The 72,089-nt window shown below is 39.8% G+C and overlaps 1 protein-coding gene across 1 annotated transcript; it reads left to right on the top strand.

Moving 5' to 3' along the window:
- Nucleotides 1-21,028: 21,028 nt before the first annotated feature.
- LOC140191642 (zinc finger protein 281-like) lies at nt 21,029-40,708 on the top strand. Its single transcript, XM_072249231.1, has 7 exons — nt 21,029-21,158; nt 25,755-26,152; nt 32,432-32,557; nt 34,661-34,781; nt 34,980-35,063; nt 35,221-35,339; nt 36,710-40,708. The coding sequence occupies exons 2-7, from the start codon at nt 25,799-25,801 to the stop codon at nt 38,264-38,266; spliced, it is 2,361 nt and encodes a 786-aa protein (XP_072105332.1). The 5' UTR covers nt 21,029-21,158; nt 25,755-25,798; the 3' UTR covers nt 38,267-40,708.
- The last annotated feature ends 31,381 nt before the right edge of the window (nt 40,709-72,089 follow it).

Here is a 72,089-nt window from a genome sequence, read left to right as displayed (position 1 = left end):
TCTAGCTGTTGATGTATTGCCCAACACTCAGGCCAGATTGAGCTTCTTCTTGCCAAATTCCTAAGTCCACCTTTTTTTTTTGTTTCTGTTCTTGGTCTTCAAGGACTAAGTGAGGTTGCCAGTGAAGAGTAAACATTCAGCTTTGATACTTACCTAATACACCCAGATGGTGCACCAGAACTTATAGGCGATTGTTTCTAACCTGAATTATTTGACATCTGGGAAGCCTTCTGATAAAAATGGAGGACCCACGGTTGTTTCTAATGTCCAAATTGCTCTTCAATCAGTAACCCAGAGCTTTTGGTTGTCTACCACTTTAAATCACCATTCTATTCCCTCTCTGACCATTGTCTGTGCCTTCCTGCGATGTTTCAATAAGACCCAATGCGAGCTTGGAGACCCCCACACAAACAAGAGAAAATCTGCAGGTGCTGGAAATCTGAGCAACACACACAAAATGCTGGAGGAACTCAGCAGGCCAGGCAGCATCTGTGGAAAAAAGTACGGTCGACGTTTCAGGCCGAGACCCTTCAGCAGGACCCCTACCTTTTGTCTGGTCAAGCTGCAGCCTTCAGGACTCAGTATCAAATTTTACAGTGTTAGGTAACTCATTCTTTCTTTCACTATTTATCAGAATTGGTCTTTTCTTCTTGTCATCCTTTTGTTTTCTTTAGTTTTCTATAGTCAAGTCCATTGGGCATGTTCCACAGCCTTTTCATTAATAAAGACATTTCACAAACCAAGAAACTTAATCTGATCTCAATTGTTACTAAATTACCATATTAGCAGCTGACCTCATCCTGTTGGAGATATTTCCTTTGTACTATCCATTCCTCCCAAGTTCTCTACAATCTAAGAGCAGCTTGGTTTCTTCCTTTCCCAGTTCTGATGAAAGGTCAGAACTGAAACGGTTATTTTATTTTAGTTATGTCTCTTTAAGGTAGCTTTAACCTCAGTGCAATTTTACTGATCATAAGCTTTAATATTTCACGTACAATAAGAGCACAAGGCTCCAGGACCATATCTCAGAGAACTGTAAATTTAGCAGCAGTCATTGAAGTATAAATCCTTCAGATTCTACCACTCCACCAGCACATCACGTTGAAGTATCCATCTGCCCAATTTCAAATGTGTGATTTCTAGAGTGACATCAGGCAGTCAGTTGAGCTCGGCATCAGTCACAAATCAGCCTCCTTTTCTCACAAGAGGTTGTAAGGGGCATATAAACTAAGTAAAAGAAATTGCATAGAAATTGTCTAATGTTAAGATGCTACAAGTTGAGCAGCACAAAATTAAGTATGATGAGTCCACCACAGTGTCACCAGGCAGAGTTGCACCAGAGCTCACGGTGAATGATGGAATGACGAGTTTTAACGAAAGTAGAGTGTCATAACTTAGCTGAGTTATTCATCTCTATTCTTGATTAAATTTTAATCAGCTAAGGAGAAAGCAGCAAATAGGAATCCTTTCTGGACAAACTGAACAAATTATGCCCCATCTAACACTTTTTGACTAAGGAGGTGCCAATCAATATTAGGAAAGTTGAAGTCCTCCATGACAACAACCCAGTTATTTTTGTACCTTTTCCAAAATCTGCCTCCTGATCTGTTCCTCAGTGTCTCTATTGTCATTACAGCATCTAAAGAATATTCTCAATACAGTGATTGCTCCCTTCCTGCTTCTGACTTCCAACCACTGACTCAGTAGACGATGACTCCATGACATCTTCCCTTTCTGCAACTGTGATGCTAATGGTCGCCTTCCTTAATCTTGCAGAACGAACATATTAGTACTGAAACCATATTAAAAGTGCAAACTTCACTCTTTATTTTTCTGCTAGGTAATAAGTTCTTAAGGATTGTTTTCAATATGAACCTGCAACCTAGACAGTGGTGAGACACCTACTGCCATCCATGCAGTGAATGTGCTCCTACGGTGTATCAGGATTTAGATTTAAGGAGGAAAAAGAGATCCAGTATATTTTCTGGTCAAGATAGAATCATGAGAATGTTTTCTTGATTTTTCTTTCCCACAGAGAAATTTGGTATTTATAGTTCTGTGAAGATCTTTTACAGGATTAAAGCATCTTAGTAAGGTGGACTCAATAAATAAAAGATGACTACTTACATCCCAAGTGTATTATTTTCCATTTTTTCCTTTGAGGAAACACACTAATTTTGGGGGGAATTTTACAGCGCTAAACAGAATGTTTTGTAAAAATATGCCTCACCTATAATCAAAAATATAAAGCCATTCCATGCACAATTCTAGCCCTGATATTCTAAGATTTCTTCATCTAATGATGCTGGTTATGCAGCATTTTAATGCATTAGTTGACATTCAAAATGGCTCTTTTTCCTGTCATCAGTCCCACAACTGATGTCATATCAAGCAAAATATGTGTGCACTGAATCTTTGCACAGGGTTTATCCACCAGAGACTGCTGTAGCTTTTGAAAAATAATCATGTCCATATTCAACCTACATCAGTGTTTTATAGAAGGTGTTGCTTTGAGACTCACATAACAGTGTTTGTGTTGTACTCAGGAGGTTCCCTATAACTTAATAATTCAAGTAAACGATGCAATGTGTAAACATCCACTGAGTGGAAATAAAGTGACAGAAATTGAAAAGAAATGTTCTGCAAATAGTGGAAATCTGAAATAAAAAAATAGAAAATGCTGGAAATGCTCAGTAGGTCAGGCAGTACCTATGGAGAGGGAAACAGAAAAATTGAGTTAATGCGTCAGGTCACTGACCTTTCTGTTATTTCTGATGAAAGCGCATTAACTTGATATGTTAACTTTGTTTCTTTCTCCATGGATGCTGCCTGATCTTAGTATTTCTGGCATTTTCAGGTTTTGCCTAAATCTCCATTCTTATGAACCACCCATGGAGATTATGTACTTTAACACTTCATCTATTAGGTGACTTTTGTGATAAATTTAACATGTTGTTCTTTACTAAATTTTATGTATTGTACTGCTGCGGCAAAGTTAACAGATTTCACAACATATGCCAGTAAACCTGATTCTGATTCTAATTCTGATTCATTGTTACCACAAATCCCACAGTGTCTTTAAGGCATGTTGTTGTTTTTTTTGTAACATGTGTGAGTAACACCGACATGACAAGATTGCAAAATCCATTTTTGAAGCCATTAGTCAAATGATACTCTGAACGAAATTCTGTCAGTCATACACAGAAATGTTACGCTGACCACATGGAGTAAAAGACCAAATGGATCTAGGGTTCTGAAAGAGTCGTGATCTTTTAAAAACCACTAGATTCTGGAAAGTTTCCAGGAGACTGAAAAATTGCAAATGTCACTCCACTCTTTAAGAAGGGAGGGAGGTAGATTACGGGAAATTACAGGCCAGTTAGCCTGATTTCAGTGGCTGGGAAGATGTTGGAGTCTATTATTAAGGATGAGGATTCAGATTACTTGGAGGAACATGACAAAATAGGCCAAAGTCAGCATGGGTTCCTTAAGGGGAAACTTAGTCTGACAAACTGTTGGAATTCATTGAGAAAATAACAGGCAGGATAGAAAAAGGAGAGTCAGTGGTTGTTGTTTATTTGGATTTTCAGAAGGACTTTGTCAAGGTGCCACACATGAGGCTGCTTAGCAAGATAGGACTCCAAGGTATTACAGGAAAGATACTAGCATGGATAGAAGATTGGTTGATTGGCAGGAGGCAAAGAGTGAGAATAAAGGGGCCTTTCCTGGCTGGCAGCCTGTGACTAGTGCTGTTCTGCAGGGTCAGTGTTGGGTCACTACTTTTCACGCTATATGTTAATGATCTGGATGATGGAATTGATCCCTTTGTAACCAAGTCTGCAGATGATGAAAGATAGCTGGAGGAGCAGGTAGTGTTGAGGAAGCAAGGAGTTTTCAGAAGGACTTGGACAGACTACGAGAATGGGCAAAGAAGTGGAAGATGGAACACAGTGAAGGGTTGTGTATTGTCATGTTCTTTGGGAGAAAGAATAAGGGTGTAAACTATTTTCTAAATGGGGCACAAATTCAGAAATGAGAGGTGCAAAGGGACTTAGTGCAGTACTGTATTCCCTAAAAGTTAACTTGTAGGTTCAGCAAGGAAGACTAATAGAGTATTAGCATTATTTGGAGAGGACTAGAATATAAGAGCAAGGATGTGATGCTGAGGCTTTGTGAGGCATTGGTCATACCACACTAGGAGTATTGTGAGCAGTTTTAGGCCCCTTATCTAAGAAAAGATGTGCTAGCATCGGAGAGTGTCCAGAGGAGGTTGACAAGAATATTATTCCAGGAATGAAGGAGTCAATGTATGAAGAGCATTTGATGGCTCTGGGCCTGTACTTGTCAGAGTTTAGAAGAATGAGGGAGTACCTCATTGAAATCTACCAAATATTGAAAATACTAGATAGAGTGGATATGGAGAGGATGATTTCATTAGTGAGAGGGTCTTGGACCAAAGGGCACAGACTCAGAATGGAAGGACGACGTTTTAGAACAGAGGTGATAACAAATATTTTTAGTCAGAGGGTGGTGAATCTTTGGAACTGATTGCCATGGGCAGCTGTGGAGGCCAAGTCATTGAGTATATTTAAAGCAGAAGTTGATAGGTTCTTGATTAGTCAGAGTGTCAAAGGCTGTAGGGAGAAGGCCAGAAAATGAGGCTGAGAAGGATAATAAACTAGCCATGATCAAATGGGGTAACAGACTCGATGAGGTGAATAGCCTCATTCTGCTCCAATATTCTTTAGTTTAAGTGGTCAGGATTCCACCTTCATTAAACTCTCAGGCACATTTAGAGTGCAACATCCACACAACATTGTCATTACTGATGCTGAAATTTAAAGGCTGGGAGACAAACAATGTCTTACTAAATAGATTCTGGAAAATTCTGTGTTTGTTTTTTTCTGTACCAAATACAGAGCCCTGCTGTGTATAAAATAGACAAAATTTCTGCAATTTACTCTTTCTAATATCTGTAGATAATTAACATACTTCAAAGGTTATCTCTATCTCTGAAGTATAGCTAATATACAAATCCGTCTTGATTCAGGCACGACTTAATAAGAATCAACTACATTAGATAGTTTACTCATTGACATTGCTGTTTATTAATTCTGGCAGGATAGTACTTGTGTGAGTAATCTTTTTTAAGCTTCAAGATTCGGAGGAGCAGATTAACTTTAACTATCAGATTGCTTGAATGGACACAACTGTACAACAAGCATAAAAGTTCTCTTGACTGTCTGTCATTTTTAATGCTTTCTACAGAGCTCCTTTTCAATGGAGATAAACAAAAAGTCTTGTCAATTTCTGTAATTTATAATCGGATAGGTTGAGCACCCCTTATCTGAAGTTCCAAAATCCGAAAGCCCTTTTTCAGTGCTGACATGACATCCCAAATGGAAAATTCCACAAGATGCTGGGAATGTTCCCAGGCAATGTGCAGGTCTCTGCGCATGACAGACAGTTCTGAGAGGTGACTTCACATATATAATGAACAGAAGTTAATGAAAAATAGAAAAAACACTGCATAAAGCAAAAAATGAACATCTTGATGTACATATATTGAAAGAGAGGATTTGTCAGTGTCAGAGTGAACATATGTCGCTTAACGATATGCTGATCATGAAACAAGCTAAGATCTATCACAACAGACTGAAAATTGAACGTAATTGAGAATATTCAGCAGGCTGACTCCAAAAGTTTAAGAAATTTTTAAAGGTATGTGGTGATAGAGCATCTGCTGATCATGAAGCAGCAGAGAAATTCATTGATGAGTTTTCCAAGATCATTGCTGATGAAAATCTAACACAATGAAGGGCTGTATCAGTACATATGTGAGATGAACAAGTGTAAGACAAAGACAGCTTATTGGTAGCACAGAAATTCGGAGTCAGAAATGATGCCAATCCCAACTATATCATTATATATTCCAAAATCCGTAACACTTCCAGACCCGAGCATTTCAGGTAAGGGGTACTCAACCTGCATCAGGAATAATAATGAGCAAATCAGTTATGAATAGCCAAAATAACAATGCCTGTCAAATAAAATATTGTGTCTGCTATATATTTAACTGCATTGCTTTTGAAATGTCTTTAGCTTTGAAGATCAATATGGTAAAGGTCATTAGTATGTTCTTGAAAACAGCTAAAATTTCTAGTTATTCCCTATTTAATGTTTCATTAAAAACTCATTCAAAAACTATTCAAAAGAACTAAAAGGGCATTGCACATTTTAGAAGTTTAGAGCTAGTTATATTACATGCACGTTAGACTTTACATTGGTAATGACTTTCTTTTGTTATGCTGTGATGATTCAGACAGTGTGACAGAATGGAATGCAGAATATGGCAGGCGTCCTTCATGACTCCAGTGTATTCTACTGCAAAGTAATAGCCATTTGTTAGAGCTAGGCATCATTTTCTATCTGCAACAAGGTGATTACATCTTTCAGTTTACAGGAGACTGGTGTACTTGTGGTTTCTGCCTGAACATTAAATTATTGGCAGAGGGCCAAAATCTCAGCATTTGCTGTAAACCAATTTCATTATAAATGAATCTACTCATGACTGCATAGTAAAATTCTCTAGCCAGCATTTAACTCTGAAAGTAAGTAATGATTAACTTAGTAATAATTAACCAGAAGCACCTTGTTTTGCATTGAAGGATAGACCATCAACCAATCAACTTAAGCTGGAATGAGATAACCATGAATAGCTGTTGACAACAGACTTGACTGGAAAACCAACACCAAGGCTGTTTACAAGAAGGGGATGAGCAGACTCTATTTTCTAAGGAAGCTGAGATCCTTCAATGTGTGCAGCAGGATGTTGGAGGTCTTTTACCAGTCTGTTGTAGCGAGTGCAGTTTTCCTTGCTGCTTTATGTTAGGGGAGCAGCATCGGTGCTGGTGATGCAAAAAGACTAAATAAACTCATCAAAAATGCTGGCTCTGTCCTTGGCCGCAACCCAGACTTTTTTGAGTTAGTGGTGGAGAGGAGGTCACTAAACAAACTGTTATTCATTATGGACAATCTGGCATATCCTCTCCATGACCTACTGAAGAAACAGCAGAGCACCCTTTCTAACAGACTCATTCAGCTCAGCTGTCACAAGAATTGTTACAGAAAATCTTCCCTACCAAATGCACCTAGCATATACAACAAACAGTTCATCTCTGTGCAACAGGAGAATACACATCATAGTACAATAGTCTCTGTTTTATTATTTTGTACATTATTATTGCACAGTATTGGACAATGATAAATTATTATCATGTATATTTATTATTCTGTACTTTATTATTAGTTAAGTCTGCATGCTGTTAAGTATATTTTTAAATGTTGCTGCTGTAACAAAAGAATTTCTCACTTCAGATCAATAAAGTATTTATTATTATTATTATTATTAAAATTCTCTGAAGGCTCCCAAACAAATATTGCACAGTGTAACATCAACCCTTGCACAACTGATGCAGAGATTGTGATGCAGCACAAGGATTACCCACTCTAGGATGTACCCAGTCCAATTCCTTGACTGACCCAGAAACGTTTCTTATCATTTTTCATTCCAGAGAAATACAATGAATTGCTTGACGCTGAAAAGAATTGCATTCTGCTATTTAAGTTCCAAACAAGCAAATTTTAACAACAAGATTCAGAGCTGGATTTTAAAGCACAAAACATGAATTGGCCAAAACAAGATTTAACGCTGGTAGAGGTATGATGATTTACTGGTGGAATGTAAGGAGGTTGGAAGGATGATAGGTAATTATAGTAGACCTCATACCAACCTTGTTTGCCAGGTGGTTTTAGGAAACAATAGAAGAGAAACAGGTAGCAGGGCATTGATTTTTGCATCAACTAAACCTCAGCCTTTCTGGAGTGATGAATTAATAATTTCCAATATCATTATGAGCTGTACATCAACCACGGGCAATCCTATTTCAGAGTTCCAGTATAACGATGTTTAGCAGAAAGTTCAATATGCCATCTAAAATCACAACAATGAATCAATTGGAATGCACAGATTGATCTTTTGATCTTCAAACATGAACAAATTTCAACCATTTTCAATTAAGAAAAGATCACGAATTGTCTTAACAACTTGGAAATCCATGTATAATTAACAAAGGTTAAAGAAAACAAGAATTCCTTGTTTTAATTTGTCAGAATGTTTAGAGATTTACCAGGAAGTTGCCTGGATAGGAGTGAATGAGCTATAAGGAGAGGTTGGACAAACTTGGATTGCTTTTTCTGGAGTTCTGGAGGCTGATAAAAATATATAAACTCATTAGATGCATAAATGGTCATTTTCCAAGGATGAAAATGTCAAATGCTTAGAGAATATATATTCAAGATGAGAGGGAGAGAGGTTAAAGGTGATTTCTGAGGCAAGTTTTTTTTTACATAGAGAGAGGTATGTGCCTGGAATGCACTGCCGGAAGAGGTGGTGAAGCAAATTTTATGAGACATTTAGACAGAAACGTGAACAGATGGGGAATAGAGGGATGCAGACAGATGGGATTAGCTTAGATTGATTTTCTAGTCAACACAGACATGGTGGGCTGAGGGGCTTGTTCTTGTGCTGCACTGTTTTATGTTCTGCTCTATGTTCCATGCATGATGTACTTAGGCAAGCATTGAACAGAATAGCATCAGGTCATTCGTCGCAATACATTTTCTGCAATATTGCAGCAGGTTGACTGCTATGTTCACCTGAATAGCAAATGTTTTTACATAAGTAGTTCAGAGGAGACATGCCATAAGATGTTCAATGAATTAGTGATATATAAGGAAAAAAGGACCTTGTGTATATCTCATTTGCAATATGCAACGTTAGCGGGATTTTACTCAGCCATTTTTACCTTGCTCTGTGATGATTCCAAACAATAGCTTACTCTTGCTCCTGAATTGAAAATCCAGTTAATTGCTTGTTGAGTTCAATAGTTTCTGTTTCTTTTCAGTTCTTAATAATTTATTACATCAATTCTCAACACATTGTGATAGAAATTTGTTTCCAAAATTCAGTATTGTCTTCAGTTAGTTTTATATTGAATAAAGCTTATCTGTTTCTACCTAATTGGAAAATAAAGCTGTTTTTGCATCCTAGAGTTATCAGAGTACCATATTCAGCCAAGGCATATTCTTATATTTAATTAAAAATTATTAGTAAAATTCAAATATTATAGATGTAATGATTTTAAACTTAAATTTAGATGGTCAGTTTCTCCAAACAAGTTTTCCAGTTATCCTCAGATTTTGCACATGACTGTGAGACTTTTGTAAAAATTTACAGCCACAATGATACAACAGAACTGCAGATAAAAACCTAGCCAGGAGTAAGTTCTTTCAGCTGATATTAATTTATCAATAAATACCACCTATAATTGATTATGAAATGGAGTCCTTTCGCTTGGAGATTCTCAAGGGCAGCACTCAGATTTCATAGAGGTAAATGAGTCCTTTCCAAATATTGTATACACACAGAAATATAATCTGTATTTCTTTAAAATCTTTATAATAAGGAACCTAAGTGTTTTTCAGTTAGCAACTGAAGCAGAATTGAACTAAAGTCCCCTCATGTAATTCATCAAATGTTTGCCTTGACAGTGGCAAATCCTAAAATCAGACTACATGGTTGGTCTCAAGAAACATCAACATGGTCAATATTTATGTTGTTGCTTGTTTAAGATTATGCAACACTGCCATCTATTGTTTACAAACTGCATTTGCTTCTCCTAAATCATTTAAAATGGAATCTATAATGCCAGAGTCAGATTTATAAAATTCTTCAGTATTTTTGCACTGAAGCTATAGAATACAATCATTCCCTTTCTCATTCTTATCCTAGATAATGTTCAACCTTCAGTAAGGCTGGAAAGCATTGGAATAAATTCACAAACATCACCCTGTCAATGGCCAACAATAAATACTGTAGTAATTTACCTCAGAATTATTGCAGCATGCCACTGATCTCTATCTACTTTTCTGCTAACGACTTTATCATAAATGTCATTCAAAACTCCGTATTCACAGGAGTGGCTAGGAGCAGAAGTAGATATTTGCCAAAACATGGGCATTCAAGCATGCCCATAAGCAGCCCCCTCCTAGAAGCACCTGGCTGTAGCTCTGGAAGATATGTGAATTGCACAAGCATAAAGAATATGTTCTTTTTTCAGCCCTGTGCAGATCCCTCTGACCCCTGGAGGCACCTCCCATTCAATTGCAAAATTTCCCTGCAGCAGGAAGAATGTTGCTTGTATTGCAGTGTAATCCTTTATAAAGTGGTTGTAAAGATCGTGCCTGCTGTGTCTCACACACAGAACTGCAGGAACTACAACACATCAATAGGTTTATGGCCACTGAAACCAGTTTCATCATTACGTTATGCAGAGAAACACAACAGTGCTTTACTTTTCTGAAATTCACAATCAAAGTTCATGGTTCTTATACAACTCCAATGTTAGGATGACCCACAACATTGCTTTAATGCCAAAAATATAGCATAGCAATTTCTAGACCAGACTGTCTGTTGAAAAAACTGTGTTATGAGTTGGTTAGAGGATTCCTCTAAGCTCACCAAACTGCATATGCTCGAGTAATCAAAGTCAGATTGCTCAGGAAACAAGAGTCCTTTTAATCAGCAGAGATACAATAACTTCTATTGTGCTTGGCGACTGTCTGACTGCTATCACTGATTTAATGGGCAAGGTTAGAAATGTGCATGGTATGTGTCATTGGGAATTACAAAGAATTTTTCTAAAATGAGCAAATATTCTGCTTATAAACTTTTTAAACGATGATCTCTGAAGGTCTGTTTCCATTCTCCTTCAGGTTGAACTGGCAACTTGTGGCCTCCAGAGGGCATCATCCAGAGCACACAAAGAGCAAGAATTGCAATTTTAAAGGAAATTGGGATCAGAGAGGGATGAAGTGGGAAGAGAGAGAAGAAGGAAGAGTGCTTTTTTGATTCTAAGAACTTACATTTTTCTTTACTTTTTAGATTGACTGCTTTGATATGCTCTTTAAGCCTTCACTTTTAGCTGTCAGTATACAACATTGGAACAGCACAATGGCACAGGCCACAGATCTGCTGCAATGCGTACAAAAAACTAGAGGCACTCAGCAGGTCAGGTAGTGTTTAAGGTGTACGAGATGGTGGGTTACTTAGCCTCTCATAATTGCCCCCCTACTGTATAGGTGGGTAGTAAGAATCTCTGGGGAGATGACAGGAGTATGAGGAGAATAAAGTGAGATTGGTGTTTGATGGAGGCGCAAACGTGATTGGTCAAAGAGCCTGTTTCAGATTTGTATGTGTCTCTGACCTCAAAACAAAAGCAAGTAAAGAGGATTTTAGTTCAAATTACTGTCATATATAAAGCTTAAAAATAAATTTAGAGTCAACTTACAATACAGTTTTATTCAGTGGTTAGTTTAGGCAGGAATGTAAGCAGGCATTTAAACCTAACGACTGTCAGAAGGGCACATCTTAAACCAATGCAAGCTTAAGCATGCATTCTTAATAACAACAGTATGTTCGTCTCCACAACATAGGCATTTTCCCTGAGATCACTTAACCCAAAATATTATATTTTCAATTGCAGTTAGAGATAAAATTCCAGATTACAAATATCTATAAAAAACAAAGTGAATTTTAAAATGTGTTTTAAACAGTGGATAAATTTACAGATCAATAACTATAGAAATTATAGTGTAGTTTTGCCGTTAGTTTGACTACCAAGGTAATGGATAAAGACTCATTAGTATGTGTTTTCTATATGAGGATTGTTCCTGACCTTGGCCACATTATGATTTATCCCTACAGCATCATGGATAAGATATCATTTTTCTAGAAAATCCTGGTAAGGTACCTCATCCTGTTCAGTTTTTCTGCTAGCAAAGCAGTAACACTGCATGAGGGAATCATGATCTGGCACATTTTGTCATAAGATGATTACAATTTTATAAACTTGCTGTTCATTGAGGAAATAATCTCAAGGTCAGTGTTTAACCAAGGATGATTTATATGTTATGCAGCAGAGAACTCAAGCACACAAGGTATTTTTGTAAGATTGGCCTCAAATCAGACGTATGAGCTGAAGATTCTAAGGGAAGAAGATCTTGGACATAATTTGCTGTCAGCAGCCATTTTCCTCTGAAAGTAAATTTCAGAAATCACATCAGAGGTGTAAATGTGTGCCAATATTAATATTTGTTACTTTGCTAGAAATTCAAAGTATTAATTAACATTGGTTTATCATTGACACAAATTGTCTGTTTTAATTTACCTTTCAGGTGGCCATTTTCTGAGATAAATTCAAAACCAAAAATATAGTGTCATATTTGGTTTCAAGTTATTCAGAAAATGTGTTTACTACTCTTGCCAATTTTTAACAGCATATACAATAAAATAAATTGTATTTTAATACAATTGGGTTTTGCCACAAAATAATTTCACTCAAAAGCAGTGGTTTAACATGAGATCTGACGAATCTCATGACAAGTCACTGCCAATATTCAGGAATCAGATTTATATGCTGATGTTTTATTAACCTCCACCATCACAATGCCCATCTCCCCATTTATACCTGCTCAAACATTCACAAACCATCATATCATAGCTAATTTATTTGTTATGATTTGCATGCTCATTCCTGGTTTCCTTTAGTTTTCATTCCTTTTGTCAGGATTAAACTAATTTGACAGAAGACTAAAGTGCTTTGAATGGCGAGCACTGCAACCTAATGCATTTTCTAATAGAGTAGTGCAGTTCTAATGTACATGACATCATACTTCCATTTACAAGATATTCTTGTTGACATACTTTGTCCTTGGCTGCAGTTTTACTTACCTTAGGGTTCACAGCATAAGATTGTTGAAGGCACATTCCTGTTCTATTACACAAAATTATTGGCTGTAAATTACTAATTATTATCATAGTCTATGTGCTCAAATTATAGTGATCAATTTGCCCATTAGATATTACTGAATGGGCTGTTGTATGGAATGCCTGAACTTTGACATATAAATCTACGATAAACTTAATTAGAGAAAATCACACTGTTAGATTATTCCTCCAGTGTAAATATAGACAATAGAATTCTGAAAGGTCACCTTAAAATTACCTAAATGCTTTTAATGAGCTCTTTTCTCTGCCTCCCTCAGGTGCTTGGTGCCAGTTACAAGAGGATAATGGATTTCACTGTTGAAATTTAAGCCTATTTATTCATTTCTCGGCCTCTCACTACCCGACTTCCTGATTCCATCCAGCTCACTGTCTGCACAGTGAGCCATTGTTTTACTTTCTTCATTGAAGTGCTCATGGGTCTCAACTCCCCAGTTAGATTTACTTCATAGCTCAGTACCTGACCACTTAACATGAATGGTCTGCACCCTCTTCTCATATGCTTCTATCCCTTTCCATATTTCCATGAAGAAAGGACATCTTCAAAAGGTGATGCCTCAAAAAGGTGGCATCCATCATTTAAGGATCACCTCCCCCTCCACCCCCCCCCCCCCACATCACCCAGGACCACAGGTTGTGCTCTCTCTTTCTCTCTTCATTACTATCATTAGGGAGAAGGTACAGGGGCCTGAAGACACACATTCAATGTTTTAGGAACAACTTCTTCCCCTCTGCTATCAGATTTCTGAACTGACAATTAGTCAACACATGAACACTACTATTTTCCCCCGCTCTGGTCTTCTGCCCACTCTGGACCTTTTCATTGCCAAATGCCGACGGGACATCAACCATCTCGACTTCAACACTCCTCTCTCCAATTCCAACCTCACTCCTTCCGAACGTTCTGCTCTCCACTCCCCCCGCACTAATCCTTAACTCACCATCAAACCCGCAGATAAAGGGGGTGCTGTAGTAGACTGGCGGACTGACCTCCACTTTACCGAGGCCCAGCGACACCTCCTTTTACTTAACCGTCGAACAGGATCCCACTAAGGACGTCCAGGCCATTGTCTCCCACACCACACTGACCTTATTAGCTCTGGAGATTTCCTATCCACTGCCACCAACCTCACAGTTCCTGCACCACATTTCTACCTCCTACCCAAGATCCACAAATCCGCTTGTCCAGCTAGTCCCATTGTTTCAGTTGTCCCTGCCTCACTGAACTCATATCTGCATACCGCAACTCTGTTTTATCCCCCCTAGTTCAGTCCCTTCCTACCTACTTCACTCGCTCTGTATTTTTTCAATGATTTCAGGTTCCCTGGCCCCCATCATCTTATTTTTCCTATGGATGTCTAGTCCCTACATACCTCCATCCCCCACCAGGAAGGCCTCAAAGCTCTCCATTTTTATCTGGACACCAGATCCAACCAGTTCCCCTCCACCACCACTCTCCTCCACCTAGCAGAACTTGTCCAAACTCTTAATAATTTCTCCCTTGGGTCCTCCCACTTCCTTCAATCAAAAGGTGTAGCCGTGGGCAATCTCATGGGTCCCAGCTATGCCTGCCTTTTTGTTGGCTACGTGGAACAGTCTATGTTCCAAGCCTACACTGGTGTCTGTCCCCCACTTTTCCTTTGCTACATCGACGACTGCATTGGCGCTGCTTCCTGCACACATGCTGAGCTCGTCAACTTCATCCATTTTGCCTCCAATTTTCACCCAGCCCTCAAATTTACCTGGTCCATTTCCAACACCTCCCTCCCCTTTCTCTAGAGATAGTTTATCTACTGATGTCTATTACAAACCCATGGACTCTCACAGCTACCTGGACTATACCACTACCCACCCTGTTACTTGTAAAAACGTCATCCCCTTCTCTCAATTCTTCCGTCTCCACTGCATATGCTCTTAGGATGAGGCTTTTCATTCTAGAACAAAGGAGTTATCCTCCTTTTTCAAAGAAAGGGGCTTCCCTTCTTCCACCATCAACGCTGCCCGTATCTCTTCCATTTCACTGACATTTGTTCTTACCCCATCCTCCTGCCACTCTACCAGGGATAGGGTTCCTCTTGTCCTCGCCTACCACCACACCAACCTCCGTGCCCAGCACATAATTCTCCGAAACTTCCCCATCTCCAACGGGATCCCACCACCAAGCACATCTTTCCCCCACTTTCTGCTTTCCGCAGGGATCGCTCCCTATGTGACTCCCTGGTCCATTCGTCCCTCCCCACTGATCTCCCTCCTGGCACTTATCCTTGCAAGCAGAACAAGTGCTACACTTGCCCCTACACCTCCTCCCTCACTACCATCCAGGGCCCCAAACAGTCCTTCCAGGTGAGGCGACACTTCACCTGTGGGACTATTGGGGCCTTATACTGTATCTGGTGCTCCTAGTGTGGCCTCCTGTATATTGGTAAGGCCCAACATAGATTGGGAGACCGCTTCGCCGAGCACCTATGCTCCATCTGCCAGAAGAAGCGGAATCTCCCAGTGGCCACACATTTTAATTCCACTTCCCATTCCCATTCCGATAAGTCAATCAATGGCCTCCCCTACTGTCGCAATGAAGCCACATTTAGGTTGGAGGAACAACACCTTATATTCTGTCTGGGTAGCCTCCATCCTGATGGCATGAACGTTGATTTCTCAAACTTCTGATAATGCCCCACCCTCCCTTCACCATTTCACATCCCCTGTTCCCTCTCTCACCTCATCTCCTGCCTGCCCATCGCCTCCCTCTGGTGCTCCGCCCTTTTCTTTCTTCCATGGCCTTCTGTTCTCTCCTATTGGACTCTCCTTTCTCCAGCCCTCTATCTCTTTCATCAATCAACTTCCCAGCTCTTTACTTCATCCCTCCCACTTCAGGTTTCACCTGTCACCTGGTGTTTCTCTCTCCACTCCCCCACCTTTTAAATCTATTCCTCCCCCCCTCTCCCACCCCCCCAGTCCTGCTGAAGGGTTTCGGCCCAAAACGTCGACTGTACTTTTTTCCATAGACGCTGCCTGATCTGCTGAGTTCCTCCAGCCTTTTGTGTGTATTGCTCATTTTTACTCTCTTTTTGCAAAACTTATTTAATTATGTATATTTATTTATAATTTACAGTATATTTGTATGCATTGTACTGTACTGGTGCTGCAAAACAATAAATTGCACAACATATGTCAGTGACATTAAACCTGATTCTGATTCTTCCCAGAGTTACATGAATCCAAATCAGAAGCAGATTTATTATCACTGGCTTACGAATGTGACGTGAAATTTGTTGTTCCAGCTACTTTTTAAGCAACTAATCACCAATCTTCTTTCTGCTACAACTGCTGTTCCATTTCTAATCTCCAACTTTCGCTTCCCATTCAGCTTCAGGAAGTGTTAATTTCTTGTCCACTTGAATCCTGTTTCCATCCAGACCACAGAACTAGCACACTATTCTATAGGACTGGCGCAGTGAATTTCCCATTTCTACAACCATATCCTGTTCTTCCCCTGTACATTTTGCTGGGATCGTCCTAACCCAGTTGCAGTCCTGCCTACCAAAATGTCATGCATATTCGTTCTCCTGTGTCCTTGCGATCATCCACAATGTGCATTGAATTCCTTCATAGTTTTACATCCTTCCTCTTCCTAGATTTTAATACAAATTCAACTCAGTCATTCAGCTAAAATGTTGAATTGGACTTCAAATAATACAATGATACATCACCAGGATCAGCAGCTTCCTCCTTCAAAAGATGACTCTCCATCAAACCTGCCTCATTCATATCTAACTTTGCAATATTTTCTTTTCTAGTCACCTAGCTTTCCGCTGCCATAAACTCCAATCTGTTCAGAATTAAACTAACCTACCCAACTTTTCACTCACTTATCACCTCATCCTGTTCAGCTTGATTGACAGGGTGATCACTCATTTTCCAAGCTCTTTCCAGACATTATTCATCGACCGTGAGCTACGGTTCCTTCAGTTTTAGTCTGCTGCATGTTTCCCATTCCCTCCATTGCCATCCCAGGCAGATTCTTCAGGTGTTTGAATTAGTCAATATTTTTGTCCCAAATTCAAACTCATTTTTATACCTTCCACCCACTTTTACAATTTTTCATCAGCTATGCAGTATCTCTTTAACCACAGTTGTCATCCACAAATTTCTTCCTCTTCCTCCCTGCTTCTGAAAACCACAAAAATGCATTCCTCCATTCCATCATAAACTATAAATTACTACAGTTACTTGTCTGTTCTAAGCAAATATAGGTAGATTCATTTCATAATGAAAATATTCTTTTGTGGTCGTTGCAGGTGTGCAAATAGTAATCTAAGTTATTAGAATCAGAATCAGGGTTATTGTGAAATTTGCTTTGCAGCAAACATTTTTATTTGCAAATAGTCTATTTAGTTGAAAGACATCAAAATGTAGATTCAATTGGTAAACGTTTACCTCCATTTTCAATAATCTTAGCAATATGTTAATTTGAACACAATATATACTGAAATATTGAAGTCCCTTTCCATATAATTGCAGGGTGAAGATTGTAATGATTTGTTTTTATGATTGTTCAATTGCTCTGACAATGTTCACACTCCAGTGTCAAACTGAGCAAGCACTGAACTGCCAGCCATTTGAGATATTAAGCCTGAGCTCCATGTGCCTTGGTGTCATACATGACCCCAAGATGAGTCTTAGATCATACTTAAATGCCAAGTCACACTTACTAACATCATCTAATTGTGTCCTTGTTCTGGATAAAAGTGAGGCACCATCATGTTCTCTCTGCCCCGGCAGAGGGAGCCTGGACACATCCTCAGTAGCTGCCCACAAGCCCTGAGAGAAGGACACTACGGCTGGCACCATGACCAGGTGCTGAAGGCAGTGGCAGAAAGTATCTCCTCAGCAATTAACACAGTCAGCACCTATGCCAATTCAGAAAGCCCATGGTCTTTGTCAAAAAAAGAGACCAACCACAATCTCAGCCCAGATCACCAGCAGGCTTGCTCGCCACAGCATCTGACTGGCAGCTGAAAGTCGATCTTGGCAAGCAATTAAAGATCCCTGACTTCATCTCATCATCAACCCTGAGGCCTAACATGGTGATTCTGTCAGAAACCACAAAACAAGTGGTCATGGTAGAACCAACAGTTCCTTGGGGAGACCAGATTGAGGAGGCGTTTGAGTGTGAAAAAGTCAGATACCAGTAGCTGGTAAAGCAGTGCCAGAGACAGGGGTGGAAGGTGCAATGTGAGCCTATAGAGGTGGGGTTTAGAGGTTTTGCTGGCTACTGCTGTGTAGAACCTACTCTCTCCTCGGCATTACAGAGGCTGTACAGAAAAGAGCCATCAGGACTGTCACAGATGCAGCTGAGTGAGCTTCCAGATGGCTATGGATAAAGAACTGTGACCCATGGACCAATGCTGCTGGGAGACAAGCCGGGATCTAATCAAAGCTGGTTGGGTCGCCTGGGCGAGAGTGTCTGATGTTGAAAGACCCAAAACACTCGATGACCCCAGGTTACATCACTGACGGTGTGTCCCAGAGCATCCTAGGATGTATCTCAGCATCACGTCCGTTTCTTTTTAGCTAACCTCTGATCTTCCATAATTTTATAACCATCCAAAACTTCATTTCCCATTACTTCACGAGCACAAGTTTGGTTCACTATTCATCCTTATGCTCACTGATCTATGGTGAATATTTGATAAATAGCCTCCCGATTTTAAAAATTGTTGCTTGTTTTCAAATCCTTCAGTCTCCTTCTATGTGGTAAGAAAAGAGACTATAAGACATAGGAGCAGAATCAGGCCTTCCAGTCTATTGAGTCTGCTCCGAAAATATGTGAAATATAGGAAATATCTCTGTAAAACTCTTCATTCCTTCACTGCTGTAACATTTCTGCATTCATCAAGTTTTGGTCTTAGCTACCCTGTCACCAGTAGCCATATCTTCAACAGCCGAGGCTCTTCAGTCTGGAATTTCCTCCCAACTCCAGCCTCCTGGACTTTTCATTCCTACTTTAAGATGCTCTTTAAAACTGTTTTGATCAAGTTTATGTGTCAGGAAAATGACCCTTCAATAGAAATGATGATTATTGACCTGAAACTTCAATACTGTTGCTCCCTCCACAGAAACTGCCTGATCTGCTGATAATTCCCAGCAGTTTTTGGGTTTTATTTCAGATTTCCGGCATCTGAAGTTTTTTTTTCTATTTGCAACCTTTGCCCAAGCCTTGTTCAGCTATGCTAAATATCAGTCTATCAGTGTCATTCCTATATTGTTATACACCATTTTACAAAGTTAATGCTGCTATTTAAGAATTTTTTAAAAAATTTTATTTCCAAGTTTGCAAAGATCCAAATCAACACACACAAAATGCTGGAGGACCTGAGCAGGCCAGGCAGCATCTATGGAAAGGAGTACAGTCGACGTTTTGGGTCAAACCCCTTCAGCAGTATGAATCCCAAGCAACTTTTTCCAAATGAGTGAACGATTTTTCTTTGCCCTGGCTGAATTTCTTCCTACAACAGTTCTTCCAAAACCTGTTAGACATTCACTTTATTATTTGTAAGACTTGGCTATGAGCATTTGGCTATCATGTGTCCACAAGCCAATGGTGACTATAACTCTCCATAACCTAAGCATCAATAACAAATAAACATGGACTATACAGAGTCTATGAAGCAGCAACTGGATACTATATTAGAAACTCCTAATCTTTCTCTCTTAAAGATCACACAATCCTTAATTCAGGAAAAATATGCATTAAACAAAATTCACTGATACAGTATGTGACTTTGTCTTTTTGTTCTAATTGTTTTTTATAAAAATTGTGTATAATTTATGTTTAATTTCTGTTTTCCTTGTGAATGTTATGTATATGATTCTATATGCCTGCAATGCTGCTGCAAGTAAGTTTTTCTTTGTACGGGTGCATATGTGTACTTGTGCATTTGACAACTTTGACATTAATATGGGAATTTTGGGAAGAAGAAATTCTAACATCATGTGACATCATCATCAAGAACCTTGACTTGAAATGTCAACTTTCTGCTTCCTACGTAGTCGCTACAGACTCATGAAGTTCCTCCAGCATCTTGTGTGCTAATCATTAGCACATTCAGCGGTACACTGAAGCAACTGACAATCTGCTAAAAGTACGCAGTGAGTTGAGCAGCATCTGATCATGTATCATATGATGTTGTGCTGAGCTAACTAAACTAGTAATTAAGAGCTTAACTAAGCTCATCCCTTCTGCCTTCACAGGTTCATATTCTTCCATTCTCTGCATATTCACGTGCCTTTCTAAGAACCTCTTAAACATCTCCTGTTTGCCTCCTCTACCACCCCTGGCAGTGCATTCCAGACAGCCACCACTCTACGTGTAAAAATAAACTTGCCCTATAACTTGACTTTGCCCCTCTCATTTTAAATGTATTCCTTCCAGTATTAGAAATTTACTGGCCGTCTACTCTATCTATATCCCACATAAACTTTTATGAGGCATGCACCAAAACAGACGTCAAGTGCTGCTGTAAGGTCATCAACTGTGAAAGATGCCCTTTGGTCTGCGTGAAACTTGTTGATCTTGCCACACAGCAAGATGTTTCTAAGGGAATAGTGCTGGAACTTAGTGATACATTGAAGCTGGGTGCAGTTTCTGCAAAGGCTCAGACGGGTCACAATCTTAACCTCCTTCTGCTGTCGCACGGGGAGGGCCGAGTAGGGTGGGAAGTCCCTCAAATAATGAAAGGGTGTATCACCCTGGGTGGCCACAAAAGTGGCAATGGTGCTATGATTTAAAAAAATGAACTAACACGACTGAATGCAATGAACGTAAAAGTTGTTAATAGTTTTTCTCGGATAAATATAGTTTAGTTTTGAAATTTAACATAAATAAACTTCTATAAGGTCTCCCCTCCGCCTCTTTTATATCCTATCCGATATAATAAGCACCAGACGCTGCTGGACCTGCTGAGGTCTTCCAGCAGATTATTAATTGCTCCAGATTCCAGAATCTACCGTCTCTCACGTCACCAATGGTACAGCGGATTGGGTTACAGAAAAGCTCTGCGCATGCATAGTTTGGGGCGAGAGTTCGGCCGTGCTCGGTTCCGCTCGGCTCCTCTCGTGGTTGTCCTCATCCGAGCTCCCGTATTACCCGGCGTGCAGCTTGAGGCAAGATGGAGGAGCCGAGCGGCTGAGGGATGTTGACAAACTAGAGACTGAATCGGGCCTTAAATCCTGGGAGTGGCGATGCGAGGTAGGCACAAGAGCGGGATGGCAGTTGCCTTGGCTGGGCTGCTGGCGATCGGGGCGCTGGCCCCGTACTGTTGCGGAGCGCAGGCCGAGAGTCGACCGGCAGCGGACAAAGCGGCCTGGAGCTCGGTAGAGTCCCCGGTCTTCCCCGGGAGCCACGCCGGGTCCCGCGCCCACCAGCCCGGGAGGGAACTCGGTCCCTGGCCACCACTCTCCCTGACAAAGCTCGTTCTCCACAATCGGCTTAACTTAATCCGACTGACCCTGGAAATTAAAAAATACACAGGCATGTGCCTCACTGAAAAAAGCATTTCCACTTTCAGGTGTTATTTTTTGAACAAACGTTTAAAGTAACAAGCTTAAACGTTAAAATGAAATGCAATAAAATTGAAGTTTTGTCCTGATTGGAATTTTAATAGATAATTTTCCTTGTCAATCTGCTGTAAGGTAAATTAGACCACATTATTTGCCATTCAAATCCTACACATCTGTAGGTAAATTGGCTTAATTCAAGAAATATTTATTTAAAAAATAATACTCATATCAGGAATATTGCTGTTGGAATGTTGTGTCCTTTGGACAGTAACTATCACCGAGAATATTCTTTCTCTCTCTCTCTCTCTCTTTCTTTCTCTCCTCCTCCCCCCTGCCCGCAGCACCATAGAAAACAATGGGATTCAGATTAGTGAGTGCTGATCTTGGGATGTTCCAACAGCTCAAATTATTTGGTTCAATTATAGTTCAGTCACCTGTGGTCCATGTAGTAGTTCAGAATCTGGGAATGCTTCTTGTTGATTCTGTCGGTGAAATGACCTCTCAGGCTACTCTCAATGTCCTGCATTGGACACACTCTGTTGCTGAGGAGAGCAATTTGATACATTCTCTTTGTTTGTAAAACTACAGCAACTTTCTCATTTTTCTTTAAATATGGTATCTTTATCACATTCCAAAACATTTTTAGTCTTCCTCTGTTTGATAAATTCAGTTCTTGCCAATTTCAGTCTCAACCTCACTGCTTGAGGTCCAAAATGAATGCATGATTAATAACTGAAGTTCTTAATCAGAAGATCTAAAATTTAACTACCAAAAAGTGCAAAATTGTGCATTTCATTGTTGGGGCTTTCTGAAATTCATATTTCAGATTGTGCTGGTTGAGAACAAATTGGTACATTGTATCAAAAGCTGGACATCAAACTTTTTAATTGTGTTGGGCTTCATAATTTTTTAAAACTTTATTTTAGCGATACAGCATGGAGTAGGCCCTTTGAGCCATGCTGCCCCAGCAACTGCAGAAGCCTAATTAACGCATACCTAATCATGGGACAATTTACAATGACCAATTAACCTGCCCGGTACGTCTTTAAATTGTGAGCGGAAACTGGAGCACCCAGGGGAAACCCACGCATTCCACGGGGAGAATGTACAGAGATTCCTTATAGAATGGCACTGGAATTGAGCTGCAAGCTCCAGAACACCCCGGGCGCACTAACCTAATCATGGATTATAATTATTACAGCAAAAGACACTTTTAATGCTTAGTTTTGTTTGTTCCTTTATTTTAAATAAAAAAACTAAATCTAGGAACCCCACAATTCTAAAATATTGAGGTAGAGATTTGAAAACTCATGTTTCTGATTAGTAAATCAGTTTTGTGATTTTTTTTTGTGCTGCTTCAGCCTGGCTTTTGGGTCATTTTAGATTACACATTATTACTTAACATGAGACTCTTCTGGAGTATTTAGTGAAATTGATGTCTCTAGACAACTTTGAAAAAGAGGAGAACCCATTCTATTTTCTTTTATGGGCAAAGTATTTTGGACTGAAAATGCTCTTTCATACCCATATTCTTTTCTAGTTTAAGTATCTAATCACTCGTAAGGACAGTGAATGTAAAATGTGATTGGATACTTTCTGAACAGTATTTTGAAAGTATACAGAACTAGGGGCGGGGTGGGGGGTGGCGCTGCTTCTGTTCCAGCAGATGTGCCTTCTCTGTAGTTCTTTGAGTTCTTTTAGTGATCAATTTCAAAAAATTCTGTTTCTCAGGGTGAGCACAGTATAACTGAGGCCATAAGCTATATAATAACATGAAAGGGTAAAGATTGAACCTTATTTCCTTTTTTAAGAAGTTTAGTTTGGAGAAGCAAAATGTAAATATGTATTAGAACTATCTAGCTGATGCATCTCTATATTGATCCCATGTAACATGCCAATGTGACTGTACAAGCACATTTACCCGTGTCAGTAGACAAGGTTTTGTATTCAGTGCACAAGTTATTCATTTCACATACATTTGTCCACGTACTATGGATGGCTTGCATTGGAGCAATACGGTGATTTAGAAATCCAAAACTCTACTGGATCTTCTGGTGATGTCCTGCACTGGAAATCTGGCACCTATATGCACAGGGTAAGCGACTGCTTATATCCTTAAGCAATTGGACTGAGGAATTTTATTGATGCAGTAAGTTGTAAATGGAAAGTTTTATTTAATGACCAGAGAGCAAAATGTAGAAAGGGGTAAGAAAATTTCAAATATTTCTAAATCTTCAATGCTTAAAATTAGTAAGAATGAGGCTGCTAACTTGTTAAAAATTTCAGTACTGGAGTGGTTTTGCGGTGATTGCATGTGACCTATGTGTTTTGTTTGTTCTTGAGTGGAAAGGCCCTAACTATGTCCATAGTGTCATGGAAGTCAATAGCTAAAGTAGGCTGTACATCATGAGCTTGTGTATATTTGAGTGGCAAATTTCTTCATTTGTGTTAATATACCTGTGTGATTTGTTCTTTAACAATTCTGAGCAGTGGTTGTTTCTTTTTCCAGCAGAGTTCGGGCATTTTATTTTACAAGCAAAAGTATATAGTTATAAAGGTGTTTATCCACTTAGTACTTCCATTCAGAATCCATGTTGCTTTGTAGCAATGTTTTTTTGCAGATTCAACTTAATCTGCAAAAATGTTCAGTAACTAGTACTGGAGATTGTGGAGTAGATGAACTGCAGGACTTAAATAAGTTCCAGCAAGACTGTGACCAAGTCCTGGAATTTTTATTGTAAAATTTGATCAAATTCTCAACTTTAGTGCAAGTAGTCCAGTATGGAGTTAGTCCATCAGTCATCCACTTTCAGTAGATTGACCCAAGAACAATGTTCATGCTCGATGATCCAGGCTGACAATGGAAGCTGCTTGACTGAAGCAACTCAAATGATGCCATGACATAAAATTGAGCTGTATTAGAAAGTGATAAACTTAAGCTAAACACAGAGTTTAAAATATTATTATAAAATCTTAATTTATATTTTCATAATGGAAAAAAATCTACCTTTGGAATGTGTAAATTTAATGATATTTAAAATTTAGAAGTTTAAAGAATGACTGTTAATTTCGATGAATGCTCCCTTTATCATATCCCAAAAAATATGCCTTAACTTCAACCCATTCTTCAGCAGAATAGCCCATTTTACACTTATAAAAAAACATTTTTGTTTCATTCCCCATCCTTTAATTTTGTGTAGAGTAAATAGGTAATTTGTATTAAATTAACAATATTTTTATTTTGTATGCTGAATAGTAAATTGTGAATGTTCAAGAGTGGTTTATGGCAAATTCAATATAAATTCTGCATTGTAGTGACATACGTACATACATATATAAAATCAATTTTAAGGCTATAATCCATTAATGGCTTTGTCAGAAAGGTGTGGGATTTATTGAAATGTTATGCTGAGATTAAATGCAGTGGGAACATTAAAAGAAAAAGTCATCAAGACTTCCATTATGTCACATTTCAAACTGACTTATTTCCTTGTTGAGTTAATCAAGTCCACAAAGATGTGCCTATCAGCAAAAGTTAGTTCAGTATATTGAGAGGAGTTTCTTGAGGTATAAGGAGCAACAAAAATAGAAATTAGACCTGTTTTGAGGAGATTCTCCATTACATAAATCTCTAAAGTTATTGTAGTATTCAGTAAATGGTTTGTAGCTTCTATTAGTGATTTAATTTTGAAATTAATTTTCTGTTCATCATTTTTTTTTCCCTGCTGTCTATATCTGTTGTTTCCTCTTTCAGGTGCCTTAACAAGACCAAACTCATCTTTTGAACGTACTTTTTTTTATTGTGGTAGAAAGCTACCATGAGAGATGCACTTTATCTGACAGACACTGTTTTCTGCTGAAATGCTGCGTTTAATACTATTTGCAAATAATTTGACCCAAGTGAAAGATCACTTCCCAAAACTTGACCCCTACCAACTTGCTTGTACTTCACAAAACAATGATAGCAAGTTTGTTGCTCGGTAGTGGTTATGGTGTCACCGACATCAAGAGCAATGTTTTGAGTAGTCCTACATCAGATGACTGGCATTGTGACTTAATTTTGTGGACATAAGGATCGCAGCTCCTGTTACTGTCCTCAATATTGATATCCTCTTGTACCATTGTATTAGGAAATCAGTCATTAGTGCAGTACGGTAAGAGTCATTCCTTTGGCTATCAGGTGCATTTAAAATTTGTTTGTAAACCCTTCAGTAGAAGCTTTTATAACATTGTATATATTTTGCCTTTTCATATGTCTAATATTTTTGTCCTCTCATTACTTTAGGAGTGTGTTATCGATCTGGCTTTGAATAATTTTAGACCTACATCATGAGCATTGTTCACGACAAATTGGGTAACGAATTCCTCAGGAACGGTGGGATGGAACCAAATTTTTCTTCTGGCATGATCATGTTCAGTCACCTCCCACCAATCACAAATTTTTCCAGCCTCGCTGCTCATTCTGTCACACCAACTGTACCTCAGGATTTGATCCTCAAAAAAGATCCTGACGCTCCGGCAGAAAAATACCCATCAGAATACGTGCAACCCATCTCAGATGTGAAAGAGAAGAAGTTTTCTGCGCATGATGGATTTTTATTTTTTAAGAATAAGCTTCTCGAGGAAGAGGAGATGGGCAGGGGGCAGAGCATCTTGACCCACAACCTAAATCATACTGGTGTAGTAAGTATCATGTTTTCCAGTCAAAGGCTCACATTGCTTGTTAGTTGAATATTGTTATGAAGTTAAATCAGTTACTTTCCATTGTAGCAATAATGAAGATCTATCATTGGACTAGGCAGTCCAACTCAGTGGACAGAAGGTGGAGGGAGGGGAAGTAACAGCTGGAAGATGATAGCTGAAGCCAGCTGAGGGATAAGGTGGGTTGGGGGGGGAGGGTGAACTTGGAAGCTGGGAAGTGATATTTGGACAGGGTAAAGGGCTGAAGAAGGAATCTGTGAGGAGAGGATAGTGGACCATGGAAGAAAGGGAAGGAGGAGGGGCACAAGAGCAAGTGAGGAGAAGAGAATGGGTGGCAGAGTAACCAGAATAGTGAATGGAAGGGTCGGGGGGAGGTGGAGAAATCACTGGAAGTTAGAGAAATTGGTGCTCATGGCATCTGGTTGGAGGCTACCCAGACGGAGTATGAGGTGTTGCTCCTCCAACCTGAGTGAGGCCATGGAACAACATATGGGAGTGGGAAGTTGAATTGAAATGGGTGTCCACCTGGAAATCTGCTTTTTGTGGCGTTCAGAGTGAAGCCGCTTGACAAAGCAGTCTACCAATCTACATCGAGTCTGACCAATGTAGAGGAGGCCGCAATGGGAGCACCAGATACGGTAGATGACCCCAACAGATTCGCAGGTGAAATATCACCTCACCTGAAAGAATTGTTTGGGGTCCTGAATGATCATGAGGGTGGAGGTATAGGGGCTTGTAACACTTGCAGGGGTAAGTGCCAGGAGGAAGATCACTGGGGAGAGACGGCAGGACAAGGCATGACATGGAGAACATTCCCTATGGAAAGCAGAGAGTTGGGATGGTGAAGATGTGCTCAGTGATAGGATCCCATTATAGATGGCAGAAGTTATAGAAATGATGTGCTGAATATGGAGGCTCATACGGACAAGGGAAGCCCTATTCCTGTTATGATGGCAGGAGGATGGGGTGAGGGTAGATGTGCGGGAAATGGAGGAGATGCAGATGAGAGAAACATTGATGGTGGTGGAAGGGAAACGCCATTCTTTGACAAATGATGACATCTCAGATATTCTAGAATAGAAAGCCTCATCCTAATATTAGATGCAGTAGAGACAGGAACTGAGAACAGAATAGCATTTTCATAAGTGGTGGGGTGGGGAGGGGTATAGTTGAGATAACTGTGAGCCAGAAGGTTTGCCAGAGATAACACTAGATAGTCTGTCTCCAGTGATGGAGAGAGAGAGATTGAGAAAAGGAAGAGATGTCAGAGATGGGCCAAGTAAATTTGAGGGCGGGGTGGAAGTTGGAGGCAAAGTTGATGAAATTGACAAGCTCAGCATGGGTGCAGGAAGCAGCACCAATTCAGTCATCAATGTAGTATAGAAAGAATTGGGGAGCAATACCCATGAAGGCATGGAACATGGATCGTCTCAGGTAGCTGATGAAAAACCAGGCCTAGTTGGGGTCCATGCGGATGCCCTTGGGTTTGTAAAAAGTGAGAAGAGCTGAAAAAGAAATTGTTGAGGGTGAGAATCAGTTCCGCTGCACAGAGGAGGATAATGGAGGAGAACTGGTTAGGTTTGTTGTCTAGAAAAAAGTGGAAAGCTTTAAGGCCTTTCTGATTGGGGATAGAAGGGTATAGGGACTGGACATCTGCAATGGAAAATTAGGTGATTAGGACCAGGGATTGCAATGTTCGAGAGTGTGTGAAATGTCACAGATGTAGGTAGGGACTGAACCAGCAGGAACAAAATGGAGTCAAGGTATGCAGACACAACCTCAGTGGGACAGGAGCAAGCAGAAATAATGGGCCTACCAATTATTAATATTATGGGCTGAAGGACCTGTTTCTGTACTGTTCCGTGTTCTACTGGGGCAGTCAGGTTTGTGGTTCTTGAGTAGGAGGTAGAAGCAAGCAAAGCGGGATACGTGATCCTTGAGGTTGGTGGCAATGCATGGGAGATCTGTTTTCATTGTTGACATTTCGGTTTGCTGTCAAACATACACAGGTAAAATAGTTACCAATAATTTGTCTCAGTAATATACTACAACTTCAATCTTTGAAGGGCGGTCCTATCAACTGTGTCAACATTGGCATTTTGTACAAGATGTCCCTGAAGAGGAGATGAACTGTGTCATGGCTCCTCATATCAGTAAAGAAACGGACGCCGCTACCATTCCAATGCGTAATTGAGTCTTAATCTACTGTACATCTCTCCAGTTTAATTTACTTGTTCTTGGCATGAAGAAAATGTGAGGAGTGTACTGGTTATTTTTTACTACTGGTATCCCTGAAGACAATCTAATGTGAGATTGCATTCCTTTGTTTGTTCAGTTAGTATTTGACTAGTGCACTAAACAATTAGGAATGGCTGATATATGCTGATGTTAGACATCTGCATCTCAGGGACAAACACTGTTGAAATAAGCATTTTCTAGGGTTGGAGCATAAGCTTAATAAGTTTGAGGCAAAATCATATGGTGTGAACACAGCGTAACATGAGACATGTGATTTCCTGCTCTCATATTATCAAAATCATATCTAAATTTCTTTGTTGTTTGCAATTTGGAACAGCTTGACCAATTGCCCAACTGGACTGACACCATATCAAGTATTCAGTATGATTTCCAATTTAACAGTTTTTTGGAATTATACAACATGATAGAGAAATATGTAGATGGGCCTTTTTACCCACCAAGTAAATTCTGACATTCAACCGCCCATTTATGCTCATGCTACATTAATTTTCCCCACATTCCCATCAACTTGCTCCTACACACAATTGGGCAATTTGCACTGGCCAGTTAATTTATCGCCCATGTAACTTTGACATAAGAGAGGAAATCTCTGGGATCGCAGTGAGAATGTACAAACTCTATAGAGACGGCACTTTGGGTCAGGCAGCGGTTCTATCAGCTGCACACTGTGCTGCCCGGAAGAAAGAGGTTGGTTGTGCCTATCCTTTAAAATATCTGTTTAGCTTGCCATGCTTGAAATATGAAGGTATGCTAACCAGTAATATCAAGGAGGTACTGAAAGTCTTTTTCATGTATATAAAGAGTAAAAGGGAGACGAGTGGATATTGGACAGGTGGAAAATGACGCTAGGAAGATAGTAATGGGGGACAGAGAAATGGTGGGCACACTTGATAAATATTTTGCATCAGTCTTCACTGTGGAAGACACTAGCAGTATGCCTGAAATGCGAATGTCAGCAGGTAGAAGTGAGTGTAGTTGTTATTACTAAGAAGATGATGCTTGGGAAGCTGAAAGTAGATAAGTCACCTGGACCAGATGGACTACACCCCAGGGTTCTGAAAGAGGTAGCTGAAGATATTGTGGATGCATTTGTACTGATCTTTGAAGGATCACTAGAATCTGGAATAGTTCTGGAGGACTGAAAAATTGCAAATGTCTCTCCATTCTTAAAGAAAGGAAACGATAGGCCAGTTAGCCTGACTTTAGTGGTTGGGAAGGTGTTAGTCTATTGGGGATAAGGTTTTAAGATACTTGGAGGCACATGATAAAATAGGTCAAAGTCGGTATGATTTCCTTAAGGGGGAAATGCTGCCTGACAAGTCTGTTGGAATTATTTGAGGAAATAAAAGGCAGGATAGACAAGAGAGTCAGAAGATGTTGTTTACTTGAATTTTCAGAAGGCTTTTGACAAGGTGTTGCACATGAGCCTTCTTAACAAGATAAGAGCCCATGGTTTTACAGGAAAGATACGAGCATAGATATAGGATTAACTCACTGGCTGGAGGCAAAGAATAGGAATAAAGGGAGCCTTTTCTGGTTGGCTACAGTGACAAATGGTGTTCCACTTCTTTTTGCATTGCATGTCAACGATTTGGATGATGGAATTGAAGGCTTTGTGGCCAGGTTTGCAGACGATACAAAGTTAGGTGGAGGGGCAGGTAGTGTTGAAGCAGAGAGTCTGCCAGAAAAACTTTGACGGAGTGGTAGAATGGTCAAAGAAACGGCAAATGGAATATAGTGTAGGATAGAAAGTGTATGATCATTCACTTTAGTAGAAGGAATAAAAGCATGAACTATTTTCTAAATGGTGAGAAAATTCAAAAATCAGATATGCACAGGAGTCCTTGTGCAGGGTTCCCTAAAGATAACTTGCAGGTTGATTCAGTGGGAAGGAAGGCAAATGCAATGTTGGAATTCATTTGTTGAGAGAATAAAAGAATTCATTGACTCAAAAAGGGAAGATGTGACCATTGCACCATTATCTCAGGGTAGAGTCATTTTTCACAATTGGCTGATGAGCTACTTTATCCAAACTCAGAGTCAGTTTAATTGGTGGCCTGATATTTGAATGATGTCATTATTTGAATTGTTTTTCCATGAGTACATTCAAAACAGAAAAGCTCTTGTGAGTACTTCAGGCATGGGGAATGATATTCCCATATAAGTGTGTAATTTCAAGATGTCCCATTTTATAATGGTGTATTTCTCGTATGGAATAAAAAATAATTTTCATTTATAAAACACATGTCACTGTCCTTGGTGTAAAGTGTTTTAACTTGGAGCATTGCCATAGCTTGTTTGTTCATCTCAAGGTTTCTGTGTGGTGTTTATTTGTATGATCAGATAATGTTTGCTTGGCATTGGATTCATTTGGTTTACTTTGTTCATGGTGCTTTTTCAGTCTTGCAAATTTATCTTTATTTGAAAAACTGTCCCACCTGAACTAGAAACATTTTCCTTTTTTTTGAGTGGATGAATTCTTTTATTCTCTCTACAAATATAGTCTGACCTGCTGAGAACTTTCAGAATTCTGTTTTTTTTAATATTTAATTTGCTGCTGCTTTCCCTTGTTCCTCTTCTTTCCCTGCTCTCAAGGCTCTGGTCCATGCTGACTTAGAATTACATTGCATCTCTTCAATACCTGCAAGTCAAAGCCATGTATGAAAGCATCACTGCCAGGCTGTTGTGTCACTACACCAATCCCTGTATTAGGTTATCCAGCAGTGGTGACTGATAACATCAGGACTTGGAGCCCAGAAAGTTAGAATTTACCAGTAGAAAATGGAAAAAATTATTTTAGTTTATGCCACTCTCCAGATCTTATTCCAAATGAATAGTTATTGACCTCTGACTTGTATACGACAATTATTACTCGAGCCATTGTCAAGACTGAGATTCTAAATCTCCTACCCTAGGCCTGCAGTTACCAACCGTGCTATTTGAAAGTTATTTGATAAATATCCAGTCAAAATTTTCAATAGTTGTGCTATTTCTGAATTGGCACTTTAGTGCATTTTGGCATCAGAGGTCATAATACAAAAGCGTACTTCAACCCACTAAAAGACTTGCTAAGTATGTTCATTCTTTGCTACCTTTCAGTATATTTCAGGATGAGAATGACCTGATCTGTGCTATCAGTAAGTTGCCATCCTAAAGTGCATTGTGTTTTTATTTAAATTGGAATTTCTGTTCATTTATATTTTAAGTGAATTGTTATTCAGGTGTAAGTTGGTGACAGTATTAGTGACATTATTTTATATTCTAATTAAATATGTTTTAGCAAAATTGTGTTTAAAATGACCAAGTTAACAATATATGCTCCAACTATTTGAAAGCCAAATGACTTCAATATATCATTGTGATGCAATAATTCCAAATTCATATCCTCAGAATCACTTGCAATAAATTCCCAGTTTGATTATGGCTCCTTCAAGAAATCATTCACAGAATGCTAACTACATTTTGCTAATAAGATTAATAAGGCCAATGCTTCCTCATTACTTGCATTCCTTGCATTGTTGGGGGGGGGGAGGTTGCATTCTGAGAAACATGATTTTCCATAATACAAAAATGTATCATCTGCATGTGCACTAAAGAATGCAAGAGTTGAAAAATAAATTATTTTTTTCACTCACTTTGGATGAAAGAAGATTTGATATTTCAGATTTTTGGGTACTGCTTTGTGAATTGGGTAAAAGCAAATTTCCGTAACCCAAATAGATGTAACATGGAGGTTGCCTCTACTTGTAGAGCTCTGGTTTGGGGTTCCGTGCTTCCTTTTCTCGGAGGCATGTCAGAGGAAGAGAGAAAATAGATGCCTGTATTTGGAAAATGACTAGAAAAACTTTACAGCTGTCGTTTCTCAGTGTAGGAATAAATTGGTAATGATATGGATGTTGAATTGTTCTGAATTTTCAATATTTTCTTTGAAAGTTTGTACTGTAGGGCTTGGCCTGGAGACCAGAAATTAACAATTACTAATTTTATTTTAAATTCTTCCAGTCACAGGTCAGATATGAAAAAGATTACCTCTCTGTTCCAAAACAAGGATCTGTTAAGAGGGCAAAAAAACAAAATTCCCAATCTCAGGATACAAAACCCAAGCGGAAGCGAAGTGAAACCTCCAAGGTAGGGTTAGTCAGTGCATGGATTATCCAAAAGTGGCTCAGAAATCATATTCTTAAAACCATTCAGAATGACGTTGTTATCCCTTTTCAATTATGAGTTAACTACTTACTGATTTCAGCAGATTTTATTAACAATTTTAGAATTTAACTGGGTTGCTATTAAGTTTAAGTTAATCCGAGTTCCTATGTACAAAATTTCTGTAAGCTTGCAATCAAAAAGGTAATAACAACAGTTCAGATTACAATTTCAAAGCATTTTTAACTTTTTGTTTCATTGATTGCTGGCAAAATAAAATCAGTCTCTGAGTTGAGTAAGCTTATTAACGCATGCATATCTGTTGATGTTGTTTTGTTAGCAACTCCTGAAGTGTGAAAGTTGTGGCAAAACAAAATGCTCAAAATCCTGAAATGATTCCAAATGTACAGAATTTAAATAGTGATTTGTTTTGTAATGGTGGCAGTTCTATGCTCGGGTTTATATAGAGTAACAGCAGCACCTCTAATTGCACACCAGTCTCAACCCAGAAATATTTTGTGTTTTCTTTATTATTGCTGGGATAAAAACATAAAACGCCACTATGAAAGTGCTGTGGTTCTCAAAGCCAAGGTGTTGCTGCCTCCTCAGCAGCAAGTAGGGTTGAGCAAATGCATCGACATGATGTATTAAAAGATCACTTAATGGGTCTAAATCAGCAACAATCTGGATTTGCACCACTGCCACAGTTCAGTTTTTAATCTCTGAAATATTTGAATTACACTGAACATCAGAGTAGAACATAAGTATTTCTGTAACTCATTTGTGATCTATCATACCTATATGTTATAAAAATAACACTTATTTTTTTTAAGATTATACCATTTCTCAAATTATTCACAGCACTTGTCACTGTAGCTGTCACAATCCAATTTATCAAGAAATTAATTTTGTACCACTACAAAGCATTTTCAAAATATTCTTAATGTTTTCTCTTATTTGTCCTGACAGATTCTATATCTTTGCAGTTCATTTTTTATTGATTATTTATTATAGATGACGTGTGATACAACATCAGTATATAAAATAGAGCGTGTAAACACTCTATCACACAAAATGGATTGTGAGCAACCTGTTAAAAAATGAAAATTTCTTTTATATTAAGCATTGCAGACATATAATTCGGAAGTATTTATTTCCATGACTAAATTGAACCAAACAATATTATTTGACAGATATTTTAAATCTGCAAACAAACAAAATGCTCCTGAGCAATCTCCAGTTGAATTAATATTGATGGTGCTTACATAATCCTTGTATTTTCTCTACTAAAATTTTGACGATTAAAGCCATCAAATGTTTATTGCACAAAAAATTAATGGAAATCAAATTGGGAAATGAATCAAAGTGGAGATTGATAACTTTTAGGGGAATTATTCCTTGTTTTCAATGTACTATGTTTTAGAGATTTATTTGCATCACATTTGAAATCAGCATTGGGTGATAATCTTTGTGTTCATTGACCATGCACTTGTGTGTGTATGTATGTATATCAGTATACATAGATGCATTCTGCATTTCCCATTATAAATAATTTATTCATCCCATTGATGGCTATAATTACAAGACAAATTTAGGTGGTCAGAGTTCATTCTAGAGATACAGACTTAAGAATTTTAAATGAAAGAATGAGCACAATGTATGATTTCACAATCTCAAATTATATCTACCTTTTGATCCAATTATTCATATTATCGAAAGATAGAGCTTTATTTAAGCTTACTACATTGCAACTTTTTCTGCATTTCAAAAGTTCTACATTGGATATAAAATCCAATTGAGATGCTCTGAAATTATGAAGACTCACTTGCAGATCTTGTGTCTTTCTTGTGTGCAATGGCTTAGCAAATTGACCAGTTATCTACCTTCTCCTGTTGGAGAAAGACTAGTGTTTTAAAATTACTGAAAATAAAATTGGCATTGTCACATGATGTTAGATAATTTATTAGAATTTACTAAATTGCCACCAGTGCATCTGAACAGATTTCTAACCTTGCTGTGATATTCATCTTTTTTGTGACTTAATCAAATTACTCTTTGCCTTTAAAATGGAATTCTTTTCTCTCATAGCCTTCAGCAGTTGGAGATGGTACCAATCTTTTACATGGTCCGAAGGTTCACATATGTGAGCATTGCTGTGCCTCCTTTCGTAGTTCTTACCACCTTCGTCGCCATGTCCTTATTCATACTGGTAAGGAGTTAAAAAACATAGTACTGAAAATAAGCTTTAAGTTTTCCAGTTTTGTTCAGTGTTCCTTGTGCTATTCGGGGTTAAGGATTTGACACTATGCATGGTATTGTTTATTGTTTCTATGTATTTGAGCTTAATAATTTCAAGCGGCTTGCTCTCTTAGTGCTTGAGGAATAATTTTATATTTATCCTTTATAGGTGAACGGCCTTTTCAATGTAGCCAGTGCAATATGTGTTTCATTCAGAAGTATCTCCTTCAGAGGCATGAGAAGATCCACAGTGGTATGTACACAGATTACATTGACATCTGTCTTGACCAATTGCATTGCTTTTTTATTTTTCTTGTTATATGTTTGGAAAAAAAACTTACAGTCCTAATGTAAATGCAATATGTTAATTATCTTCTTTGAAGTAAGGCTAACATGTATGTTACTTGAAGGAGAGAAGCCGTTCTGTTGTGATCAGTGTAATATGAGATTCATCCAGAAATATCACATGGAAAGACATAAACGGACGCACAGTGGAGAAAAGCCTTATCAGTGCCTCACTTGCCAACAGGTATAGAAAACATTTCTTGTGTATGAGAAAGATATAGAATGTAAATGTTAAATTATGCATGTCAGATTAAATAAAAACCTGGTTCGGATGGGCTGGTAATGAGTATGGAATTGTATATTGACTGATCCAGCTTCATAGTAAGAAGCAAATGCAGTATGTCAGCAGGTTATTAATTTTAAGAAGAACGATTGTTGAAGGTCACAAAACCTGCTTTTGGTATTTGACTTATTAGTAAATTTGTTCTCTTTTCTCAGATCAAACTTGTACATGGATTTTGACCTATATAGAAAAAAATAGAGCAAATTATGATAGGACTTTTAAACCCTGAACACAGCCTAAAGTTGCTTATTTCTTCATATCCAATTTTACCAGCCATTATTGTAAGTGCATTGTCAAACATAAAGGGCTGGATGCACTGATGATGAGAGCAACCCTTCACCCTGGGAGAAGTTACTTCGGATCGCCTGCACATCGGCAGAGTGCTTGGCACTAAACTTGAGAGAATTTCTTATCTATTTTAGTCAACTCCTGTTGCGTTCAAGCTGAGTAGAGTTGCTCTAAACTGTGCTCTACATAAAAATTTTCTAGCAAAAATGGAGTACTGGGTGATCATACGCTTGAGAAAATAAAATTTGAATTAGTATTAGCATAATGACAAAATGATCTGTTCCTGTAGTATTGTGGGATATTTATTGTTAAGATATTGGGGATTTTTTTCTCATGAAAGAATCTTGGAGTTATTTTATATCCAGTTAAGAGGGAAACAGGACCCTGTTTATTGTCTTATCATCAGCAAAAGTGTAGCATGCTTCCAGTGCTGCATTAAAATATCAGCTTAATTCTGTAGAACAAAGTTTGAACCCACAACCTGTTGACAATGAAACCACAAGACCACATTTTGTAAAACAAACTAACATTCAGGTTTTTTTCTACACAGTAAGTTGTCTCTTTTTCCCTTAGTTTTCCATTCCACTTCCTTCCACGCGTGCTTTACATTTTGTAGGACTAAGTTTCTCTTTCTCCGAGCAAATTAATAATTAACCCCTTCTTTGTTCGTGTTCCATCTTTGTGTGTAGTTTCTCATTGCTCCCATTGAATTTCTTTGTATCTACCATGAAAGCCCACAAGAAAATTAATCTCAGGAAAATTAATTATAAAATTAATCTTATATGGTGACATACAAGTACAGTACTAATAAATTTACTTGAACATCACAAATTAACGGTCCAGTGTTAAAGTTCAATTGTATACTTGAGAGAACAGGTGATTATGTAAACAGAAACTCTTGTTTTTGTTCAACTCATCATTCATATTGATGATTGTGTATGTATGTGCACATAAGATATAATTGTGTTTTTTTTTATCTTCAGTATTTTTCCAGAACAGATAGGTTATTAAAGCACAGGCGTACATGTGGTGAAATCCTTGGAAAAAGTGAAAATGGAATGGAACCTGGACCATCCGGTCAAATTGGAAATGGATGTTTCACTTCAACTCAGGGAACGACAGGAGCACGCAAAAAAGCAAAATCTAAAGCTACATCTCAGGAGACCAAGGACAAGGCAGTCCGTAAAAAGAATAAATCTAACATGTCTGAACTGCAAAGTAGCTTAACCAGCTGCAAAGATAAATTGTCAGTGTATAACATGCATGAATATGCTGTTGAATTGCCAATGGGGTCCTCCAGTATAAAATTGGGAAATGCAAATGAAGAGGATTTACAAACAAGAGCACCTAAATTGGTAATTAAAAAAGTAAATCGAAAGAGCCCTCAAAGGACAGGTATGAACAATGCAGCACATCTTGTTATACCTACCACGGAGCTGATGAGACAAAAGTTAATGACTAATAAACAAGGACCTGTAGAATTGAACAGCAGCACCAGCATAGATAATATTGTCTTGTTGCAGAATGCAGGCAATAAAACAGAACAGGCTAATAACTGCAACTATGATGATGCTATGCAGTTTTTTAAGAAAAAAAGATACTTGCAAGCTGCCTCCAATAACAATGACTATGCAGTGAGTATAGGACAAATGGCATCTCAGCAGTCTGTAATCCAGGCAGCAGTTGCCAGTGTGATGGATAATGAAAACTCGCTTACTTTGCTGGATTCTTCAATGAACGTGGATGTGAAAGTCTGTCAAGAGAAGTCTGGAATTCCAGATGAAGTCCTTCAGAGCCTTTTAGACCAATATTCCCACAAACATGAGGGCCAGCATGATGTTCCTTTTGATATTGCTGACCAACATATACCAATCCATTCTTCGGGCGAAAATCCAGAGATGCATGAGGAGGCTGTTTGCCCAGAGTCACATCCATCACGTAGTGACAAAACAGGAATGCTCCAAGAATATTCTAAGTACCTCCAGCAAGCTTTAGAAAGAACAAGTCAAGGCGATGGGTTTTCACTAACCCCAGGAATGCAGTTTTGTTCTACTAGTCTTCCATCAAGTCTACCCAGCCATAATTTATTCCCTGATAAACAAGCTTACACCACTCCTGCACTTGAGTGTGGTTTCAGTCCATCTATTACCTCAGTGTTGCCAACCACGTCACCAAAACCACATTTTGGTTTGTTGGTCGGAAGTTCCCAACCTGGTATTCACTTTCCCAGTACAGAAACTGCTCATCAAAGGCTGACACCATCTCAAGAGTTGGTTGGGCAGTTGGAACAACAAAAGAACTTGGAAGGTAGTCTGAATCATCAGGTCTATCAGATTGAGAATTTTGCCCAGGCATTTGGTTCTCAGTTCAAGTCGGGCGGTAGAGTGCCAATGACCTTCAGCAGTGGCACCAGTGAAGAAGCAGGCCATCGAATAAGGACTACAGTTTCTGAATTCTCAGGGTACACTAATTTGTTGTCTGATGCTAATGAGCCAATTAGTACGGGAGCCAAGACTCCAACCAGCCAAAGTTACCGGTAAGGTCAAAAGAATGACCAGGCTGGAGGGCCTTGAGTGCTTGATACCATGTTTTTAATCATGTGTAAGCACATTGTCAGTCCAAATGTTTATATATCAGGTTCTGAGAAAGAAAATGTAAAATTAAAGAAGCCCTTCCAATGCAACATTTTACCATTTTGTTTGGTGCATTCAGTCTGTAATGTTAGAACAGTTTGTATTAGGAACAAATTTTAAACAGTGGATAGGCAGAAATTTAACTAAGTCTCAATTCTTTTTTTCTCAGTGGATTGGAAAAATAGCAAAATAGCATGACTGGGATGGGGTTAAATGTTTTTGTGGGATTTGTTTTTTTAATTCAGCTGTACCATTAATGGAAGAAGTGTAGCTGTTAAAACATCAGGGAAATATTCAACATACAATATTGAAAAATAGAGACATCATTTCTATTGAGCTGTGGCTCTTGTTTATAGTGCAACTCAGGAAACATGATGCAGTAAGGGGAGATTTCTATTGAATCAAATTCCACAAGCACTAATTTGAAAGGGGCACAGAACTTTGTTAGAAAAATTGCAATGTTCATCAGTGCATTCAAGCATTTGGCCCCTGACAACAGCTTTGAAGCCACAAGGCATCAGCCTCATTGACCCAAAAGGAACTAATATTTGACCAATTTCATTTCAGTATAGTAATTTTTAAAAAGTGAAAAAAAATTTAAAAATTAGGTAGAGCAACACTTTGTTTACCTCATTCTACATTTTAAAAGCCGTGAATAGGCAGGTACCAATGCAAGTATCAGTAGTAAAAGTAGCATGAATCAGCGTTGCGTAAATATAATAATTCCTGTTGGATGCTATTGTTAAGGTTAGCGATGTTTACAGGGAAAAAGATAACTTTTGTTTTAGAAAATTGTAAAGTACAGGGTGAAAGGAACCACAGTTCTGTACAGTGAAATCTGCAAAGTATATTGAGAAGTTCGGTATGCTAGATCATAATGTCCTTTATACATTTCATAGTGTTGCAAAAGCATAGTGTTATAATTCAGATTTGCCCATCAGTTTGATAGGTAACCTGTTAATATAATAGCCATTAAAAGTGTGTGGTAATTTGCTGCTTTGTTTTGTGTTATAAGACCTTGGAAAAACAAAAAAAGGTCACAACTTTCAAATCTAGTTAAGCCGACAAATGCCTGTTGGCCCAGTTGTACATATTCAGAGTAATTTTACTTTGATCCTGTATTCCATCCTAAATTCCTGAGGCCATAGATGATTACAGTACATAAGCTTCATTATTTATAATTCATAAATAGTTCGTGTAGTTTCAGGAAGTCATCTTGTAAAGTTGCTAACAATTATACTGTATGTTTGGAGAATTTTTTTAAACTCTGTTTCAAGGGTCAATTAGGAAATCTCCCTATATCCAGGAAGAATATATGAAATCCTTGGTAAACTCTGGTTGTGGTTTGTCTGTCAAGAACATTTCCTCAGGATTTTCAACATAGAAGAGATCAGATGATGCATTGATCAGAAATTACCTCTCTCAACATGATGAAGATTACTCTTGGTCTTTCACCACAATTTGCTCACTGAGCCTAATTCCATGACATTTCACCATTAAGCAAGTTTTAATTTTTTTTTTAAACAAATGTAGACTGAACAAGTTATATAGGTTACCACCATTTATAATTAAGTCAACACCCCACCTACTGTAAGTTTTGCTGACGAGTTGGCCTAACATTATTTGAGATGGTCTTTTAAAGAACACATGAAGGAAGAGTTTTGTCATGTACTCAGTGTGATGAAATGAGATTTTTAAACTGTTAAAATTAAAGCATTGTCAGACTTCAAATTTGCACACACATTAGGTTTATATGAAGGAAGCCCACTTAGATGAAACCTACCATTTTTACAGTGATTTTATCTTGAACACTCTTATTGGTAGCCCATTGCATTTATCTAAAATTGCTTTCTATTTCTATTTTTTGATTTCTGATATGTTATTTAAGTGATTTCACAAGGCTTAAGACCTCCATATGATCACCTTATCCTAAAAACATCTTATGGCACTGTTTAATGACAACTGATAATGGTTCTCCACTTTAAAGCATTAATTTTTAATGTTCGTTCTGGGATGGTGACTAGATCCAATTTTTATCTTTAAAATATAGCATATTCATTCTTTACAGAATTCTCTGATTTGTAACCTTCAGTAGTTGCTGCTGTCAGGATTTGACGGTGCATCTGCTGAAGCTGGGAGGCAACATAAGAAAAAAAACTACATAAGTCCCTCTGTTTAACTGAGCATCAGTCTGGGCAAAGATTGCATACACTTTAAAGTTTTCTTTATCTTCCATGATGCTTCAATCAGAAAATCTTTCTGAGCAGGATGCTGAACCTATTTTACTGTTGTTGTCCATGGTCTTCATTTGAAAACCCCAGCTAAATTCTGAGTAAGTGAAGTAAAGAAGGTGTGGGGGGGGAGGGGGGGTTGAGTGCCAGTGGGGTGGGCGGGGGCTGTGGTTTATTTCACAGTTTTTATGCATTTTTAAACTGGAAAATTTGCATTTTGAATAATTTTGTTTTATAGACCATAAGAATAAGGAGCTAAGGTATAAAACTAAATCATCCTAAAAGAGATTTGGCTATTTATTGGAAGAGTAGTCGATTTTGAAGGTGTTTAGAGTACATTTTGAATATACCTGTAACTAAATCTATAGTATTCCAACAGTGTTGAATGTTTTAAAATTGATTGAAATGTTGTTTTACTTCCTTGCTGTATGTCATGTTTGACCGAAGGTCAAACTTGCATTATGTAGAAATTGTGACTTGCAGTAAAACATACTATAAAAAGTTCCATAAGTTGTTTTGGATGCTTCCCACATATTTCAGTTGAACCTTTATTTTCATGATTGCACCAGTGTAATTTAACAGCGATAACAAAGCTTTGCATTTCAAATGTTAATAGGTTAAATGAGAAATTTGATTGTTTTTTTTACCAAAAATCAAGAATTGTCACTTCACTATTTCAAATCTAAATTGTATGCTGGAACAGAATTCCACCCTTGCTGATATGCAGTCATTGCTGAGTCAAGCTACAGTACTATTAATGAGATAGATCAGACTGGGGCACTGCAGTCCTGGTTTTGCAATGATGTAGTGAACAGGCCATACTATAAGAGTAGTTGTACAATGACTCATATTAACAATGAGAAAAAGAAATCAATATAGTTTTCTATCTTTGTCCTACATTGTTGACATCTTGACAAAAAAAATTCTTCTTGGAGTTACTTTAGCATTGAAACAACCCCATTTAAAAATACATAAATATTTGGTTAGAATCTAATGAGATTAAATCACTTAAAGTTGCAGTTTATATTTTCCCTACCATGATGCAAATGGAGAAAACTAAAGTGACCAGAAATGGTTAACTCCATTTTGTTACACACGCATCTCTAAAAGTTAATCTCTAAAATAACTTAAATTGATTCCTTCATTCATTCCTTGAAATGAGTACTTCAAATTTTATGCCAAATGAAAAATAGCTACAAATTTGATTTCAGGTTTGATAGTTGTTGAAGTGAGCTGAGTGTTCTTTGTACTATGTACTTTGTAGTTTATGGTATTTGTTTTATTTTGACCTCTACTATTGTCTTCAACACAGCACGTAACAAACGAACATACTATTGTCTTCATTGTTGCACACATCATTGCTTTCTAGTTTCGGTCTCCAGTCACTTCAGTTATCTGATTGAAATTACGCAGACTAGTTTCTAGCCCTTTTATTCTCACCAGCTTTGATTATTACCCTGATTAAATTTTTAATGTCTAGTTTTGCTTTGTTTATTTAAGGACTCTGTGCATTGAATCTAGTGCATAAGCTTCACAATGCCATAGAGAATGACAGTTACAAAATATTTTCTGATGATTTTTGGTGACCAGAGTATATTAATCTTTTGCACTCTGTTTAGACTGCTTTTGTCAGCACATTCTAAACTAAATCAGATACTGTATATAACTGCTCAATTTCTGTAAAATATTTGTTAAATATGTCTGGATTATATGTTCTTGGCTAACTGGCTAATTGCAAGCTTTCAGTAGGTGAATTTTCTGACATTTGAATACTCAAGACCGAATACATTGCATCAGAAGAACCTTTCTTCTTGCACCTTCATTTCATTTTAATACTAATGTTTGACACCACAAAACAACTTGCATACACAAAGGAACTTTTAAGAGAGAGTGTGTGTGTGTTTAATCTATAGTTCGCATTGAATTTTTGTAAAATGTTCAACTGGTAAAGATAATTTTGAGTCTGGATTTCAGGAACATTCAAATTGCAGTTAGGCTTAATGAAATTTGTTATTTTTGTGCTATTATTTTCCCTTCAATTCAAAACAGTTATGGCACTATTTGATTATCAATATGGGGAGTAGACCTCTGATTTTAAAGCAATAAAGAATGTGGCAGAGTGAATTTCTGATTCTAACCTCTGTAGATTAGATGGAACAAAGTTGATTGTTCCTACTCAGTTGATTGTTATACTCTTATCAGTATAGCAGACCGCTGCAGTTTTTTTTAAATCACAGATTTTTAGAAATGGTTTTCTTTAGTTCTCATGCTCTAATAACTCATCTATTGTTCCTAATACATTTTTTCATTTTATTTAGCAAGATTATGTCAATTTTGTTTAGTTTAAAGGCATATTACAGTGTCATTTGCTGCTAGTAATCCAAATTGGGCTGCAGTGTGATCTTGAGTGGTGTAAATCCAGTTATCAGAATGATCGCAAGCAATAGTTGATTGTCAGCTGCCCAGTATTAAAATTCTTATAGGTATTACTGAAATGGTAACTATAGCAATAAGTACGTTAAGAAGATCGAATATAGCATACATTATGTATCTGGAAATATCTATTTCTTCATAGCTGGCCTAAAAATTACCCCTTCTAAGTTAATTTCTTGAGTGTGCATACATTTTGGGAATAATATAGATAAATTTGGACTTGTAGATATTTGACAAAATACTGGCATTGTCCAGGAGGAAATCTCTTCCCAAAACAGCTGCTAAATTTAGAAAGCAGGTTTTGCAAGATAAAATCACCACTGATGGAATTAAATCTGTTATTTCCACAGTATTTGATTCTAAGCATACCTGTTGGAAGGGTTGTCAGAGAATCGTACTCAAAATTTAAAATTACAACACTGTTTATCAGGATGGGTTTGTTCTAGCTATCTGGAATGTGAATCTGAGTAAAAGGCAATAAAGTGTGGGCTACACATCCCTTCCTCTTAACTGTGGTTATGTTCATCTCTTTAGGTTTTAACCTTCTTATGAAACAGATGAATTTTGTTTCTAGAACAGAGAATTTTTTTTCAAGGTTTAATTTTAAATGAAAGGACACTAGAACTTTTTTTTTAAAAAAGTAGAAATCCAGATGATATTCCACTTCCTGTGGTATTTTTAAATCACATTCTCACATTAAAAGCCTTTAATATGGGGTTACCTTTGTAGCACTGAATGCTTCAGCAAAGGATTCAATTTTTAATATTTTAATGTTCCATTATCTTTTTTTCCATATGTGTATTTTTCTAGAAGTCAAGTTCAAGATTTTAACATTTTAATTGTGTAGTATGGTGATAGTAGAGAAAGAAGGTCAGCATTCCCTTTCTCACTTTCACAAGCAGTTGAAAATGTTTTGCAGGTTATGGTGTTAAAAAGAACACTAATTCTGAAAGAACTATGAAATTTCTATTAGATTCCTGATCTGTTTGCATTAGGACCAATGACATAATGATTTGAAGAAAACCTTATTAATTACATCATTTTCTGGGTTTATAAATTCCAGTTGAACTGGAGGTTTCTTGGCATGACTATCTACCTCCAACTCTCCACCCAGTCAAATCTTCATTTTGTTTGTTGAAAGAATTTGTGGGGAAAAAAAGGTTGATTATTTATTTTCCTCTTGGGTTACTGTCTGATAGATTAATCTTTCATTCCTGGGAACTTCAGAGCAGTCGCTGAAGAGTTGATGGTCCAGATTGCTCTCGAGTCAAGTCAGGAAACCCCTTGGCAATATGAAAATAACAGTAGAGATATTGTTAATTAATCCAGGTGGAGATCTATGCAATATTTTTCCAAATGCACCATATTTCGTTCATACTAAAGATATCTCTCAGACTGCAACTTAGATGCCGTTAGCAATACCTTGATCTTTACACAACTGGGTTTGTATAAAAGCGTGGATACTATGCTGATTTCTTGTGGAGCCACAGATAAACATTGTTTATCAAAAGCCATTACAGTGTATGCCTTGTAAATATTATACATTAATTATTAATACTTTGACCAGAATTCAGATAATGTGAATGTTCATAGGTAGGTTTTTTGAAGTGTTGAAACAGCAATTATGAAATTTATTGACTACTTATCCTGTTGTTCTCATGAGGTGTGAACAAGCTGGAGTCAGTGATTTGTTAACACTGAAACAGGATTACTTTTTAAGAAATGAATCAATTTCACAGTAAAATTGCATGCAAAACAAGACTTTAGTCCATATTCTCTTCAAACCAGCGGCAACACAGTACATTTACAGGACATGATTTTTAAATCTCTTAGCTGAAGCATCTACTCTTATGGTCTTGTGTATCTTTATCATCCAGTCTCTGTGAATTACTGCAGGAACATCACACTGGCCAGTACTATTCCAGCTGTAGAATCCTCACAGTGCACACAGTATCCCAGCCAGAGAGCCACTGCACCAGTTACTGCATTCCCTTGTACTGTCTCGACTTTTAATAAAAGTTGACAATTGCATCAGGAACTCAATCACATAATAGTATCGTTGCACTCTCATCTATTCATCCAGGAATAGCTGAAGATGCCTCTTGCATGGCACATCAAATCATATCTTTTCTAGAAGACTCAGTAAATGTGCAAGCTTAGATTTTTGAAGTAAATTCACAAATTGCAGTAAAAGGGAGTAGAGCTTGTTATTTTTGCACATGACTTGTTCTCAACCTGTGTAGAAGTAAAAATGTCGTAGACATGATTGAGGGGAGCTGAAGAGGTGAGGGTTCTATTCTAATGGTGTACCTAGAAAGCGTGTCACATAAAAAGAGATTTAAAGCCACATTTGCAGCTATCAAAGCACCAAAATCATTTGCAAAATTTTTGAACCAGGAACGTCTGTCTATTTAAACCATTAGCCTTATATATTAACATACCACATTTACCTCACAATAACAGTTTTGTAGAAAGTGTTTAATTGTGCATTTTTTTTACAAGTTTGTAAGGAAACTGTTTACTTCCACCCATTATGTGAAATATATTTGTATTATGCAAGGACCCTTCTGTTACCATTGAGCAGTGTATCTTATTTACTTCACACTTGATTGAAATTATGTAATGGATTATGTCTTCTACCTTTTTTCCTGTTTGTATAGATCATGAGATATTTCATGTGAACTTTCTTAATGGTCAATTTAGTGTGTGTGGTGCACCATTTATGACATCAATAAAATGTTCCTGCCAACCTATCACTTGATTATATTTTATTTTTGAAGTTCATTACTCAAGCACGGGACACTGATGTTAACAGGGTAAGTTGGTATATAATACAATTGTTATTAATCAATAGCTAAAAACCTTGCTCAGTGTTCCACCCATCCTATTCCTGGGGTTTACAGCTTAGTCCAATTTCTTATTCCCAATGCACGTGAGCACAGGCCAACCAGCATTTCACAGAGTGGATGTCTTTGAAAGAGGAGTCCGGTACCCCTATGCAACACACATCAAAGTTGCTGGTGAGCACAGCAGGCCAAGCAGCATCTGTAGGAAGAGGTGCAGTCGACGTTTCAGGCCGAGACCCTGAACGTCCTGATGAAGGGTCTCGGCCTGAAACGTCGACTGCACCTCTTCCTACAGATGCTGCTTGGCCTGCTGCGTTCACCGGCAACTTTGATGTGTGTTGCTTGAATTTCCAGCATCTGCAGAATTCCTGTTGTTTTCGTTTAAACCCCTATGCAAATTGTGTTTTTGGTCGGGGAAGGGATTTCTGGAAAGAAGATGCTAAAACGTTTTTTACTCATGGGATGCTTTTACAAGGTTTAAATACCTGATCTATTATTGTCAATTGCTTTTAACATTTTAAAAAAAAATATCAGTTTTTAAACACGGGAGTTGTTGTTAATTGACATCTTTACCACTCCAGAAGATACATTTTCTGTGCAGAATCAAGTTGTGATGTTATATGAAATATATTAAGCATAACCTTTGTCAGCAAATTTCTTTACATGGATGGATAAGGCGAGAGATTTTAAATTAAGATAAAAGCACAATTTGTGCTGAACAGTTCCAAAAAGGGAAGTATTGTTTAACGTATTACAAATACATCAACTGTACTCTTTTCCTAGATGCTGCTTGTCCTGCTGAGTTCCTCCAGCATTTTGTGTGTGTCGGCTGGATTTTCCAGCATCTGCAGATTTTCTCTTGTTTGACACTTAATTCCAGAAATGGTGGGGGGGGGGGATAAATGTGTGTGTGAGACCAGCATAGTTAGTGCAATAGCATCTATGAGCCCTGGCGAAATTGAAGTTGGTAGGTTTAAGGAGGGTGTGGGTGTTGGTAATAAATTGCTTCAACTTCAGTTTCTTGAATGAAGAGTTCCACAGAGTGGTTCTTTTTTCTCTTAGCTCATTTTTATCAAGATTATCATCCTATTTCTAACCTTGATTGTTTACCGATAAGTGCAGTTCTATAGTATTTGCAACACAAAATAATTAACCTCACCAAAAAATGACGATCACTCCACCAGTGTTAAACTATTCAAAATGTACAAGTGCCAATCAATCAAGAGTCCATTTCCCCTAAAAAAAAAAAGACATTAACCACCACCTTTGGTACTCAACAGTTTTACCATCAATGAACACCCTTGACTGTCAATAGTGGAAAATCACTATCTAGAAATTTAACTGAACCAGTCTATTTTGTGTGATGGTCTGCCTTGTTTTGAGGTTGGAAAAGCAAAACAAGTAATTGTTTTTCTGTACATAGGCATCCCTTTCTTCCTCCAGCCTCAAAATCAAATTTATTCATGATACACTGCATAGTACATTAAATAACAGTATTAGGTGAACCAATGAGAATAGTCTAGTTGCAGTATAAATACACTTGCTGATTTCCCAAAGCAATTAAAATGGTCAGAATGATTCTCATGTCACCTCTATATCTAATGTAAAATGCTGCCTAAAGTAAGAATTTGCCTGAAAATGACTTTTAAAATTTTCATCCTGCTACCTGAAAAAGGAGCCATCAATCCAATGCATAGAGTCAGGTAATGAACAGGTGTAGAGGTCTTGTATCAATGGTTCCATTATGCTAAATTTGATTTGCACTCCAATGATGCTATATCTTGAGGGGTGATCGTAGGTGTATAAAATCATGAGATGCATAGATAGGATAAAAGCACACAATTCCACTTCCCCAGGGAATAAGGGATCAAGAACCAGATGCAAATAATTACGAGGAGAAGGGAGAAATTTAATTGGAATCTGAGGAGCAACTTTTTCACCCTGAAGGTGATCTGTATTACTGTAATTAAGTAGCTGAGGCAGGCACATCAACAACATTTAAAAGGCACTTGGACAGATACTGTACATGGAATGAAACGTTATGAGAGTTATGTGCAAAATTTGGGGAAATAGGACTAGCTTAAAAGGATATCTTGGTTGGCATAGACATGTGGGGTCTCAGGGCCTGTATCTGTGCTATCTGACACTATAAACCTGTGACCTCTGGATCTGTGTGTGGGAGGTTGTGGGGCTTGGAATCGGGATCTGGTGCAGCTTTTATCTTCATAACTGGCATGAATCCTGTTTATCATTTTGAAATATAGTGACCCTAATTTAAATGTCAATAGAGACAGAGTTTTATTGGAGATCTGATTTAAACCTTGTAAAATATGCTCATAACCTGTCATTCGCCCTGATGTTCATTGTCTGTAAATATTATGTTCAGCCCTTGGTTTACGAGTTTCAACTGAGTTTTAAATGATTCACCTCCTAAGGGGATTGGGCCTGTGGCCTGTTGATATTTCAGAAAGTTCCACAGATTTTTTTTATTCACTTTGAAGTTTCATCCTGACCTTGATTCATTATAACTCCAACCACTAGATGCTGCTGTGGAGCTAGAAATGATGAGTGACTGAACAAATACTTAGCTTGAAGACAGAAGAGACTGCAGAGATGTGCAGGCAGGGTCTCAACCTGAAACATTGACAATTCCTTCCTCCACCACACCCACCCCCACCCCCAAATGCTGCTGAAGCCATCGAGTTCCTGCAGTGATACAATACCTAGCACACTTTTAGTGGAAAGGAATATTCATAATGTAATCACTTCTATCTTGCACATATGAAAACATTAGTAGTTTGATCAGAGGTTATGGTATAGGCTTGGATCAGTTGAGAGTTAGGGCATGGTTTTCTGTCTCATTCTAAGCTTAGTATATAGAGCAATACTGTCACAATGCCGCTTTGAATGAAGCCCACGCAAAGTCATTAGTACATTGTAGTTCTCATCTTACCCAATATCATCTCAAAAACACAAGTGATTCTACAGATGCTGGAAATCCAAAGCGACACACATAAAATGCTGGAGGAACTCAGCAGGTCAGGCAGCATCTATGGAAATGAATAAACAGTCAACATTTCAGGCCAAGACACTTCGTCAGAACAAAAATGAACTCTGCCATTGGATCAGGACCTCACTCTTGTCAGTCTGTGTGGTAGCTGATGTCAAATGGTAATTCTAAGTTAACAGGAGTCTCGCACAGTCACTTCCATTCCTCAGTTTGAGGTTTAGGACTTAAAATATCAGAACCCCATGGATAGTCCAAGGAGTGAGACCTGTACATCACCCCATTATCATAGCCGGGTGCCTCAGATCATGTAACATCGCCACCCTTCTGGGAGGGCAAATTATCTTTATGAAATGGGTTTTGCCATCTAGATTGGGCTAGACTGTAAACTCCACCTCTGCAAAGCCATGGGATCAAAAATTGCCTCATGATCCTCTGACACACGCTTATACACCCCAGTCTGGGAAGCTACGGACGTGTCCAAAGAGGTCCTCAATTCCAATCTTGAAAAAAAAATCATGGTTTGCATTCCAGTGAGAGACAAACTGATACTCCTCAATCTGAAGCTTAGAAATGGTGCAATCCTCTTGCAAAGAAGAAATAAGGAAAATCTAACTTCAGTGGAGCCCTCCCTTGATAAAATGCTAGGAACACATTATTGTCAAAATATCACCAGGGAGGCAAGTATAAGATGTCATGGCAACCCTCCTGGTCCAGGCACTGGTACCTGTTAGAATGGAACTTACTTTATCAGTACTTAACATAACTTTCTTTTAAACCTCCAAATCACAGTAGTATTTCTTTGACCTGGATGTGTTTCCTCAATTGGATACGCCAAAAGTATTAATGAGAATTTGAATATTATTTTGATGTTAAATTCTTAATTCCCAATTAGAATGGAAATTCAACTGAAAAAAAACACAAGGATATTTTAAACAACACACATCAAAGTTGCTGGTGAACGCAGCAGGCCAGGCAGCATCTCTAGGAAGAGGTACAGTCGACGTTTCAGGCCGAGAGCCTTTGTCAGGATCTCGGCCTGAAACGTCGACTGTACCTCTTCCTAGAGATGCTGCCTGGCCTGCTGCGTTCACCAGCAACTTTGATGTGTGTTGCTTGAATTTCCAGCATCTGCAGAATTCCTGTTGTTTGCGAGGATATTTTAAAACTTGTATAATTTCCAATTATCTGCTATTAATGTGAAATTGAATTGGTGGAAGATGATATTCATGCAAATTCAAAACAACAACATACACTCTAAGGGGGAAAAAAATCAGACCTAAATTAAAAATTTAAAATGTTACAGTCTGATGCAGCTGAATCTTAACTTCAATATTTTGAGTGAGAGACACAGTAAGCAAAGCAAATTTAATTTTGCAGGCCTCCAGTCAGGGGTCAATTTGAAATGCAGATCCCTTATCAGTTTAAAGTAAATTGGTGATTATAAAGAACACCCGTGTTTCTTAGTTTTTCATTAATCCGTGGAAAGACAAAGTGAACAAAAGTTAAAGATTACCAAGCAAGAATGAAAATGGCAAACTGAATTATAGTTGGAGCCATAAACATCCTTTTATTTGAGATTTATACCCTCTGTTTAAAGTTACTTGGATAAAACTGAATTCAGACCACAGTGAGTATCCTGTCTGTGTTTCTGGCAAATGTTCCAACAGATGCATTGTTTTGCACTATGTGAGAGTAATCTGCATAATCTGTGAAGAGAGATTGACTTATTGCTTTGATGTGATCTGGATTTTTAAACTAAATGAATTACGCTTTGGTTGTTCTACTTTAGTCAAGCATTTCCCTGGATTTCTTTTTGTCTCTTGGGTTGGACTGAATTAATTGCTGTGGTGTTTGACAGAAATAGTCTCTGAGCTGAAAATCAGCATTAAGTCAAGATAGTATTTGTTAGTACTATATTTTAAAGGAGACTCTTCATGGAACTATCAGGGAAGGTGGGGAAAGAAGGATGTGTAGGAGGTGATATTGGTTATGATGTATGGATGAGTACTGCTTATCTGCGTTGGGATAGAAGTAACAGAGTTTTAGGTAAACTGACAAAGGTATAGACAGCCTTTTCTCCTTGGAGCGACGGAGGATGAGAGGTGACCTGATAGAGGTGTATAAGATGATGAGAGGCATTGATTGTGTGGATAGTCAGAGGCTTTTTCCCAGAGCTGAAATGGCTGCCACAAGAGGACACAGGTTTAAGGTGCTGGGGAGTAGGTACAGAGGAGATGTCAGGGGTAAGTTTATTACTCAGAGCGTGGTGAGTGCGTGGAATGGGCTGCCGGCAATGGTGGTGGAGGCGGATACGATAGGGTCTTTTAAGAGACTTTTGGATAGGTACATGGAGCTTAGAAAAATAGAGGGCTGTAGGTAAGCCTAGTAATTTCTAAGGTAGGGAATGTTCGACACAACTTTGTGGGCTAAAAGGCCTGTATTGTGCTGTAGGTTTTCCACATTTTCTATGAGAGTTTTAGCAACAGACAGTAGTAGTAGGGGTGTTAGTAGCAGAGGGATTATGGGATAGCATAGAAGCTGACAACTTGGTTTATTCTGAGTGTAGTTGGGAGAGCAATCTTATGGAAGTCTTGATGATTCAAAGACTTTGGCTTTGATTTTGCATCTTTTTTTTAAATTTTAGCGATACAATGCAGAGTAGGCCCCTTCGGCCCTTTAAACCCTGCTGCCCCAGCAACCCCAACAAACTCCCTCCCTTTCTCCCCTCCTAATCACGGGACAATTTACAATGATCATTTAACCTACCCAGTATGTCTTTGAACTGTGGGAGGAAACTGGAGCACCCTGGGAAAACCCACACATTCTACGAGGAGGACACACAGAGACTCCTCACAGAATGGCACCAGAACGCCCCGGATATAATAGCATCGCACTAACCACTACACTACCGTGATGTGGAAAGTTGGATATCTTTGATAAATTTGACGTTGGACAAGCAGTGTATGCATGAATTGACAGTGATGGGATTGAGAGAACTGGAGCTTGATGTTCTTTGGATCCTTGTGAAATTTATGGCCAGTAATACATAAGGCCAGACCTCACCAAGAGAGATGACTGGACAACATGCAAGCAATTACGGTCCTTGCTTTTGTTTCTGGGTTCTCCAGTGTAAAGGCCCAGAAGCTGATTCACCACGGTCAAGACCACCATCTTTTTTTTTCTTCAAATTAAACATTTTTTTAAATACACACTTTCTCACAACTTTGATGATTTATTGTGTTATTAATTTCTGAATCCACAGTCCAGCAGGAAGCTGAGTCCATCAATATCAAATCCAGGGCTAGTGTTTAATACAGCACATACCTATACCTATTGATTTATCAGGTTGTCAAAATCCACATGGATCTGAAGCATACACTTTGTAATACTTATAAATAGAAAGATAAAAACATTAAAATTTACTTAAAAAAAACTAAAGTGACATAATAAGTGTTAATATTACCTGCACTGCAATTACAGTATGTACACGATTCTATGCAAAATTTTGACTGTACATGCAGTTGTTTTACTCTGTCATCTGTTCTTACCAATTTTTTTTTTGTATAATGTTATTTGACCTTGTAGGCTGGGGCACCTTGACTTCAATTTATGTTATGTTGTTCTTTAACAGGTTGCAGTGAATATGGAAAATATGACTCTCTTAAAAGGAAGTTGATAAGCTTCCTGAGAAATGGACAAGAGGTGGGGGGGGGTGCGGTGCTGTGTTCTCCTGGGTAAACAGGAGAGCATGGAATTTAAAGCTTTCTTTCTTTTGTGTTGCTATTATATACCTCCTGAAGGGTTAAATGCAACTTATCTTAAACAGGCTGGTCTGTTTATTCACACCCCTTTCAGACTTACCTGCATTTTCTTGTGGGTCTTGTTGTACAATTTAAGACCCAGGTATCAAAACTCTCTTCTCTGCTGTAGTCCATTATTGATGGCAGGGGGTAAAATGTTCAAAAGTTCAAAGTGAATTTATTTTCAAAGTATGTATGTACCACCATATTACTACCCTCAGATATCATTTTCTTGCAGACATTCACAGTAGAACAAAACAACAGAATCAATGAAAAATCACAAAGACTGACAAAAGAAGACAAACTGGAAATACAAAAAAAAGAATAAGTAAATAAATAACTAATATTGAGAACTTGAGTTAAAGAATCCTTGGAAGCGAGTCTATAGGTGTGCAATCTAATCAGTGATGAAGTGAGTGAAGTTATTCACACTGGTTCAGGAGCTTGATGGTAAAATGTCCCCATTTTGGCAGATAAGGTTGTTCTAAAGCTGGTTGTCGATCTGACCTAACAATGACAGGAAATCTGTGTATAAGAGCTTTTAAAGTGGAAAAGCCATTGTACTGTGGCAATTCCACTCTCACGACCTCGGAAGTCCAGGTCGAGTGGTCGTCACAAACTGGGGTCTTCCTTGGATGCAATGGTTGATCATGACTTCTTCTGTGCCCTGTCATGCCCTTTGCTCTCCACAAAGCATTGCAGAACCGCCTTCCTGGCCTTTGGATCTCACTGTTGATCTCACCCACCCAGTACGCCAGAGCTGGCTTCACATGCTAGGACAGGCAGTCTCTATCTTGTGGGGGTATGAGGCCCACCGGCCACCCTTACCTAGTTTGGCCCACCTGTCGAAGTGGTGTTCAGGGGCGTGGCTGCCGTCGCATGCAAACAGCTACTTGTAGCCACAGGTGAGAGCTGAGTGTCTGGTAGGGCCCAAAGGTGAGTGAGCTGCTCCAGAATGGATACGACAAGCCCTTTCACCAAAGGTGCTACCCCTCCCTGGATGACCCAAACACCCCATTGTTCTAATAGAATAGCAAGAAAACATTAAAAAAGTGGCAGAATATTCTGGAATATATTTTAGCTATATAATCAGACAAAATTTGCCATTGAATCAAAATAGACAGGCACAAAGCACTGAAGAGATTTCAAGGTGATATCCTGGAGCTTGTGTCCCAGAAGTCACACAGGAAAGTAAGAGCAGGAATGCCTCACCATTCAATATGGTCATAAGTCCTCTTGTGTACCAGTTTCCCGCAATCGTCCATTGCCCAATCTTTCAAAGACTGTATTTACCACCTTTTTAAATACCTCTCAAAATATAGTTTCTGTCATCTTCTGGGGCAGAAAACTCTGGAGATTCACCACTTGCTGTGAGAAGACAATAACGGTGTGTGCAATATGAATGGTTCAATGATTCAGCTGGGGCACCTGCTCCCTCAGTGATCCTTGTCTAATCTGCAAACAATCTAAAATCTTTCAACTGGACAATTTCTTAGACCATCAGTGCTTTGATCACCAATACTAGTCATCATAGAGTCATACAGCACAAAAAAAGGGCCCTTTGACCCACTATGTTCAAGCTAACAAATACCCCTCCATACAAATCCTAGCTTCTGGCATTTGGCCAGTAGCAATTCCCATGTTTGTCTTGATATTATGAGAACCTCTCTGCCTCCATACTCTCTCAACCAAGATTGGTTAAAGCCCCATTTACGTCACATTTGAATGTCTGTGGCAACTTGGACACTGCAGCTTAGAAATGATATATGGGGATTAACAGCAATGGCAGTACCTACCGGATTCCAGTCACACTCTGGATTTTAAAAAATCTTCATAGATCCCTTCTAAACTTCCTATCCTTTACTGTACGACTCTGCTCCTGGTTATATATACCTCTTTTATGCGGAAAAGTATCTCACCAACTATCCACTACAAATGGTGTATACTTCAATCAGATCCATCCTCAGCCACCTCTAACCCGGCCTATCCATTCTCCCTCATACATTATGTAGAGATACAGCACAATATCAGACCCTTGTTGCTCACAAACCTGTGCAGCCCAATTATACCGATGTGACCAATTAACCCACGCATGTTTTGAAAGCGGGAGAGAACTGAAGTACCTGAGGAAACCCATGCAGTCATGGGGAGAATGTGCAACAACGGGAAATGAACCCAGGTCACTGTCACTGTAATAGCATTACGCTACTGTGCCATCCCAAAGTACAAAATATTGGTGCTCCTGTGGCATCCGATACATAAATAATAATAAATAAAGAATAGATCGTCAGGTAACACACACACACGAAGTGCCGGAGGAACTCAGCAGGTCAGACAGCACCTATGGAAATGAATAAATGGTTGACATTTTGGGCAAACTCTTCTTCAAGACTATAAAGGAAGAGGAATGATACCAAAATAAAAACATGGTGGGAGGGGAAGGAGGCTAGCTAGAAGGTGATAGGTGAAGCCAGGTGGGTGAGAAAAGTAAAGGGCTGGAGAGGAAGGAACCTGATAGGAGTGGAGAGTGGACCATGGGAGAAAGGGAAGAAGGAGGGGCACCAGAGGGAGGTGGTAGGCAAGCAGGAGTGGGAATAGAAGAGAGAAGGGGGAAGGAAAAAAATTACCAGAAGGAGAAATCAGTGTTCATACCATCAGATTGGAATACAAGGTGTTTCTCCTCCACTCTGAGAGGGGCCTCATCATGGCAAAAGAGGACCAGGAATGTGGATAGGAATTAAAATGGTTGGCCACTGGGAAATTCCGCTTTTGGGGCTCAGAGGAGGCTGCATCAGGAGCACTGGATACAATAGACGACCCCAGGAGATTTGCAGGTGAAGTGTTGCCTCATCTGGAAAGATCATTTGTGGCCCTGGATAGAGATGAGGGAGGATGTGAATAGGTAGGCGTAGGATTTCTGTCGCTTGCAGGGATATGTGCCAGGAGGGAGATTTGTGGGGAGGTGTGATGGACGAGGGACAAATCCCTGCAGAAGGTGGAGAGTTGGGGAGGTAAAGATGTGTTTGGTGGTAAGTTCCCATTGAAGATGGCCAGGATTACAGAGAATGACGTGTTGGACGTGGAGACTCATGGGATGGTACATGGGGACATGAGGAACTCTATCCCTGTTAAGGTGGCAGGAAGATAGGGTGAGCTCATTTGTTCGGGAAATGGAGAAGACGTGGATGAGGGCAGCATCAATGGTAGAGGAAGGGAAACCCCATTCATTCAAAAAAGAAGACATCTCTGATGTACTGGAAAGGAAAGCTTCATCCTGGAACAGATGTGGCAGAGATGATGGAACTGAGAAAAGGGAATAGCATTTTTACAGGAGACAGGTTGGGAAGAGATATAGTCAAGATAACCATGGGAACTGGCAGTTTTATAAAGATGTCAGTGAACAGTTTGTCTCCAGAGATGGAGACAAAGAGATTGAGAAAGGGGAGTGAGGTGTCAGAAATAGACCAGGTGAATTTAAGGGCAGGGTAGAAGTTGGAGGCAAAGTTGATGAACTCGATGAGCTCAGTATGGGTGCATGAAGCAGCACCAATATAATCAGCAATGTAGCACAGGAAGAGTTGGGGAGCATGAGCAGGGAAAGCTTGGAACATGGACAGTTCTATGTAGCCAATGAAGAGGCAGGTATAGCTGGGCCCATATGGGTGCCCATGACTCCCCCTTGAGTCTGGAGAAAGTGGGAGGAGCTGAAGGAGAAATAGTTGAGGGTGAGGGCCAGTTCGGCCAGATGGAGGAGGGTGGTAGTGGAAGGAACTGGTAAGCAGAGAGCTTTAAGTCCTTCTTGATGGGGGATAGAAGTGTATAGGGAATGAATATCCCTGCTGAAAGCAAGCTGATCAGGGCCAGGGTATTGAAAGTTGTTGAGGAGATCTAAAGCATGTAAAGTGTTGTGGATGTAGGTCGGAAGGGACTGAACGAAGAGGGATAGAATGAAGTTGAAGTATGAGGACACGTTCAGTGGGGCAGAGGCAGGCAGAGACAATGAGCCTACCTGGACAGACACTTTTGTGGATCTTGGGTAGGAGGTAGAAACGAGAAGTGTGGGGTAAGGGAACTAAGAGTTTGGTGTCAGTGGATGGGAGATCTCCAGAATTGATGAGGTTAGTGATGGTCTGGGAGACAGTGCCCTGATGGCCCAGAGTGGGGTCCTTTTCAAGGGGGTAAGTAAGAGGAGCTGTCTGAGAATTGCCACCCAGCCTCAGCAAGGCAGAGGTCAGTTTGCCACACAAGAGAGAGCACAGTTATTTTGTTTCCAGAAATACTGTTGAGCATATTCTAAACACAACCTTCCCAGAGCACCACACATCAAAGTTGCTGGTGAACACAGCAGGCCAGGCAGCATCTCTAGGAAGAGGTACAGTCGACATTTCAGGCTGAGACCCTTCGTCAGGACTAACTGAAGAAAGAGCTAGTAAGAGATTTGAGAGGGGGAGGGGGAGATCCGAAATGATAGAAGACAGGAGCAGGAGGGATGGAGCCAAGAGCTGGACAGGTGATTGGCAAAGGGGATATGAGAGGATCATGGGACAGGAGGCCCAGGGAGAAGGAAAAGGGGGAGGCAATTCACAGAAGAACAATGGCTAACTGGCTAGCAATGAGTTACACTGAATCAAGGTACATGATCTGATTAAGGATTCCATTTGATTGGCTGGGCAACTCATTTCATGCTTCCTTGCTGCCTTAACAGCACCAAAGTGAACCTGCCTTCATAAACAACAGAATAAAGCTGAAATATTCTGTGAATGTGCTCAGAATCTTATGTCTAAGTTAAAGCAGTAAAATGATTGACAGAACATAAGACCATAAGACATTGGAGAATTTGGCCCATCGAGTCTGCTCCGCCATTCCATCGTGGCTGATTTATTATCCCTTTCAACCCTATTCTCCTGTCTTCTCCCCGTAATCTTTGATGCCCTGATTAATCAAGAACCTATCAACCTCTCCCTTAAATATACCCAATGACTTGGTCTGTGTAACATTTGTGGCAATGAATTCCACAGATTCTCCACCTTCTGGTTAAAGAAATTTTTCCTCACCTCTGTCTAAGTGGATGTCCTTCGATTCTGAGGCTGTGCCCTCTGGTCCTAGAATCTTCCACTATATGAAACATCCTCTCCATATCCACACTATCTGGGCCTTCCAATATTAAATAGAATTCAATGAGATCTCCCTTCATTCTTCTAAGCCCCAGCAAGTACAGGCCCAGAGCCATCAAACGCTCCTCATATGTTAACCCTTTCATTCCTGGGATCATTCTCATGAACCTCCTCTGGACTCTCCCCAATGCCAGCACATCTTTTCTTAGGTAAGGGACCCAAAAGTATTCACAGTACTCCAAGTATGGTCTGACAAATGGCTTATAAAACCTTAGCATTACATTCTTGCTTTTGTATTCTAGTCTTCTCAAAATGGATACTAACATTGCAATTGCCTTCTTTACCACAGATTCAACCTGCAAGTTAACCTTTAGTGAATCCTGCATGAGAATTCCTAAGTCTCTTTGCACCTCTGGTTTTTTAAATTTTCTCCCCATTTACAAAATAGCCCACGCTTCTATTCCTTCTACTAAAGTGCATGATCATGCACTTCCCTGCATTATATTCCTTCTGCCACTTCTTTGCCCATTCTCCCAATCTCTCTGAGTCCATCTGCAGACACCCTGCATCCTCAACGTTTGCTACCCCTCTTCATATCATCTGCAAACTTGGCTACAAAGCCATCAATTCCTTCATCCAAATCATTGACGTATCATGTGAACAGAGGCGGACCCAACACTGGCCCCTGTGGAACACTATTAGTCACTGGCAGCCAATCAGAAAAGGCCCCCTTTATTCCCATTCTTTGTCTCCTGCCAATCATCCAATCTTCTATCATTGCTAGTATCTTTCCTGTGATACTGTTAGGCTATATCCTGGAGTTAGAGTATATAGCGAATATTAACTTCAGCAACCAACCTTCAGACCTGAATGTGGGTTGTCGATTAAATTTAAAATGCAGCCCTCGGCAATATTTTCCTGGAGGTGTGGACACCAGTTAATTGAAAACTAGACATAGCTGATTAACATTCATTTTGGATGTCTGGAGTGTGGGTGCAAAGAAGGAGCTGTGAAAATTATATGTAATTCAAAGGAAGCATTGTACCTATAGAATTGTCTTGCTGTAACCTTTGATCATTAACATATAAAAATGTCATGTAATACTGGGTAGGGAGGCCTCTTCCTCAGACAGTGTCTCATTTTGTTGAATAAAACACTTCTGTATCCATTAGCTTCAGTGTCTCTCCGGTGACTGTTCACGTTACAACAATACCACAGACTCTTATCTGGTTTAACAGCCTCGTGTGTGGCACCTTGTCAAAGGCCTTCTGAAAATGCAAATGTACAACATCCACTGATTCTCCTTTGTCTATCCTGCTTATTATTTCCTCAAAGATTCCAGTATATCAGGCAAGGTTTCCCCTTAAGAAAATCATGCTGGTTTTGGCCTATTTTGTCATGTGCCTCCAAGTACGCCGAAACCTCATCCTTAATAATAGTCTCCAACATCTTTCCAACCACCGAAGTCAGGCTAACAGGCATATAATTTCCTTTCTTCCACCTCCCTCCCTTCTTAAATAATGGAGTAACATTTGCAATTTTCAAGTCCATCGGAACCATTCGAGAATCTAGTGATCCTTGAAAGATCATTACTAATGCCTCCACAATCTCTTCAGCCTCCTCTTTCAGAACCCTGGGATGTAGTCCATCTGATCCAGGTGACTTATCTACCTACACACCTTACAGCTTCCCAAGCACCTTCTCCTTAGTAATAGCAACTACACTCACTTCTGCCCCTTGACACTCTCGCATTTCTGGCATTCCGTTATTGTCTTCCACAGTGAAGACGAATGCAAAATACTTATTAAGTTTGTCCGTCATTTCTTTGTTCCCTATTACTACCTCTGCAGCATCGTTTTCCTGTGTTCTGATATCCACTCTCATCTCTCTTTTACTCTATATATCTGACAAAAACTTCTGGTATCCTCTTTTACGTTATTGGTTAGCTTACCTTCATATTTCAACTTTTCTCTCTTTATGGTTTTTTCAGTTGCCTTCTGTTGGTTTTTAAAAGGTTTCCAATCCTTTAATTTTTGCTATATTATATGCCCTCTCTTTTGCTTTTATGCTGTCTTTGACTTCCCTTGTCAACCTTGCCTTGTCCTTCCTTTAGAATACTTCTTGTTAGGACAGCAATGTGAGCCCTTCATTGAAACATGGGTACTAATTTAACCAATGCAAATATTTATTTAGTGACAATATGAAACGTGTACCAAAATTCTAAGATAAAACACATTATTGGCAGAGGAACTGAAGGTTTACAACAGGTTGTTTACTCCCTCTGACACATCATTGCCAAAATGTATACAGTATACTATTTCTATTTATAATTTCATACAATATAATAATATAATGTACTCTATATTTGAGACTTGCATAGTGAGATTTCTCTATTAATATTATACAGATAAACAGTTATTGGAGTATTTATGTTTTCATTTACTAGATATTAAAATTCCTGAAAACCCATTCCCAAACATCTTTAAAAACACAAACACGAGGAAATCTGCAGATGCTGGAAATTCAAGCAACACAGACAAAATGCTGGTGGAACTCAGCAGGCCAGGCAGCATCTATAGGAAGAGGTATAGTCGACGTTTCGGGCCGAGACCCTTTTTCAGGACAAGACCCTTTGTCCTGGCCCTAAACGTCAACTGTACCTCTTCCTATAGATGCTGCCTGGCCTGCTGAGTTCCACCAGCATTTTGTGTGTGTTGCCCAAACATCTTTAAGAAGATAAGCCACTCTGATTCATTAGCATCTTTCTGGTGATGGTAGTTTCATGGTTTTGGATAGAGATCTACATGGTTCAGACCCAGCAAAAGTGGAGGAACAGTGATATGTTTTCACTGTTACGGAGTGTTCTGAAGTTCTGAGTGTTAGCAGATACTAATTCAAACAAGAACCAGATTTCAGTTCTTATTGTAAATGTAAATAAATTTAGGAAGCTTGCAACTAGACTTCAGTTTCTATTGTCAATTGTAAGCAGTATACTGAAGTTAAAAACCCACAGACTATAAGGTTTGCAAAATGATGACCATGAGATTTTTTTCATATGTATGAGTCAAACACTAAAACAATGGGATTGTGTTAATTGGAGTGCATCAAACCAGGCAACATGGCCAAATTATCTGCACCATTATGACTTGAATTCAAGCTGACAGACCAGATTGATGTTGCCACTTAGCATATCAAATATGGTCACAGGCATGGTTGCAATCAATAGCTTTGATGTACTTGATATTTCTATACAGTCAGAGACAGCTCCGACAACATAAATCTTGGGTGTCTGGTTCTCTATCTTCAGAAGCGTTTAGACTATTTGTGTGAGTTCAAAGGAAGCATTGTCATCTCTAGGTATTGAAGTAAACAATGTCATTGTAACTATTGAATGTCATTCTAACTAATCTCCTGCGGTTACCTTTGATTTCAAAGGTATCAGAATGTGATGCACCTTTGCATTTGTGAGCCTCTACTGAGAGTGTCTCCAGAATGATGCTCGCTTGTTATGATGAATAAAGGCTTCGATATCACCAGCTTCAGCGTCTCTCCGGTGACTTTGATCACAGTTACGACATCTGGGGACTTGTCCAGGATACATTCAAGACCCACTGTGAGGCCAGTGACCTTAAACTGTCTAAGGGGATGAGTAATTTTAAGAGTTGTACCCACGCTTAGATCTATTCAGATTAATGACTACGGGATCACGAAGTATTAACGAACTTTAACAGAGAGCTGAACTAGTAAATATATAACTGTTGTGTGTGTGCATGCATGTGTGTTTGTATATGGAATCAACTATCATTTTTGGGTAATTTGGTGAGACAGTGCCTCTAGTGGTGATAGGTGGTTATTGATCATTCAGGATGCCAGATGAGTACATGCATCTTCGTTCAGGAGACTGTATAGCAGTCGGTGTATCGGTACTCGGTGTCGGAGGGCTGATCGGAGCTCGAAGTTTTCGGACGACTCAGAGTCGGACTGTGGTGGGGCATGGCAGGGAGAGTTTTCTTCCTTCTCCCGTCTGCGTGAGATGTGGGACTTTCGAGAGACTTTGAACTTTTTTACTGTGCCCATGGCCTGTTCTTCATCAAGTTACGGTATTGTTGCACTGTTATAACTATATGTTATAATTATGTGGTTTTTGTTAGTTTTTCAGTCTTGGTCTGTCCTGTGTTCCTGTGATATCACACCGGAAGAATATTGTATCATTTCTTAATGCATGCATTACTAAATGGCAATGAAAGAGGACTGCGTGTCCTCCTAATCTAAAAAAAATCATGAGTTCAGTCGCACAGAAGTGGCAGATTGCAGAGAACATACTCTGTGGTTTCAAGTATGTACTGTTTATTTTTTATCAATCATTTATATTTTCCGTAGTATGTATCCAGATGTATCTGTCTGGATGGATCTTGTTGGGGTCAGACAACATCAATTCGAGATTCCTGATGATCCCAGCCAGCCCTTGACCCTGATTACGACCATTCATAAGCCCTTCACCCTGGGGAGAAGCAGAGCATTTTGTCAGAGTTGCCCTCACTTAAAGTCACTTGTGGGAATTCAGAATTCTGGCGCAAGCTCTAAGAAATGATCGAAATTCACCAGATGCACCCTGTTGGTAAAAGCGAAGTGCCTGAGGAATATGACCTAGGGAGTGCAGGATGGTATGTGGGAAACCAGTAGGAATGACAGTAGTGAGGAGAAATATCACTACTTTAAAGGAGAAGTGAGGCAGCGACAAGGGGAAATGAGAATAACTGAGGAACGATTCTGTCAGTGGTTCAGAGAGCTGAGGAGCCTGCCATAGATTATGCAGAGCATAAATATCGAGTATATGAGGAGTACTCAGGGCTGGACAGTCCAGGGAGGGATGATCCAATTTTCCTGAAAATGCTGAAGAAAGGCCTGAGCTCAGCCCACCAGGAAGTTTTGGATTTGGGGGTAAGCAGTGGGATTGACTGACTTCAAAATAGTATCATGGGCCGGTGAGATAGACCAGAGGAAGGGGAAGAGAAGCCATTAGGTGGCTGCAGTGAATGTAGCTGCTATGACGATGCAAAAGACTTGCTTAGTGTGCACCTAGCAAGGGAATGCCAGAATAGATACAAATGGGTAAAGAAAAGTTATATGTTACAGCTGTGGCCTATCTGGCCATGTTTGGAGGCAGTGTCCTGAAAAGGGAGGAAGGTGTAAGAGTCACTCATCAAAACAGGCAGAAATGACTTTCTGATTTGACTGCCGACCAGATTATACAGCTTGTGTGAGGTCAGCACTCAGGTCAGACGAACAGCGAGCAGCAGCATCTATTGGCAGTGGTGGTCACCCACAGATGTATACAAGTGGTTTATTAGGGGGCAGCTCTGCGATATGTTAGTGGACACAGGGTTGTCAGTATCAATAACTGATCTACATTTGCCAATGACTGGAGAGGTGATTTACATTACAGGTGCGGTGGGGGGGGGGGGTGTAAATCAATGAGGGTGGAGAAGACTGAGCCTTGGGTACTTGAGACTGAGGGAGTGCAGCTTCCTGTAGATTTTTGGGTGTGCCCAAACATGAGGGAACTGTCCTGGTGATAGATACAATGAGTAAGGCAGATGTTATCATAGACTCAGGAAAAGGGGAAATAACATCAACAAGACTGTGGTGGAGCAGCAGTTAGCACAACACTATCATAGCTTGGGGCTTCAAAGATCGGGGTTCAATCCCAGCGTCCTCTGTAAGGAGTGTTTGTATGCCCTCCCCATAGGATGTGTGCGTTTTCTCTGGGTCCTCCCACAGTCCACCAAAGACGTACCGGGTAGGTTAATCAGACATTGTAAATTGCCCCGTGATTAGATTGGGTTTGAATCAGGAGTTGTCAGGGGTTGCTGGGTGGCAGGGCCTACTCCGCACTGTATGTCTAAATACAGAACAGCGAAGATGTGTGACCCACAGAGCAGACAATGTGGCCCACGAAGAGACAGCAACCCCAAACAGGGACAGGACATGTAACGATGTGCGTGAATCATGTCAAGAAGTCCCAAGGGTAAGGGCCAAACACGGTCAAGAAGTGTTAAAAGCAGTGCGGTTGCCTGCAGAGGTAGCAGCAATTACAGTAAGGACACACCAGAAAGGGGAGAGTAAGGAGCAGATTGGGAATGAGTGTGCAAATCATGGAGCAAAACGAGAAAAGGAACACGAGTCGATGGGAAATTGAAAGTTTCCAGGAAGAAACTATTGGAGCCAGTTCAGGAAGATTATGTGGCAACGTGAGGTAAAGGTGTTGAGGGACAGAGCAAAACAGCAACAACATATTGCTGATCAGAGCAGCCTGAGGGAGCGGAGATGGCCCTCCCACAGCCGGGTGACGATGTCTTGATAAGGGATCCACCTGAAAGGGCAGAGGTCACTCCTAGGTGGATAGGACCACAGGTGGTGCTTCTGACAAATGACACCCGTGTTTTTGTACAGACTCGGCGAGGCAACCAGTGGAAATGCCGGACTCGGGTTAAACCGTATGATTCTCCTGTTTATCACCCTCACAGACAGAGCAAGGGATCAAGTATACCTGGTAACAGTGTCACTGCATCACATCTGACCACTCCTGTCGGAAGCAGGCCTGCGGAAGAAAAGGAATGGGAACGCAAATGCAGAAGACACAGATAGTGTGTCAGCAAGCCATGCACAGCGTGTTGAAGTACAACGGTAGTTACTTTGATGATAAGTTATATAGATCAGGATAGAAAGCTATTGGGAAAATAGGTGTGAAAGGATCCAAGTTATAACAAAGACATCAGGTTCCACAGCTTTAATGGCAAGGCAGAGTGAGAAAGAGAAGGAATTGCACACGATGTCTGAAGGTAGCCAGTCCGCCTGGAATGGGAGTGAACATAAATAAGCTGGGCCCTTTCAGTAGTTGGGTCACCAATCAAAAGGACAGTCGAGAAGGTATGCCACCAGAGTGAGGTCCTTGGAGCTACAGTATTTGAATAGAGACCATTGCAAACCCTCCTGTATATCAATCAGAGGGATTTGAGTCAGATTATTCTAACAATCCACAGTCATGGCATGGAACTTGTTGCCAGTGAACCTGAAACAAAGATACCTTGCTGTGTCCCCTGCCCACAGAGTAACTACCGACAGCCATGCCTGATAGTTTCAGTTATTGGAGACTGAAGGGGCAAAAATAAGGATATGCAAACTGCAATAGGCCACGCACATAAACAACAAGCTGCATTTTAAAGACTGATTGACATTGAGAGGACAAAAGTATCCAAGAAGAGGATGTGATCAAATTTCTGAAAGGTTTTATTGTCATCTCTGCTTAGTCTTGTAGATAGGCATTTCGGGATGACAGATAGTGTCGATTTAGGTACATAGCGACATAGTAATTGGGGAATTGATCTGAAGTGAAGGGCATTCTTGCTGCCCCACTTAATTAGATCCTCCTTAAAGTTTGGCCTTCCTGGGACAAATTTCTGTCCAGGGGCCAAGAGGAGGGTACGTTAGGGAGTATTCTGGAGTTATGTGAATACAGCAGATATTAATTCAAAAAAGAACAAGACTTCAGTTCTTATTGTAAATGTAAACAAGCAGTAAACTTAAGTTAAAAGCCCACAGACAACAGTTCTGTGAAAAAGTCTTAGGCACGTATGTATTTGTCAATGTGGAGTGGAGAGCGCGTTTGTAAATGAAGGGGGAAGCAAAGGATGTTGGGAATGGTGGGGGTGGAGCTCCACAGGATGGGTGTGGGACAGGTGGCAGAGAAAGAGTGCTAGGGTGGGGAGGGATGATGCAGGTGCAGACACACCCAGCCCTGAGACACCAGGCAAGGTCATTTGATTCCAAACAACTGATTATTACAGAATGCCCCTCTAGTGCTTCCCACTCAATCCCCTCTCCTTTCCCCTTTTCCTAAACATGATTCCTCTCACCCTTCCCCCTTCCCACTGTAGTCCACAATGGAGACCCATATCAGAATCAAGTTTGCCATCACTCACATATGTCATGAAATTTCAGATTTTTTTTTGCAGCAGCAATACAGTGCAATACATTAGAATTAATACACTACTGTGCAAGGGTCTTCGGCACCTTAGCTATAGACTTTGTGCTTAAGACTTTTGCACAGTACTGTATACAGTTTGCAAAATGTTGAACATGAGATTTTTTTCACATTTCCATTTGTGGTGTTCCAATACACCTACTGACCCTCTCTATTTTTTCTGTAGACATTATGGTTTTAAGAGGTGCAGTCAGAATAACACAGGCATGTAAGTGCAGTGTGTTTTGTAAATCGTATTGCAGTGGTGCTATCATGCAAGTCGAGTATGACGTTCTCCCAATGGGTTATTCCCTTAACGGAGGATGCCTGTGCTTGACTTTGTTTAGCGTGGGGAGACTGACGTACGGGCAGCCACCACGTAGTCCTTGATAGATCAGGGTCAGGGTCCAGTGACGTGGCATGCAAGATGCCTGGGGACCTTTCTCTGCTGCAGCCTTCCTCCTCCTCCTCTGCCATTGTGATGTGTCATCATCTTCTGCCAGCTCCACCGTTGAGGTCTTGACTGGATCGCTCTTTGTCTGGGATCTCCCCCTTGACCTTACCACCGTGGGTGACCCTACCAGGAGCCAAATTCCGGACAGTCGCGCCCCCAGGGTCTCAGGAGCTCCCCAGCCTCTCCACCACAACAACGTGACGGCCCTTGGAGAAGGTAAATCATATACACTGTAGCCCACAGTACGCAGATGGTGGCCAGAGTGAGTAGTTCGTGTGCTGGATCTCAGTCGTACAGGCTACCATACCTGGATGTCGTTAAGCATTGTGTTTCTAGAATTGTCCTCATCTGAGCAAGTGGAGTAATAGTGAGAGGTCTATGGAGTATTGAGAGGTGAGTCAAGGGGTGTCGAACTGCAGCTCCCCATCCCAAAGAAGGAGTCTATGACTGAGATGGGCGTTGTTTCTGTCAGCATGAGACTTGGAGCTGGAAAGTTCAGCCCCATATTTGACCGAGTCCACTGGTTTACACAAGTTAAGTAGTTCCTTCCTGCACCATGCATAAACAATGAGATTACCATATTTTAAGCTCCATTGTCCTCAGAAAGGCTGATTCTTAAGCAGTCATAGAGTAATGTAGGCCCTTTGGCCCAACTTGTACATGCTGACCAAGGTACCCACTAAGATACCTCCATTTGCCCACTTTTAACCCATATCTCTTTAAACCCCTCTGATCCATATACTTATCCGAATATCTTTTAAATGTTATTATTGTTCCTGTTTTAGCCATTTCCTCTGGCAGCTCATTCCATATATACACAATCATTTACAGGAAGAAGAGATCTGTCAGGGCCCTTATAAAACTTTCTTCTCTGTGGATTGCACCTTGTCGTGGTGGAGAAGCTTGTGTGGTCCTGTGATCCCGAGAGCAATGCCAGCTGGAGCTATGCTCCTGGTAGGGTCACCCATGGCGGTAAGGTCGAGGGTGACGTCCCTGACAAAGAACAATCCAACCAAGACCTCAATGGTGGAACAGGCGGATGAAGTTACTTCGAACTCAATGGCTGTGAAGGCGGATAAAGGCTGCAACAAATCCATCAGCTCCAATCGTCGTGGTTTCCATGCCATTGGAATCAGTTGGTTGATTTGTGAAGTGTCGTGTGCTTCTTGGAGTGCAATGTCAAGTACACGTTAAACAAATACACGCACAGGTGTCTTCGCTCTGTGGGCCAGTTCTTCAGAATGAAGACCATCATCCTCGACCTCGAGGGATAGCCACGATGCAAAATCTTTCACTTCTCACCTTAAAGCTGTGCTCGCTAGTTTTTAGTTCCCTTTCCTTGGGAAAATGATTATGTGTGTTCACCCTATTTATGTCCCTCTAGATTTTATAAGTAGCTTTGGGAAATTTGAGCAAAGCTTTAAATTTCTATATGTGAAACTCTGGACTGGGGCTGGGCCTGAGGAAAATTACATAGAAACATAGAAACATAGAAAATAGGTGCAGGAGTAGGCCATTCGGCCCTTTGAGCCTGCATCGCTATTTATTATGATCATGGCTGATCATCCAACTCAGAACCCTGCCCCAGCTCTCCCTCCATACCCCCTGATCCCCGTAGCCACAAGGGCCATATCTAACTCCCTCTTAAATATAGCCAATGAACTGGCCTCAACTGTTTCCTGTGGCAGAGAATTCCACAGATTCACCACTCTCTGTGTGAAGAAGTTTTTCCTAATCTCGGTCCTAAAAGGCTTCCCCTTTATCCTCAAACTGTGACCCCTCGTTCTGGACTTCCCCAACATCGGGAACAATCTTCCTGCATCTAGCCTGTCCAATCCCTTTAGGATTTTATACGTTTCAATCAGATCCCCCCTCAATCTTCTAAATTCCAACGAGTACAAGCCCAGTTCATCCAGTCTTTCTTCATATGAAAGTCCTGCCATCCCAGGAATCAATCTGGTGAACCTTCTTTGTACTCCCTCTATGGCAAGGATGTCTTTCCTCAGATTAGGGGACCAAAACTGCACACAATACTCCAGGTGTGGTCTCACCAAGGCCTTGTACAACTGCAGTAGTACCTCCCTGCTCCTGTACTCAAATCCTCTCGCTATAAATGCCAGCATACCATTCGCCTTTTTCACCGCCTGCTGTACCTGCATGCCCACTTTCAATGACTGGTGTATAATGACACCCAGGTCTCATTGCACCTCCCCTTTTCCTAATCGGCCACCATTCAGATAATAATCTGTTTTCCTATTTTTGCCACCAAAGTGGATAACTTCACATTTATCCACATTAAATTGCATCTGCCATGAATTTGCCAACTCACCCAACCTATCCAAGTCACTCTGCATCCTCTTAGCATCCTCCTCACAGCTAACACTGCCGCCCAGCTTCGTGTCATCCACAAACTTGGAGATGCTGCATTTAATTCCCTCATCCAAGTCATTAATATATATTGTAAACAACTGGGGTCCCAGCACTGAGCCTTGCGGTACCCCACTAGTCACAAATCCAAGGACACATGAGGCCACATTAAATTGCATCTGCCATGAATTTGCCCACTCACCCAACCTATCCAAGTCACTCTGCATCCTCTTAGCATCCTCCTCACAGCTAACACTGCCGCCCAGCTTCGTGTCATCCGCAAACTTGGAGATGCTGCATTTAATTCCCTCATCCAAGTCATTAATATATATTGTAAACAACTGGGGTCCCAGCACTGAGCCTTGCGGTACCCCACTAGTCACAAATCCAAGGACACATGAGGCCACAGATGCTGGAACTTGGAGCAATGCACTGTCTGCTGGAGGAACTCAGCAAGTCAAGCAGCATCTGTATTGGAAAAAGAATTGTTCACGTTTCAGGTCAGAATGCTGCAACAGCAATCTCGATACAAGGTTTGGACCCAAAACCTTTCTTTTGACAGAGAAAATTTTCTGCAGTTTCTTGAAACACTGACAAACAGCAAAAGCATAAGACGATGCAGCATGAGAATACAGCCCATCTATCTGGTCCAACTCCCCTGCTCATTCACAAACATCCACAAATATTTCCCTATCAAGTCTCCATTAGGTCCCTTTGGTGAAGTTACCATTAGGCCAGGGGTCCCCAACCTTTTTTGCATTGTGGACCAGTTTAATACTGACAATATTCTTGCGGACTGGCCAACCCGGGGGGGGGCGGTGGGGGGGGGGGATGGTTGCCAATGGACAAGAGTAGCAGTCAAATATGTTGTGTTTACCCAGATAAGACTACAATGACCACGAAGCCTTGCGCGGGCACCAGTGCGCATGCGTGAATGTGCCGATTTTTTTCACAAATCGTTTTTGGCGATTCTGTTCGGGGGGGAGAGAGTGTTAATCACGACTGGAATACAGGTGATAAGTGGCTAATACACTCAATTTTGTTTCTAATAAGGGTTTATCTAACGAATTTAGACCCTGACGAAGGATTCTCTTACTATTTCTTCTTTCAGTTAGTCCTGACGAAGGGTCTCGGCCCGAAACATCGACTGTACCTCTTCCTAGAGATGCTGCCTGGCCTGCTGCGTTCACCAGCAACTTTGATGTGTGTTGCTTGAAATTCCAGCATCTGCAGATCTCCTTGTGTATGCGTCCTCCTGCATTCTGTGCGTTTTGCTCTGGATTTCCAGCAACTGCAGAATCTCTTATGTTTATGTTTTTTTTACACTAAATTTACTTTCACCTATTCTGTTCTCACCACATTCCCAACAACTCCCTCCCAACAACTTTCCTCAGAATCTACCATTCACTTACACACAAAGGGCAATTTACAGTGACCACTTATGCTAACAACATGCATGTCTGTGGGCTGTGGGAGGAAAAAACATACAAACTCCACACAGATAGCACTGAAGGTCAGCACTGAGCTCAGATTGCTGCAGCTATGAGGCATCAGCTCTGCCAGCTGAACCACTCTGCTGTCCCCCGATGAGGAATTATCATTTCTTTATCTTGTTTTCTTTAAAATTTGGAATAGCTTACTTGAAAAGTGAGCTGCTTCTTTCCATTGTGCTGGCTTGGCCAAGAGTTTTTTTTAACCATACACAGGATGTGGCTGTTACTGGCTAAGTCAGCATTATTTGCTCATCCCTGTTACGTACCCCATAACTGGGTTGCCAAACCAGCAGAAATGGATTACTCAGTTGGAGTCTGGATTACTAGAACTAAGAAAGTTTTATTAAAGAAACAAGCAACACAGTACTCTAATCAAAAGGATAATAAATGCAACAGTTCAGCAATGATAAACACACATGTGCACAGAATTAAGATAACAGGATCAATCAAGCTCTATCATTGTCTAGGGGTAAATGACCAGTTTCAAAGTGACGCAAAGTTCAGTTCAATTTAGTTCAGTTCAGTTCGCAGTAATTGCTGCCGTGGGAGATGGACAGTGGGGGGAAGGAGAGAGAGAGCAAAACGAATGAATATTCAAACGGCTTCCACACAGACCTTCGATATTCTTCGCAGTCAGCTTTCGTGCGAGCCCTTTGTGATGTCATCTGAGGTCACCGACCGTGACCCCTCCGTTTCCAGATACGATCGCTTCTCTGCGGTGAACCTGGCACCCAGGCAAGGGTGGACACACACCAGGTTCCTGCCAATCGTGCCTTTCCACCCTGTGCGTCTATGGCTTGTCCCGCAACCAGCCAACCAAAACTTCCCACCGACTTGTGGGAGACACACCGCTTCCAGGGTCTCGTTACCTCGGGGTGTCGTGTGTGTCTTGCCTTAGAGAACCTGTCCCTTTTTATCCCCCTGCTGGGGTATCGCCTGTCCATCACTTCAAACAGTTCAGGGTTCAAAGGGGGAGCCAATCTTGACAGCTCTCCTTCCGTTACTCTCTCCCGTCCCTTCATTAACATCTCCAAATGCTGCTCCGTTGTTTTCCTTATCTCTCTTTCTCCTGAAGACAGGTGGCAGACCAACTGCTGATCCCACTGGTGCCAGCCCAGGCCAGCTAACATCTTAATTTATATGTATTCTCGTCACATCCCTAAATACCTTTGAATCAAGAGACTTGTCAGACTAATTCAAAGGGAATTTTAGCCAACTGCATTGCTGAGTCCAGAGTGATGTGTAGATCTGACTGGGTAAGTATGGAAGAACTCCAAGCCTAAAGGACATTAGTGACAGATGAGACGTTGCATGTAAAAGCTATAAACACACAACTATTTTTTAATAACCTTCAATATCCATCTACCCTTCTTCTTTATATTATAAAGTAACAAAGAACCAGAAGAAGTGGATCTTAGAACTAGAGAACATTTTCCACCATGTCCGTATTTTCATATGTAATCAACACACAGGTTTCCAGCATCTGCAGATTTTCTCTTGTTTGTGATTTCATGCGTAATGTTTTGATCTATGCTAATTAAAACCCTGGTGTATTTTATTTAAACATTCCATTGTATGAAGTGGCATCAGGACTGGATTTCTCCTGAATTGCATATGCAGAAGGATGGCAAGTGGGGAGTTAAAAGCAGGGATCCAGGCTTCCCCCGATTATCCAATCATCCAATCATCATTTCTGCTGTGTACATACATCTATTGATGCTTCTGGACACCTCTTCAGTGATGTTCCTGGAATCATCGGGTGTTTCGGGTCTTTCAACATCATACAACCTCCTCCAGGTGACCCAGCCGGGGCTGATCAGACCCCAGCTTGTGTCCAGATGGCTAGTTACTTATGACTCCATGGCTCCCCTCTTTTGAGCCACAGCCATCTTGAGGCCCTCTCTGCCGCATTGGTGGTACTGCAGATGGCTCTCCTCTTCCTCTCTCCCTCGATGCCCA

This window comes from Mobula birostris, chromosome X (genome assembly GCF_030028105.1).
Source record: "Mobula birostris isolate sMobBir1 chromosome X, sMobBir1.hap1, whole genome shotgun sequence".
Classification (NCBI taxonomy): domain Eukaryota; kingdom Metazoa; phylum Chordata; class Chondrichthyes; order Myliobatiformes; family Myliobatidae; genus Mobula; species Mobula birostris.
Note: the sequence above shows the minus strand (reverse complement) of the source record. Positions and strands in the feature narration are given on the sequence as shown.

Bases quoted from the DNA above. Each gene is read 5' to 3' on its own strand.
- LOC140191642 (XM_072249231.1), top strand. From the start codon at position 25,799: ATGAGCATTGTTCACGACAAATTGGGTAACGAATTCCTCAGGAACGGT. The intron at 34,782-34,979 runs GTAAGGAGTTAA...TATCCTTTATAG, and splicing joins CCATGTCCTTATTCATACTG to GTGAACGGCCTTTTCAATGT. The intron at 35,340-36,709 runs GTATAGAAAACA...TTTTATCTTCAG, and splicing joins AGTGCCTCACTTGCCAACAG to TATTTTTCCAGAACAGATAG.